This window comes from Silene latifolia, chromosome 10, assembly GCF_048544455.1.
Source record: "Silene latifolia isolate original U9 population chromosome 10, ASM4854445v1, whole genome shotgun sequence".
Classification (NCBI taxonomy): domain Eukaryota; kingdom Viridiplantae; phylum Streptophyta; class Magnoliopsida; order Caryophyllales; family Caryophyllaceae; genus Silene; species Silene latifolia.
In genome coordinates this window covers 17964484-18035786 of record NC_133535.1, presented here as the reverse complement: position 1 = coordinate 18035786, position 71303 = coordinate 17964484, and the positions used below count along the sequence as shown (strand labels likewise).

Genomic DNA, 71303 nt, shown 5'->3' with positions numbered 1-71303 from the left:
GCTCCTAAACGAGTGAAGACCGTTTTTGAACGAACACCTAAACGATCACTTAATGCACCTTTATTTCTTGTACATGGCAGAGGGGTTGACGACTTAACTTCATTTGTTCCTCGTTTATCCAGTCGAGTGAAGACAGAAGGACGATTTTTGTTGGACTCGGTCTCCCCAGCCTGTCGAATACAGAAGGACGGGCTTTCTGTGCAGGTGGACTTATCCTGTCGAAGACTGAAGATGTTGATAGTGTTTTAATGTCTTCTGCTTCATTCTCCTCAGCCTCTTCCTCTGTGATATGTTGTGAAGATGTAGTAGTTCTGTTCCTACGAGCACTGATCTTCACGGGTGTGGGAGACTTATAACCAAGCCCCGCTTTAGTCTCTACAAAGCTTCCTTCTTGCTTGAATAACTCCTGTTGCATTTTGTTAAGCCCATATGGTTCAACTTCTACAAGTTTTCCAAGCGGAGTTGGTTTTGTAAAGTCATAACCTGCATTTGCCAGTAGCTTGTATGCGTTAATATTCCCACATTTTGATTGCTTGATGATTGGTTTGATGAACAGACGAAACCAACTGGAGGAGGTCTCATATATTTCGTTGGGTTTGAACTTGGAAGAGGTGTGGTGACTTTCACCATCCATTCTTGCTTGATCATTGGACTTGGTTTACTTTTGCTTTAAGATCTCTCTTTGTTAGACATTCTGCAAAAGGACTATCTCCTTCTTTGCGGCGAGACTTGGGAATATACCGCAATACTTGCAAGATAGACTTCTGTGGCATTTTCTGCTTCTTGGGTGATGTAACAGGAGTAGATGCTTTACTAGCGTTTAGGGATGTCATTGGGGCGGGGCGGTGGTGGATATAGGCTCCCCCGCACCCGTACCCACCAAGAAAAACTTGTACCCATCCCCACCCCACCACCCGTGGCGGGTACAAGTTTCCAAAACCATCCTCACCCTACGGATGGAAATATAAAACCGTACCCGCCCCGCTTACCCATTAACTTGTTATACCATTATTTTATTCGATAAATTTTTTCGTAAAAGTTGGTTTAAATGATAATCACTATTAATTTTCATTTTTTTTTTTTGAATTTATCTTTATAATTTTATTTTTTTCTCCAAATAAGTTAGTAAAAAACTTTATAAAATAGTTATTATTAACATTATATCTTAATTATAACTAAATAAGGTTTATAAAATTATCATAATCCGACTAGTTTTTTTAATGATTTGCGGGTAGGCGGGTATTAGGTGGGTAAAATGCAAAATCCGTCCCCGCCCCATGACCCATGGCGGGTACAATTTTCGTACCCGCACCCGCCCCACCACCCGCCAAAGCTCTACCCATCCCCGCCCCAACTGGGGCGGGTGCAGGGCGGTACCCACTTGTACCCGCCCCGCTGACATCCCTACTAGCGTTGTCTATATCTTGCTTATCATTTTCTTTAACATGACTCGTAACAACATCTTCTTTGGTATTCTCTTTCAGCTTACCTCATTTTCCAGTTGACGAAATGGTAGTTGGCATGTGTGGACGCGGGCCCACGGGGGTGAAAAGCGAAGCAAGCTTTTCACTCTTTGTTTGTTTGCATTTGTGGAGTCGCCACCAATTTATTGCGGAAAATTGGAAACCGTTCGAATACCTCGTGCCATGTCAAGACACAAAGTAGTGACATGAACACTAAGCACTCGTTACCCTTAGCATTCTATGTCTAGAATGACTCTCGTGGATGCCAATGAACACGGATGTTCACAAATATCTGGAGTAAGGGGTAAGGGTACGTATTAGGAAGCTCTTTTCATCGAACACCTAATCCCGCCCGCCTCGATAGCGGCCTCTACTAATGACTAGGGAAATTATCTATACTCGATATATTGTCGATTATATGCATGCAATGCAACATCCAATAAATTAATCCTAGCATGTGAGAATTAACTAAGCCGGTTAACACGTAGTTTAACATACAATAAATGTCAAGGTATAAATTTAGGTTAATTACATGTGAGAGCATACACGCAATACAATAAAAGAAATACAATAAAGAAAATTAAAATAATTACATTGGATTAAATGGATTTATGTTGAAAATATATTTAAAACGGATGTTTTTAGAAAAAGAAAGAATAAATGAATAAACGAACAGATTATGGATGATAATACGAGTAATAGTTAATTAAATACGTAATTAATAAACTAGGTCAAGCCAGAAACAGGAGTTCAGAGATAGAAATCAACCGGGAGTAGGCGCAGCAAAGCTGCGTCCCTTGGAAGAGGCGCTGCAGTCGCTGCGTCTGTTCCTGGGTTGAGTTCTGGCTGTGAAGCCGGAACCGCATCTCGTTAATATTCGTTGGTGAATTTAATGGTTGATTAATGGTATTTGACTCGGATGAAAGTGATTAACATATTATTTACATGCGATTAGGTCATAAAACACAATAAAACATGGATAAAACTAATTAGAACGAATTATTACAAGGTTAATGAGATTATTAATTAAAAATCAACAAACTAAACAAATTAATTAGACTAAACAGGTTATTAATGATGAATTAATGATGGTGACGGATGAATAACAGATTCTCCCATCCTTTTTGGCTACGGGTACTATGTTAGCTACCCAGTCTGAGTACTCGGAAACTTTGATGAACCCGGCTTTGAACTGTTTATCGACTTCTTCTTTGATCTTGAGAGCCCATTCTGTCCTCATTCAACGAAGCTTCTGTTTCACGGGTTTGAAACCCGGTTTGATTGGGATTCTATGCTCCGTGATATCCCTGTCGATCCCTGGCATGTCTTTGTAGGACCAAGCAAAAACGTCTTTGAACTCGTGCAGGTGGTCTATGAAACTGGCCCTTTCGGCAGGGCTCAAGGTCGTCCCTATCCTAAGTTCTTGGGGTTCTAGTTCGGTTCCTACGTTGATGGGTTCAGTGTTTTCTATTACTGGTCCCCCTTCCCCCTCTTGTAGTATTTCTTTGGCTATGTAGGGAGATATTTCGATCGAGTCTGGGTTGGGGTCATGCTCAGTATCATCGTAAACAGAATTGCATTCAAGATAACACGAAGAATAAGCAGAACCTGATTTATTCATATTAAAATTTGAGAAAAGTTGAAACAAAGAAGCCATCTGATCTGTAGTCAGTTGCGGTAAAGGGACAGCCGTTGGGACATTTCCCGAACTACTGTTACTACTTGACACTAAGCTAGGAGAAACAAGGGGAGTGGGAATGACGATAGGAGGAGACTCTCTAGGAACTTCTCTAGACTCCGACTCTGACTCTGACTCGAATTCATCGTCTTCTGGTTCTCCTTTGAACATCTCTCCTTCTCCAGTGGTGAGCTTGAAGAATCTTCCTTGATTGTTTGTCCACTTGAACGACTTTCTCTATTCTTTCTGCTGATTGGTGTTGGTTTCTGTGATAAACGTGGTAGGGTTGAAGTGGTCGTCTTGAAGTATCATGATAATGATCTCATCCTGCGCGGCTTTGACAAATCGATCTTCTCCAAATAGTAGACTAACAGCTTGTTCGTCTAAGCAAGGTGCTTGACGAGTCTTGACGGTAGGAACCGTTTCTGGAGGAATGAAGTAGCAATCGTGAAAGATCTCGATTCCGGCTAGCTTCCTTTCGAGATAGTGCCAAGGCTCGGGAAATCCGTGAAAGATATCTTGACTTCCTTCCCTAACGAAGTATCCGTTTAGGGTAGGGAGGTAGGGTCGCATTTGGATTCCCACGTTCTTACGGTTTTGAACTTGAGCGAGCATCTCGAGAACTTCCTCTTTAGTGGGTTAGTATCCTAGTCCAAGGGGTATTCTTTGTGAGTTGCCCTCTTTGTAGGGTGCAAAAGTGTTCCTTCGGATAGGATTCAAAGGCATTCCCGGGAAGTATCCCTGGGATTTGAGTATGTGGTTGACCACTAAATTAGAGTAGGGATTGAAGTATAAGGGTGCCAACTCGCTTTCTATGACGCATATGCTATGGAAGCCCCCAAGTTCATATACTGGATCCGCAAGGACTTGATTATTTGACTTCTTTTCGATTATTACCTTGATGGGTGACGAAGTGATCGTCACCACTTTACCATTTAGTGGGATTTTGATTTTCTGGTCGAGGGTGGATGTTACCGCTTTGGGAGCGTGAATCCAAGGTCTTCCAGAAGTATGTTAAAGGATGCTTCAATGTCCACTATTTGGAAGTTAACTTTTCGCTTAATTGGCCTTGTGGCTATGGTTAGGTTAACAAGTCCTACTACCTTTCGTCGTGTACCATCATATGCGCGAACACCTTGGTTGGTAGGGGTACAATCTGACTCTTTCATGCCCAATTTGTATGCTGTTTTCAAGGGTATGACATTGACTGCAGAGCCATCATCTACCAAAGTCATTGGCACATTCTTCTTTAGGCAAATGACAGTGATATAAAGAGCCAAATTATGACTAGCACCAAAGGGTGGCAAATCTTCATCCGAGAAAGTAATAGGATTACTTAGCTTTGGTGATTCTTGGAAGACCAAGTTGACCACATCATCGGGTGTGGAGTTATGTGCCACATTTAGTTTGGCCAAGGCTTGTAGTAAAGCTTGACGATGTGGGAATGAGTTTGCCACTAGTTGCCAGACTGAAAGATCAGCCTTTGTCTTCTGTAGTTGCTTTAGCAAATGGTTGGTGGAGCCATCTTCATTATCATTTGGTGCGACCACATCGGTTGGACCATTCGCTATGGGATCATCTTGAGAAGTGCTTTGGTATGGGCGTCCCGAACGAGTAGGGTGGTCTACATCTTGATCTTCACAATTTTGGACTATTTGCTCACTGATTTTGACTAGGTAGTGTTCAGTGAGATACTCATCTTCATCATCATCGGCCCATATTCCATTGATGGCAGCAAGTTCCCTCATTCTTATGATTTCGGCCTCCAATTGGATAATTTGGTCGACTAGTTCATCAACCATGGCTACTACTTCTTGCATTGTAGTGTCTTGAGAGAAGACCAGTGGTGTACGTTCTTTAGGTGTGGCATTGGGATCATGTAGGGTTGCCACTGCACTTTTTAGCTCCATGACTTGCATATTCACACTTTTTGCCCATGCAATGAAATCGGTGATGGTTGGGGAAATGGTAGAGTAGTTCCCTTCATTCTCTATTGCATGAATTTCATCTTCGGCTGGAGAAATGAGATGTGAACAATCTATGGTATATTCTTCACTTGTAATCACTAGAATTCCAAGAGGATTCTGAGTGTTGTTAGGCTTACCTCCAGGTGGTATTGGTAGGCGACCGTCTTCAATCATGTCTTGAAGCACATTTTTCAGTTTGTAGCATTTTTCTGTATCATGTCCCTTGCCTCTATGGTATTCGCAGTACGAATTCTCATCCCAGAACTTGAATTTTTTCTAGTTCGGGTGTAGGGCCTATGGGTTGAAGTTTACCCAATTTCGTCAACCTTTTCAGAGCATTGGAATATGTGTCCCCAAGATTTGTGAATTTCCTTGGTGGGGTACTCTTCTTAGATGGCTCGAGAAGGTTAACCTCACCAGTTTTGCTAGTAGAGCCGTAAGAACGACTTGTTGAGCCTTGATATCCACGACCTACCGTTTTGGACAAGAGCCCTTTACGGATGTCATCTTCGATCCTCGTTCCTAGTACGGTTAAGTCTTTGAAGGTCTTAATGTTTTGGTACCTCAAATAATTTGCATAGATGGGTTAACCTTCTCAAGCATTATCCAAAATGGTAAGAACCTCTAAAGTGCGCATGTTGACTTGGATTTCAGCATTATCAGCATATTGTTTGGCAAACTCAATTGCGGCATCATCCCAGGTAGCGATCTTCTTATGCTCTAGAGAATAGAACCATTGTTTTGGGATGGTGTCAAAAGATGAAGGAAAGATCCTTAGGAACATCTCGGGTTTAATGCCTTTGATAGACATGTAGTCCTTGAAAGCACGGATATGGTTCAAAGGGTTTTCATGCCCCTTGAATTTAGGGATATCTGTCATGTTGAAGTTGGTTGGCAACTTGGAACTCACAGCTTCATATTTGCGATTATTTTCCCTGTAAATGTCATCCCCTTTGAGATACATCAATTTTTACTCCAAGTATTAGAGTCGTTTCTCAGCTGTAGTCATACCTATGGGAGGGTTTTCGTCCCCAAAGTTATTCACAAATTCATCAGACACTTCACTTTCTCGAGGAGGCATCCTCGTTTCCACGACATATATTCGGCCTTTGATTGTGTCAAGGCGATCGTACACTTGGTCTTGAGTGACTTGGAGACGAGCTAGCGCGGCTAGGATTTGATCATTACCAATCTGGAGTTGGTTGAAGTTCACGTCGCTTGTTTCAGGCATCTTGGAAACTAAAGAAGAGATCGACGACGAATCAAAACACGATCGACCATTCTAGCACACTTACTCGAAAAGAAATGTTTTGACTCGTGATGTGGGAGTGAGCCACTTGTGTCAAGTGAGTTTTGAGGAAATGACAAAGTTTTGAAAATGTTGGTCCTAGTCAACTTTAGTGTAGTTGTAGGAGTGGACTCGAAGTGAGGTTTTTAAATGGGTTTTGAGGCCCGAATTTTGACTCGACAATTGAACAGAGTTTCGACTGGTTTTGCGCTAATATTAGGCCTATGTTTAGAAATCTTTACATTTTAAAAGGGATTTTGATTTTACAAAAATCGTCATGGTTTTGTTTAGAAATGGTGATCACATATGGTACAAACATTATACAAGCATTATAACGGGATGCTGAGTGCATTTAGAAGGGTTTTGGCTTTAAAGGGTGGGTTGTCATACCGAACAATCAAACCCGAGGTCTGTGGAGAGGCTCGTACCAAACAAGAGTAAGGCCGATTCCTAGTCCATTTCCTCAAGTAGTGAAAGTTCATGATACAAACAGGAGTAAGTACCATGGTATGGTTGACGTCAATCGCTATCCATCCTTAGGCCCAAATAAGAATTAGGACCATTTAGACGGGACGATTGGTCGAATGGGTTGGGTTGGGCTTAGGAAGGCCGAATAAACGGTCTAGGAAGACCGAGTTTTGAAAACCGACAATTGTCTTGTACAAACTATTCCCTAACCTTGTTCGAGTTTCACCCTTTTGGCTACATGTAAGTGTATTATCCCCAGCGGAGTCGCCAAACTGTGGACGCCGGCCCACGGGGGCGAAGAGCGAAGCAAGCTTTTCACTCTTGTTTGTTTGCATTTATGGAGTCGCCACCAATTTATTACGGAAAATTGGAAACCGTTCGAATACCTCGTGCCATGTCAAGACACAAAGTAGTGACATGTACACTAAGCACTCGTTACCCTTAGCATTCTATGTCTAGAATGACTCTCGTGGATGCCAATGAACACGGATGTTCACAGAGATCTAGAGTAAGGGATGAGGGTACGTATTAGAAAGCTCTTTTGATCGAACACCTAATCCCGCCCGCCTCGATAGCGGCCTCTACTAATGATTAGGGAAATTATCTATACTCTATATATTGTCGATTATATGCATGCAATGCAACATCCAATAAATTAATCCTAGCATGTGAGAATTAACTAAGTCGGTTAACACGTAGTTTAACATACAATAAATGTCAAGGTAGAAATTTAGGTTAATTACATGTGAGAGCATACAAGCAATACAATAAAAGAAATACAATAAAGAAAATTACAATAATTACATTGGATTAAATGGATTTATGTCGAAAATACATTTAAAACGGATGGTTTTAGAAAAAGAAAGAATAAATGAATAAACGAACAGATTATGGATGATAATACGAGTAATATTTAATTAAATACATAATTAATAAACTAGGTCAAGGCAGAAACAGGAGTTCAGAGACAGAAATCAACCGGGAACAGGCGCAGCAGAGCCGCGTCCCTTGGAAGAGGCGCAACAGTCGTTGCGTCTGTTCCTGGGTTGAGTTCTGGCTGTGAAGCCGGAACCGCATCTCGTTAATATTCGTTGGTGAATTTAATGGTTGATTAATGGTACTTGACTCGGATGAAAGTGATTAACATATTATTTACATGTGATTAGGTCATAAAAACAATAAAACATGGATAAAACTAATTAGAACGAATTATTACAAGGTTAATGAGATTATTAATTACAAATCAACAAACTAAACAAATTAATTAGACTAAACAGGTTATTACTGATGAATTAATGATGGTGACAGATGAATTACAGATGAAAATATATCAATGACGAATTCCAGAGATTCAATATGGGTAAATCGAACCTCTAAACCCCGAATTGATTTGAATGACGAAAACCCGCAAATATTAATTATAAGGGATTTAAGTCGGGATTTAAAAGATGAATTAATTATGAAGAATTATGAATAAATTACAGGTTAAAACTATCATGTTCAAATTGTTATGTTAAAAGAAATATGAACAAATGATAACAAAGCAAAAGACAAAAGGACGAACAAAAGACGAAGGAAGAAGAAAGGAAGCAGGAACTACGGCAGCCTCACGAAGAGACGCAGCAGGCGCTGCGTCCCTTCGAAGAGGCGCAGCAGTTGCTGCATCCTTTCTCGACGGTTGTCTTCTGATAATCCGTAAAAAGGGTTTTTAAACAAGGTTTTACAAATCGGTGTAAGCATATTTTCGACATAAATCTTACAATATTAATTACGAAAATAAAGAACAATAAACAAAAGAAGGATTATACACCCTCAGATTTACATGTTTGACGAAACGAGATGAACTAAGTTAACGTTTAGTGATGCTCGACTCGAATGTAGACGAAAGTGTCCTCTAGGAGGAAAACGAATAAGATTGATTAAGTTGATTGATGTGGAGTTGGTCAAATTGGTCGGTCATGCAAAACGAGGCTGGTACTCTGAAAGATCCGAGCTTACGTGGTTGAAAGTTCAAGCACATAGACGCCAAAAAGTAAGAACATGGTCTAGAATGCAAAGAGAGAAGAGAAGAGCGGACACTCGCGTGAGAAATATGTGAGATCGAAGGTCTCTATTTATACTAATCACACGGAGGAAATAGGGTTTTCGGAGAAACTTTGGAAGTGAATCTCGAAAAGATACGGAAAATACGCAGAAAAGGACTGAGGAAGAGGCACAGCAGACACTGCGTCCCTTGGAAGAGGCGCAACACCTGCTGCGTCCTTTCCTCAGTGGTTTCCTCCTACGGAAGAAAGATTTCCGCGTTTCTATTATGGAATAGCAGATTTAATCTCGTTTCCTTAATATTTTGTGTGAATTTTACGGGAGATATTTTACCAAAGATCAAAAGATTGGAAAATATGGAATAGAAATATCCGGAACATTCCAGAACATTCTGACTCGGTTTTAGAAAATGAAGACGGTTTTCTGACCCGGACTCCAAATGTACTCTAATTACTGCCAAGAAGACCGTATCGGTACGTAAATGACAATTAAGAGGTAGACACAAGTGCTTGAGCGACCACTTGACGATAAACTTACGAACTGTCACAAATCGTTCTGTATACCAAACATGCGACCCAATCATCACCGGGTGGTTTGCGGGAGGTGCAGAAATGAGGTATCTACAGCATGAACTCACTAGAAGTACCATTTTCTTCAAAGAACTTTGCGTCAGTGAAGAAAGAGTCAGCCTTAGTGAAAGGCTTGGCGTCTCCATTTATCTTCCTTTCACTGCCGCGATAATACTTCAAGCATTGATGGAGGGTTGATGCAACGACTCCATTTTCATGTTTCCATGGTCAACCTAATAATAACTTGAATGATGTCTTGGCCTCGATGACATGGAAGAGTGTTTCAGATGACAAGTCACCAATGCTAAGGTTTACACGAATCATGCCAATAGTCCGCTCTCCATTTAAGTTGAAACCGTGAATTATTGTTCGACTGCTAGAAAGTTCATCAACCGTGATGCCTAGCTCTTTCATGGTTGCCTTGGGCATGAGATTTACTCCTGAGCCTCCATCTATTAAGATTCTGTTGACTTTTTGTCCTCGAATGTAGCCTGACACATAAAGCGGCCTATTGTGAGACTTGGAACCAAGAAGCAGATCTTCATCTGAAAAGGTCAAGGCTGCATTGCAGGAGACACATCGTGTTGACTGCTCTGCAAGCTCTCCTACATCTTTCATCTTGCCAGCGTATAGTTCTGGTTTATCAAGTCCTTGGAGTATTATCTGACGCTTGTCTTTCGGCAGGTGAAAGATTTGTCTCCACCCCATATTTGCGGGAAGGGCGTTGAGAGCCTTTATAACTTCATTTTCCTTTTGAGGGTAAGATTGCAATTGTTGTGATGGTATCGCATCATCTGCTTCGTTTTCCTTTACTTTTTCTTTATCATCATGATCTACTGCAGAAATGGTACATACGGTAACATTGTTCAAGAAATCTCTTGGAAGGAATTCTTCTAGAGCAATATGACTCAACCATTTTTTTCTTAAGCATATTGATAGGCAAGACACATGGTTTGACCACTGTTTCAGACTTCTTCTCCCCATCAGACACGTAGGATTTCATCTTCTTTGATTGCTTTCGTCGATGATGGACATGTTCGACTGTTTTCCATACTTATTTTTTTGTCTTCTTACGTGTGACTAAGGTCCACCCTTCGTCATCATCATCTACATTCTTCTCATCTTGAGGACCTAATCCTGCTTTTGCGGATATCGATGAAGAGGTCTTTTGAAACCATATAGCAACATGTTTAAGGCTCCCGAATTGCAACATGCATACATCCCACCCACGATGCATCGTCGGCTCCTCGTGTTCCTCATGCTGCTCCAATACTGCAGTAGTTTGACTTGTAGCTATTGTTTTATCCAAATCAAGGATAATTTTTCTGTCTTTGGAGAGCTGCATAATTTTCTCTTTCAGTGTTATACACTTTTCAAGAGGATGACTTACTAGTCTGTGATAGCGACAATAGTTGGGATCACTTGTCTTGTTAGCCTGATCAGGTCTCTTAGACTCTGGCAGTTGTATAACCTTTTTCTCCAGAAGGTCATCCAACATTCCAGATAAGTCAGAGTCTCGGAAAGGGTACTTCCTAGCTTGTAACTCTTTTAATGTGGGCTTGTTCTCCTGATAATTGTAAGCATATGACTCCTTCTTCTTTTCAAACTTAGGCTTTGATGAGATCTTAACGGGGGAGCCGCTGGTTTCGACAACCATCGCCTCCTTTCCTATCGACTTGAAGCCTTTATCTGTCTTTCTGAACTCATTCTTTTCACTTGGCGTCTTAGAAGAGGTTGATCGAGCTTTGTCAAGCCTTTTGATTATAATTTCCATGTCGTGAGCAAGGGTTGCCAATTCTGGAAAGCTTTTCGGCTTAATCCCTTTCATTATATAAAGAATATCCCAGATCATCCCGTTAATGCACATTTCCACTGCTAAGGATTCACTTAAGCGATCTTTGCATTGCAGACTTAATGCACGCCATCGATCGATGTAGTCCACGACAGGTTCATCCTCCCACTGTGCAGTGTTTGTTAGTTCGCTCATGCTGACGATACGCCCAGTGCTGTAGAACATGTTAAGAAATTCGTCTTCCATGCGACCCCAACTGTCAATTGACTCAGAGTCCAAGTCCGTTACCAATCAAAAGCAATTCCTTTAAGGGAACATACGAACTGCTTGACTAAACGATCACCATTAGTTCCAACATTGTTGCATGTCTCGACGAAGTGGGCGATGTGTTGTTTTGGATTTCCCTTCCCGTCGAACTGTTGAAACTTTGGAGGCTGATAACCAAGAGGCATGTGCAGACTGTCAATCCTCTTAGTGTAAGGCTTGATGTAGCACCCACTGCTTGTCGAACTTTCACCTAGCTGACTTTTGATTGTCTTAGCTATCAACTCCTGGAGCTTCTCTTCAGTGAAGGCGCCAATTTCATTTCCAGAAGTCTTCCCATTATCATCTTTGTCATCGTCCTTATCAGTATCATCATCCTTGTCAGAGTCAGTGTGCTCACTTGAGATATTTTTCTCGCGAAGCTCCACCACCTCCTTTTGAAGTTCATCAATCTTCTTGTTCTTTTCTTCATTCTCCTTCATCATCTTTTCAAAGAGCTTATTCATGCTTTGGACTTGCTCCTCAAGTGTAGAACCAGCAATCACCATGACTGAAGCGCTGATAGGAGTGGAGGCATCTTTCTTTTTTTGGCGACGCCCTAGGTTTGCAAGGGGAAGCGTTTTTATCGACCTTAAAACTTCGAGTCTCTTCATGCGAAGGAGTAGAGGCAGCAAGGATAGCTGTAGCAGCAGCAGCTATGGAGGCAACACAGATCTTGCGTGGCATGGTAGAGACATGTGCAGAGCTTAGGCTAGTGGCAGCAGCGTTGATAGCAGCTTTCTTTGCCATTCCTCTAGTGCAGATGCCAACTGATTGCACAGCTGGGGAGGTAGGAGCAGTGGGAGTGCCTTGCAGGATAGCTGCGTAGGTCTTTTTGGAAGCGTTAGGCGATGCGTCCTGCTTGGTAGACATCTTTTTTTTAGTAGACTTGGCTTGTAAAGTAGTAGAGATGAGAGGTAGAGATTTTCACGTCGGGTTCACCAAATTTGTAACGACAAATTTTGTATTGCGATAACTGAAATACAAAACAAAGAAACAAAATGAGTTTTTATTAATATCAGAAAAGTTCGTGTACAATCTCTAATAATCCTCTGATTCTAACTAAACAAATAGGGTACGTGTGCACGATCCACGTAAGGGGTGCGTGTGCGTGGGGTGCACGTGTAGAAGGTGTATGCACTCTACGCGCGGCGTTGACTTGTATTCTTGAGAGAGTCGAATGACTTGAGTCTCTCTTGAATGTTTGAATATTCGAGTTTGATTGCGCAGGCAGCAAGAATTTGTTGTGCTTGTTGACTGCTTACGATGAATTTCACGAGCTTTTCTTTTCTTCTTCTTTCTTCCAGTTTTTCTATCTAGTTTTCCAAATGACAAAGCTAGGCTATTTATAGAGAAAAGTTGGGCTTTTCCTCGGGCTTAGGGTTGCGGGCTGATTTCTCGGCCTGTTTTGCAATTTTAGCCCAATTTGACTTCTGTTTGGACCTGAATAACTCAGAATGACCCAAATTTGATTTAAAAGGGACAAAAGTAATTAAATTGAGTAATTTATTTATTATTAACTCAAATTAATTCATTTATTTCATTTTCGACACTTAAATAAATTTTTCGTGCCTACAACAAGCCAAGGCAAGGTAGACAAATCTTTAATATCTCGGAGAAGCTTCCACGAAAGTTCTTTACTCGAATTATAAGCTCACCTATAAAAACCTGTTAATCTCCACGTCGAGTCGGAAAACAGCCCCTTAACTTCAACATCAACATGGTGAGCTGATGACGACACAAAGGAAACATCCAAGCCCTTCCTCCAAATAATCGTTACCCCTGCTTTCTGACCGATAAATCCCCATAAAATCCTTCATACTCCTCCAATCTAGTAACAACCTGAACCATTTCTACTGAATTGAGTTTTGTTTCAATTAAAACAACTAGGTCCACAACCTCCAATCTAGTATAAGACGGAGTATGTTTTTCGGCTGAAAAAGGATAAAATAAACGGAAATTTTCCATGGTACTCTTTAATTTTGTCAGATTTCTCATGATACCCCTACTTTTAAAAATCTGCCCATGGTACCCTTAAGGTTTAATTTCTGTGTCCGTGGTACCCATTAATGTAACGCTGTTAACAGAACGTTAACTTTTGATGACGTGACAATAATGATTAAATTAAAATTAATAAAAAAATATGAAATAAAAATAAAAGTTTGAGCATTTTCCATGGTACCCCCTGTATTTTATACATTTTTCCCAGATAAACTTGTTGTACATGGCTCTGTTCTTTTGGATTTAATTTCGGTTCTTATAAGTTCACTTTAGTTCTATTAAGTTCAGTTCAGCTTCATTCAGTTCAGCACAGTTCAGATCCGATCAGTTCAGTTCCATTCAATTTAGATTAGTTTATTTCATCATTAATATTCTTATTCTTATTCTTATTTTATATTATTATTGTTATCATTATTATTATATTAATTTATTTACTTTTGTTATTATTATATTAATATTTATTATATTACTATTATATTTATTATTATGATTATTATTTTATTTATATTTGGTATATGTATTTATTATTATATTATTATGATTAATGGCAATATTAGTAGTATTAATATTTATTAATATTTATTATTATTATTATTATTATTGTTATTATTATTATTATTATTATACTCCCTCCTATTCAGAATAATTGTCCCATTTGTCATTTCCGTTTATTCACATAACTGTCTCATTTGCCATATTTGGACATGTTTTTTTTACTTTCCTACCTTGGCTCTTTTCTTTATTTACCACCCCAACCACCCATAACACATCCCATTCAATATTTTTCATTATCAATACTATATATTAATTCCAGAAACCAAGGGACTTCAATGTAATTAAAGAAATTTATACAAATTAATATACTATATAGTTTTAAATCGATAGCACCGTGTGATGGACCTGATAAAGGGACCTCAATGTAAATATTATATAGTTTTGGTTAAAAGTATAATATAAACATGCCTTGATGAAGAATATTTATGGAAACTACATTAAATTAAAGTAATTAAATTTAGAAAACACAATAATATAGTGATTTTCCTTAAAACTAACATGTCCCACTTATGGAATTAATCAGTATCATCATAGAATTATAAATTAAGTTAAATATAGTAAAAGTAATAGTAGCAACAACGAGATTAATAAAATTAACGGTATTAATGTGGGAGTAGTGACAGTTATAATAATGATAGTTGGAGTAGTGAATGTAACAACGAATGTAGTGAAAATAACAGTGGTAACAATGAGAAAAAGTATGAACAATTAAATAACCAATCGGCTCAAGGAAATATTTTATTTATTTAAATATAGGCCGAATAAAATTAACGGGAATAATGAATTTAACAAAAAAAAAAATAGATTAATTAGTAAAAGAAACAATAGTAACCACGGGAGTAGTGAACGTTATGATATTAACAAAAAATATCGTGAAAGTAATAATATTAATAGCGGGATAATGAACGTGTCTCATAATTCGAAAATAAATTTTACTTTTCATTATAATTACAAGGTATATCATAGAAAAATTTATTACTAATAGTAAACGTCTGACTCCAACATAATTTATTTCATTGAAAATAAAATTTAACGGTAAATAGAAGTAGTCCGGGCGAAGCTGGGCACCAAATCTAGTTTAACTCCTATATTCTTACCCTTATGCAATACTTTTCATTATTTTAACTTCATTCCTTAATTTTCGTACCATTGTCCAAATGGGACAGTTATTCCGAATAGAAGGGAGTATTTATTATTTTATTAATATATTCATTTTTTTAATATTATTAATAACATATTTATTATTTTTATTATTATTATATTAATAAATTATTACATTACATCTATTATTATTATTATTTATATTAATTGTTATTATTATTTATAATATTTATATTATTATTATTATATTATACTTATCATATTTATTTTTTAGTTATTATTATTATTATATTATATTATTATTAATAATGTTATCATTTATATTACTATATTATTGTTACTATATTATTATTATTATTATTATTATATTTATTATTATTTTACTATTTTATTTTTTATATATCTTATTAGATTATTATAATATTATATTAATATATTATTATTATTATTATAATATTTATTATTATTATATTGGTATTATTCTTATTATAATATTTATTATTATTATTATTATTGTTGTTGTTGTTGTTGTTGTTGTTGTTTTTTTTTTTTTTTTTTTTTTTTTTTTTTTTTTTTATTTCAGATCAGATCACTTTAGTTCAATTCAGCTTTATTCTGTTCAGGTCAGTTCAGCTCCATTAAGTTCAATTAGGTTCAGTTGAGACCATTGAAGTGAAATTGGAAACAACACCAAGCTCCATTTTCCACGGTTTTGGGGCATCTCCTAAAATGAGGTCCAAATCCAATTCCGTCTAAGAACACATGCCATTTTCCGGCCTAAGCCTCTTCTATGATGAGTTTAGAGCCTTTTTGCCTGTATATTAAGTCTTGAAGAGGATTAAATCTGGTGCAAAAGAGAACAAACAGTCGGGTGGTCCAATGGGCACGGTTTTGGAGATAAGTACAACCATCGCTTTCAAGCTTTCTCCTTTTGTCTAGGCAAGCTTTAAGGGACCTTTTGATGCAATTTTGGGTCTTTTAATCCTTATGGACGAGCCCCACCAGCTGCCCAAGAAGTCCTTATAAGATAAATAAGTAAATCATGCCAAAGGAAGCTTGTACAATTACCAACAATCCTCTTTATTTCTTTTGTCTTGTAACCTTTTATTTTCTGATTTGTGTAAGGCTTTGAGCTGTTTTATTTGGAGTATTAGGAGACTCTTTTGAGCCCTTAGATGCTACTTTAGAAGTAGGGCTAGGATTGCAACAAAGACTATATTTAAGGAGCTCTCATCTCATGTAAAAAATCAGATTTGAGTGAATTAAAATATGAGTTTGAAACTGAAGTTTTCAATCAACTTTCTTCTTGCTTAGTGCGGAAAACCTCTCATTACTTATTTTTTGAGGCGGAATTAGCCCTTGCTTCTTGATCTTGAGTTTAATTCCAAGGCTTAAACCTGCTTCGTGATCTAGTTTAAGTCATATCCCGGTTACTTGTTCTTGTTTCGTGTCAAAACAGTCCCAAAGTTTCTGTTTTCGTTGTTTTAAGTCCTTGTGGAAATTTTTATTTGAATGTTTAGTTCATAAGCATTTAAATTACAATCTTATTTTCACTGTTTTCATTCAAATTAATCAAGTTAATTAAGGTCTTATTTTCATCCAAAATAGGCTGTTTCGTGCCTTGTTTTGGTTGAGTCGTTTGTTAGCTTTTAAATCTGTCCTTGTGCTGTTTGTTGGTCCTTAAAACAGTCCATTTAAGTGTCCAAATCGAGTCCATTGTTGAGTCTAAATCAAGGTGTAATTCTTGGTCATAAGTGTTTCTCTAAAAAGTGACTAATCCCCAAGATTACACTTCAAAGTGGTAATCAGAGCAAGGTTTATAACACAATTCCATCTTGTGTTAGTCTTGGGTTTTGAGTTCATTACATACCTTAACCACCTTCAAAAACACAAAAAACAACTATGAGTGAAGAGAGGCTTACCGGAATTGAAATACAAGTCACTCAACTTTCTAAAAAATGTGACTTCATGTTGGATTCCTTCAATGCTATCATGGCTAACATTCCAACACCACCAAGAGGAAGAGGACAATCACCACGGGGCAGAGGTAGAGGCCGTGCTTACATGGGTGGAAGAGGAGCCATTTTCAGATTCGGAGGACTCCATAGCCGAGGCTTTTCAACAAGATCACAACAAGGATGTAAAGGTAAAAATCCCTGATTTGTATGGTAGTCTAAACCCCGAGGATTTGATGGATTGACTTAGAACCATTGAAAGAGTTTTTGAGTTTAAAGATTATTCGGATAACAAATCTTTCAAAGTTGCAATCTTGAAACTCAAAGGATATGCTTCTCTTTGGTATGAAAACTTGAAAAATCAGAGAAGAAGAGATAGTAAAGAGGCTATTAAGTCGTGGTCTAAGTTGAAAAAGAAGCTTAAGGATAATTTTGTGCCTAGAGACTACACTCAAGACATGTTTATTAGGCTTACTCAACTCAAACAAGACCAACAACCCATTGAGTCTTACCTTAGAGACTTTGAACAATTAACCTTGCAATGTGAAGTCAATGAACAACCCGAACAAAAGATTGCTAGGTTTATTGAGGGTTTTGATTTTAAGATTGCTAGTAAGGTAAGAATGCATCAAGTGGTGTCCTTTCAGGAGGCCGTGAACCTATCTTTGAGGGTTGAGAAATTGGGAAAGGGGAGAGCTACCACCACAAAAACAGCCGCAAAACAGCCCTCTACTCCAACCAAACCGAGGCCAAGGTTGATGAACCAACCCCTCAAAACAAACCCCCTACTCTTGACAAAGGCAAAGCACCCATGAGCTCACACAAAAACACCACATCTTTGATATAATACCCTAAAATTTTAAAACGGGTTTCAGGTTTCTTAAAATCCGAACTTCGAGGACGAAGTTCCTTTTAAGAGGGGAAGATTGTAATACCCATATATTAAATTAATTTTATGTTTGCGTATATAAACTTTTCGTGATTCTTTCATTAGAATTAGTGTTTGAAATATAAAGGAATTAATTTTGGATTAAGGAAAAAAATAGTATGTATCTACTTCTTGGTTCTTTTCCAATTGGGCCGTATTGCTCGTTTATTTTATCTAGAGTCCACAACTAATGATTTTAGTTGTTGCTAATCTTTTAGGATCATGCTCATTCATGGACATGATTTACTCAATCATGTACATAAATGACTATTTTACACTATTTTCAATTTTAATTTACTTCAGCCTTTCAATTTCCCCCATCAACAACCACCACCCCCTCCCCTGCCCTATCACCCCCTCCCCTGCTTATCGGTTGTCAGTCTCGCTGGTCAGATCCCCACCGCTCCACCCACCCAGATCCCACCGTCCCTTTCCCACGACCCCACCGTCCCAGGCTCGCCCCCACCCACCCATTCTACCGCCCTTCTCTCGCGTCCCTGCACAGCCGATAACCACCGTCTCCCTCGCCGCCCTTGCACTTCAACCACCATACGAACCTCCGCCTCGCCCCTCTCCTACCATCCAACCACCCTTTCCAATAACTCTATAACCCTAATTTCAATAAACTCTAATTATTTCATCAACACTTTAATTTACACTTGTTTGATTGAATTGAAAAAATTGATGCGTAATTAACGACGTAATAGTTCTTGATCGATGTGAGAATAATGATTAACGATTAACGATTTTTACTAATTTAGTACAAATTTTATTAATTTTTGGAAGGAAGAGAGAAAGGGAGAATTAATTTTTTGTTTGAAGTAGAAGGATAATGAATGGAAAAATTATGACAAAAAGTACATAACTGAGTAAAACTCGTACATGAATGAACAATGACGATCTTTTAAACTCTCTGTATATAAATAGCCTAATAATTGTGTGTTGTTTCTTTTGTTTGGTTCATGAGCCTCTTAAACTCCATCATCGTCAATCCTATATATTAGCTTAATCATCTGATCAACCTTTTCTGTTGACTAGCATTCAAGTCGTTGATCCTCGTCCTCTATTATCACCTTTTCCTATTTTAGGTTATGGGTCATTGTTTTGAACAACTTTGAGACAAACTTAAGGTAACACGATTCTACCGATCCTATTATTATTACTATTTTTCGGAGTTATGTGGTATATTTATTAATTGTTATTGGTTTAATTGATTTATGTACTGAAATTTTAATGGAGGTATATTATTATTGGTTGCTATTACTTACATATATTATTAGTTATATATTTTGTACTTGGTATATTAGTCTTTTGGTGAGATGGGATGTCGAGTTCGGTTAAGTTAGAGATTGTTTGTATATGGTCGTGGTTGTAGATTTGAAGTAGATGGGCTGTTTTATTTAAATAGCATTATCGATTAATATAGTTAGGAGGCGCAAGAGTAGATCATTTATTTCGTCAATGAGATTCATTTGTTTGAGCAGTAGGAGTTTGTTGATGATAGTGCTCCTATACTTTGATAGATTAATGTGCATTGGTATTGAATACACAATGAATTAGCATTTGACTTGGATTATTCATGGTGGTAGAGTAATAGAGAAATATATATGGTAATTTGTTCGATTCGTCTTTCCTATAGTCTTGGTTAACACAAATTCTCATTATAGACGGACACTATCCGTCTATATGTATAGACGGATACCATTTCCCCTTATAAAATACCCATTTGCCATAAAGTGGGAAGCACATGGGGGTGCCCCACTTTGTCCCCCCTACCCATTTTATTAGAGGTCTTTACCTGTCTGTTCGCCTCACCCGTCTATACCAAGACCTATTGCTTGGTTAATGGGTGAGTAGCTTAGAATTATACTCTAAGTGTCGAACAGTTTCTTTAAAGGAATATTTGACGATATTGATATTGAGATTGAGATTGGTTACTGGTATCGAGTTATGAGGCCTATGTGGCATATTGTGTTACGGTCCAGAGTGACCATGGTTATTGAGTTATGTTCTGAGTTTGAAATTGATATTGAGATGGAGATATTGTTTAACGGTTTTTATCCGCCGGTTCACTCACCCCTTGTCCTTAGCTTAGGTTCGACGATGAGAATACGATACGATGAGTTGAGACTTGGTTAATTATTAGATTAGAGAGAAATATATTATGGAAGTAGAACGAAGTTGGTTTGAGTTTCAGATTAGTTTATGGGGAGTGTTTATTATTCTCTCTGTTTATTTTTATTTTTACGTGTCTGTGTTTCCACGCCTTGACCAAAAACTATTCTGCTTCTATTGAGGTATTATCTGTTACTCAGCTTTCCGGCTGACGTGTTTTCTCCCTTCTGGGCTACCCGTCATGGGGGTAGGTCATTTCTGTCTTCTGGTTTTGTTTTCAGGTCTTCCGCTGCTGTTCAAAAAGGATTTTATTTCAAGACAAGATTTTATTTAAAGTGTTTGTAAAGTTTTAGTTCATTTTGTATATTTTGTTTTAAAAGACATTTTGTAAAAAAAACTTTGTATATTAATTATAACATCTCTGTATTTCGGCCAGTTTTATATGTAAAAGTTAGTTTTAATTTAGCTAAAAATCAGGGGTGTTACATTTGAAGAAATGTTATCAATGTCAAGGCTTTGGTCACTTTGCTAACCAATGTCCAACCAAGAGAGCTCTTAGCACATTTGAGGTAGTGCATTGGGGTAAGGATGAAATACTTGTTTGTGATGATGGTGAGGAGCCTAAGAAGCAAGAGGAGGTTGCCATTATTGTAGAACCGGATGAGGGAGTGAGTTTGGTCATTTGGAGAGCATTGAGTACCCAACCTATGGAAGTAAACCAAAGACAACAACTCTTTAGGTCTAGGTGCACCATTCAAGGGAAAGTTTGCAACCTTATCATTGATGGAGGAAGTTGTACTAGTGTGGATTCTAACACTCTCATTGAGAAGCTCTCTTTGTCTACACAAGACCATCCTAAACCTTACAAGTTGAGGTGGCTTAACAAAGGGGCTGAAATTAAGGTGGATAATCAATGCCTAGTGTCCTTCTCCATTGGCAAGAACTATGTTGATGAGGTTCTTTGTGATGTTCTACCTATGGATGCTTGCCATCTTCTACTTGGTAGACCATGGGATTTTGATAGAGATTCAATGCACAATGGTCAAGACAACACCTATACTTTCAAGCTTGGTTCAAAGAAAGTTGTGCTAGCATCCCTACCACCCGAGTCCTTGTTTGAACCACCCAAGAAAGTATTATAGATCAATGAAGACAAGGTGAGTCAAGGGGAGGACAGCGTGGGGACTGTCCATGTTGTCCACGCCAAAGATGAGTTCAAGGAGCCAAGGGTCCAAGCATTACTCAAATGGAAAGATCAAACCGAGGGCTTCTTTGAAAGCTTGCAATGTGAGCCTACTACATTCTCTATTCCAAGTTTAACTGGCTCATTTGAATTCGAGTGCAAGGCTAGTGGCAATGGCCACGGCAATAAGGCTGTCCAAATGCAAAATTTTGAGCCAATTGTTGAGGAATGGAAAGGAGTCAAGAAACGAGTTGAAAGAGAACCTCCCATCCATGCTAAGGCCATGAAATGCAAGGAAATGTCTATGGTTCCTAAGCAAGCTCGCATATTCAGGTCCGGGGATCTTGTGTGGGTTCAAATCAGCAAGCAAAGAGTCCTTAAGAAAGGGAAAAACAAGTCCATAGCAAGTGAAGAGGGTCCTTTCAAAGTCATCAAGCAAATTTGGATCAACAAGTACAAAGTTGATCTTTGGGGCATCTATGGCACATTTAATGTTGGGGACTTGAGTCCAAGCTATGAGGAAATTAAGGATGATGATTTCAAGGATTTGAGGGCAAGTCCTTTTAAAGAGGGAGGGATTGAAGTGAAATTGGAAACAACACCAAGCTCCATTTTCCACGGTTTTGGGCCATCTCCTAAAATGAGGTCGGTCCAATTCCAATTCCAATTCCGTCTAAGAACACATGCCATTTTCCGGCCTAAGACTCTTCTATGATGAGTTTAGAGCCTTTTTGCCTAGGATATTAAGTCTTGAAGAGGATTAAATCAGGTGCAAAAGAGAACAAACAGCCGGGTGGTCCAATGGGCACGGTTTCGGAGATAAGTACAACCATCGCTTTCAAGCTTTCTCCTTTTGTCTAGGCAAGCTTTAAGGGACCTTTTGATGCAAGTTTGGGTCTTGTACTCCTTATGGACGAGCCCCACCAGCTGCCCAAGAAGTCCTTATAAGATAAATAAGTAAAGCATGCCAAAGGAAGCTTGTACAATTACCAACAATCCTCTTTATTTCTTTTGTCTTGTAACCTTTTATTTTCTGATTTGTGTAAGGCTTTGAGCTGTTTTATTTGGAGTATTAGGAGACTCTTTTGAGCCCTTAGATGCTACTTTAGAAGTAGGGTTAGGATTGCCACAAAGACTCTTTTAAGGAGCTCTCATTCATGTAAAAAATCAGATTTGAGTGAATTAAAATATGAGTTTGAAACTGAAGTTTTCAATCAACTTTCTTCTTACTTAGTGCGGAAAACCCCTCATTACTTAGTGTTTGAGGCGGAATTAGCTCTTGCTTCGTGATCTTGAGTTTAATTCCAAGGCTTAAACCTGCTTCGTGATCTAGTTTAAGTCATATCCCGGTTACTTGTTCTTTTTTTCGTGTCAAAACAGTCCCAAAGTTTCTGTTTTCGTTGTTTTAAGTCCTTGTGGAAATTGTTATTTGAATGTTTAGTTCATAAGCATTTAAATTACAATCTTATTTTCATTGCTTTCATTCAAATTAATCAAGTTAATTAGGGTCTTATTTTCGTCCAAAATAGGCTGTTTCGTGCCTTGTTTTGGTTGAGTCGTTTGTTAGCTTTTAAATCTGTCTTTGTGTTGTTTGTTGGTCCTTAAAACAGTCCATTTAAGTGTCCAAATCGAGTCCATTGTTGAGGCTAAATCAAGGTGTAATTCTTGGTCAACATAAGTGTTGCTCTAAAAAGTGACTAATCGCCAAGATTACACTTCAACAATTTCATTCCAAAAAAACAGGGTCTAATTGACTTTCTTTTGAACCATATTTTGACTCTGACGCGCCCATATTCTTAGCTGACTCGTATGACCCGAACTCGTAATCTGACCCGTTTGACAGGTCTACGGGGCGGTGGATCCTGGTGAACCGTATTTGATCCATACCATTACCAGCCACGTGTATATTGAGTGGACAATGTACAAACAGAAAATGTCAAAGCATCGCTTTCAACATACAATGAAGATTTGGGCAATGTGATTTAGCGTGGTTGATTGTATTTTTCAAGGAAAATCATACTTCTATTACTCGAATACTTGATTTTGGTTAAACACTTGAAGGGCATCATGGGTCAGATTTTTGACAAACTCCAAGGTAATCAATTGTTTACGTTTCTCTATTTTATTTTAGGGTGTCATAATCAATTATTTACTTTTTCTATTCTGGAATGCTTTTGATGGGCAATTTGATAGTAAACTCAATTTGGTTCTTGTCATGGAATAATTGACCCTTCATCTTTTCAATGGTCATTGTGCCAAAACCAAAGGTAAACAAATGATCGGAAGGAAGAAGAGAGTATATATGTTGAGCAATCCCTCCCTCTTGTTTACAAGATTTAAAGAACAACTCTCTCTTTTTTTTGATGGGTTTGGGAGGTCAAATGTTGAAATTGGAGTGTTAGTAGCCTACTAGGGGATTGATTAGAGTAAATGAAATTGAGAAGTGTGCTGAGTGTAAGAAACCATCTCGACTAAAAGCTTATAGCAAAGCGGATTGGTTGGAGTGTCTCGATCAGTTTTATATTTTCACACGCCCCCTCGCACAAATGCCTATTGGGCTTGAAGTGTGATGCAATGCAGACCTCCTCCCCATCCCTGATGCTAAGACTTTTAGTTACGTTGGCTATGATACCATGTCAAAACCATCTCAATCAAAAGCTTCAACTAATGGGCTTCAACTAATAGTTGGAGTCTCATGATCGATTTTATATTCTAACATGAAGGGAGGGATTTTATAACCGTTTTTTTAATGAAAAAGGGATTATATACTACTCCCTCGGTCCCGGTCATTTGTTGTCCTTTTCCATATTGGAGTGTCTCAGTGAGTTGTTGTCATTTCTATTTTAAGAATGAACTTGATGAGCAATTTGATCATTCACACTCAATTTGTTCCACTTGTCATTTAGTAATTGGCTCATTTCCCTTTTCTTGGTCTTTGTGCCAAAACCAAAGGACAACAAATGACCGGGACGGAGAGAGTACAAATTTCTGGGATATTTTCAATAATAAATGGAACTGGGTGTCTGTTAGGTTAGTTTGTTGATTTTCAGATTTTCTCATTATTGATTTGAATTTTGAAGCTTGTGTATATGCTTGATGTAAGCACATGTTGGCATGTTGCCTAGTGGAATTGTTGCCTTGAATGATAAAAAGGTTGTCGAATTCGATGTATGCTTACTGAAGCTTTTGAGGTAGGAAAACAAGTAGTTGTGCATGTTGCTATGGCTGTGTCAAAGTAATGGATTTATTCTTAGGGGTGTCGGATTCGACGGATTGTACAATGAGGGTTGTCCGGAAGAATTTGGTTGCTAATTTCAAATGTACAATTATCGCTTTGATGAACGTACACTTGATGAATATTCTGTGGCAACTAGGTTTACACTTTTACTGCCATTAGAAGATTATTCTTTAGATTCCGTATTTTTTAGGGTCAGGGAGTTGGAATTACGACTATCTGATAGATTTGAGAAACCCTCTTCAAAATGTCAAGATGAGACCCCAAAGTATTAATTTTGGGATGCCTCGTGGATGGCCCTTTTCTGTAGGTAAGGAATGGAGGCAGAAGCAGATCAGGAAAATAACAGACAAAGTATTTAATCGTGTAAGCGGCGAGACTGGACGTGATTCTCTGTCTTTTGAGGAGCTGTATATAGCAGTTTTGATTGTGTACAAGTGAGTAGATGCTCTCCATAAGCTTGATAGATTAGCAGTAGTATAGCTTGTGCTTCTTCAAAATTTGAACATCGTGTTGTTGCAGCGATATCAATAAGCGTTTACCTGGGCCGCACTTTGATCCTCCATCCAAAGAAAATGTCAGAACCTTGATGCAGGTACTCTCTCCGTTCGCTCATGGTGTACAGAATTGTGCATTTGTGCTTGCATTAAGTTTTTGAAATTAATGTCTAATTGCATAATTGTGTTACATAAAATAGCGGCTTTGGTGGAATTGATGGCTTGATGCTACTACACAAACCTGTATTGATTTCTAGTTCATTTTTGGGTTTCGCTGAATCTGTGAGAAATGGGTCAGAAAAATTAACGGTTTTACTGCATCATATGATTGTCCAAATGACATTTCTTATTAGGCGAATAGGCGAGCCCTGGTTTTTTGGGATCACGGCTTTATTTTTGTGGTACACAGGTAGTATGTTTTCTTATTTGATGTTTTCTTTTTGGGGTTTGCGTGCTTTATTTCCAGGAATGTGATATCAATCTCGATGGTGAGCTTGACCACGATGAATTTGTGAAATTCATAAAAGAAGTGACGAAAGACACATTTAGCACAATTAGCCAGGGGCTAATCATAAGTCTAATTCTAGCTCCGACTATCGCTATAGCGACAAAGAGGGCAACAGAGGGCGTTCCACATGTCGGGAAAGTGGTTCAGAAACTACCTAATTCCGTTTATGCATCCCTCGTCACTCTCGCTGTTGTTGCAATTCAAAGCGCTAGCCAGGGATCCGATTGATCTCTATTTGAAGCCTAAATAAGTGGGCATCTGGAAATTCGATGCCTTTTCCATGCATTTCATCTTTGTAAGAACTACATGAAATTTGTACTTATGTCAACTGTTGGTTTTTTCTTCCTTGATGTATTTGGGGGAAGCTTATGAACACTATCCATTATCTATATATGTATATATGAGATTTGTGGATTGGCTTTGCTTGTAATGTGGGGCGATTTCGGCCCTGTCAATATATAAAGGCTTTTTGGATTTGCATCTGAAAAAAGCAATAGTGTAGACTGCAGATGATTAATGACCCCCTTGCATACTCCAGAACCCTAGTAGGTCTTTTGTACAGGTGGAGGCGAGGGTACTGGCGTTGGGAACCACTGGTGCAGTAATGGCGGAACAACTTGTACGATATCAGAACATTTACAGCCCTCGTCAAGCTTCAACTTGCGGTACGTCGTCAATTTTCCAGTCTGCATATTACATGTATAAATATTTTCTTCCTCTTTACAGAAAACGACCTCCCTGTTGAATGGATGGAAAGCAATAAGATTAAGACGGTAACTTGGAGATTTGAATTCGCGAAGCACAACCTTGTGAGCCAGTGTCCATGACCCTCGGTTCTGATCCTCAAGTTCCCAAATATGGATAACTGGACCATTACCAACCTCGTAAGAATTACAAGCTATTTGGAGGCGGCCACCACACACTCCAAAGCATGAGCGGTCGAGTATAAATTCATCAGGCAGCTTGATGATATATCTAGGGTTCAGTTTGGCATCAGTACTAAAAATATCCAGAGCAACAAGAAAATGATCCATAAGCCAATACAACATCCGATCAAAAGAAAGGATCGGACTATAACATCGGTAATAATTCATCTCAAGGGGAAACCAATCAACGACCACTTCGGTCCACTGTCTTGTCTCCGAACAATATATTTCAATGTTATGCTGTAAAGAACAAATTCCCGGAGGCCTGCTAATTTTCAGCCTTTTAATTCTTTCAGGAGAATAGCATGCAATGTTTGTAGGAACCTGAATCACCTTGAACCTATACCACCCGTCTCCATTGTTAACGTCATTTTCATCATGATAGCAAACTAGGCCTACTTCTGCACTGAAAACTGAACATCTACCGTCATGAATACGTTCACGAATTGGAATAGGAACCGTGGGAAGTGCAATCCACTGCCTGGTAAGCAAATTGACAACATAATAGGTGTTAAAGTGTGAGCAAAGCATTAGGTCATGGCAAGATGCCCTCACAGAAATAGGCTCACTCTCGGGATATATAAAGTCGCAGTCATCTCCCTCATATTCAGGCCTGAACCGTGGAAGGAAGTCCAGGCATACAGATTGGTTATTATAGAGTTCTGATAGATCCGGGTTGTTGGAAACAGCTTCAACAGAGTATAGGTACTTGATGGTTCGATATGAAGAAGGAGTTTTAACTTTGTGCTGGAACACAATGGTAAAGGTGTCGGGGGCATCTGCAGAATAACGTTGGCGACGATGACTGATGAACAGGCTAATAAAGTGACTGCTTGAAATTAGAGAGCACCAACGCCTGCACACAACCTTATATTGTGTACTACACTTTTTTGGAAGGCGTATTAGAATTTCAAGTAACATTTGATCAGGTAGGCTACTCAGTAACTTAAATTCGAATTCAAATTCAGACTTCTCCTCACAAGGCGCCATCTGTTTCTTCTGACAATGTTTAATCAGAGCCGAAGCCATTTGAGCATTATGATCACTCGGGCAGAAGCAAGAGTCCATGTCTGCCACCTTGCTAAAAAATTCCTGAGAAAAAGACTGTAACTTGCTCAATAACCAATGCCTTTCATCTTACAGAAATTTGAAGTTGAATACCAAGGCAAGTTTAAAACTTTTTTTGTCTCAGACATTAGCTTAATTGATTAAAGTCATTATCTTGCAGTCTTACACATAAAAATCAAATCAGTGGCGGAATTAGGGGGCTAAAAGGGGCGCTCGCCCCACTAAACAATGAAAAATAGAAAAGTTTTAGTTTAAATTTTCGAAGTTTTTACGAGTTTGCCTTAATACATTGCTTTAATATCTCGCTGAACTTTTTCGCCCCCTAATCATAAATCCTGGCCCCGTCAATGGTCTTACACATAAAAATCAAATCTTTCGGTACAAAGTACAAACATTAAAGTAAAACTCAGAGTTTGAGGGACTAGAAGTCGAGAAGAATATAATAACATGAGTTTGAATGAAAAGCAAGGAAGAACAAGTAATCGAAAAAATAGGATTTACACCTGAAATAGGAGAAGGGTGGTCGTCCGCCGTGGTGATATGACGAACAAAATATACATAGGAAGAAACTGATATGTGACTTCATGTGATATATTAATACGGACCCGTTTTAACCCTAAGACGAATATATCTTTAATACTTCGTATTCCTTATTGATTTTACATATCTGATCTGAATTATTTAACCAAATTTTATGTTTAATTGCTGCGGAGTTTATTCTATTTAGCAAATTTCCATCTAAGGACGTGCATATTGTCTTAAGTTAGACGGTTCAAATATATCCACGTGACAATAACAAAGGCAAAATAGAGACCCATTATCCCCTCCCTCATTTCCCCTTTCCAAAGCAGCTTTCTTCAGGGAAGAGGCACTGACACTAACTTCATAGTTGCTTCGGAAATTTTACACTCTGAAATCCAAGAAAGACAATTTTGGTTGGTTTGCCTTGAAAGTGGACTTAGAGAAAGAGTATGATCGCCTTGAATGGAGCTTCATTAAACACTGCCTCTCGAGCCACAACTTTGATGACCATTCTATTCAACTCATCATGAGTTGTATTTGCTCCACTTCTTCGTGTGTTGCCTTTAATGGTACTCAAACTGATTGGTTTCTTCCTTCTAGAGGTATCCGACAAGGCGATCCCTTGTCTCCCCTTATCTTTATTCTCTGTATGGAATTCCTCTCTAAACTCATTGAGGACTCTTGTAACACTGGCGGCTGGACACCGTTTCCCATTGGTAGGGGAGATAACGCCATTAAATTCTCCCACCTCCTCTTTGCCGATGATCTTCTCCTCTTTGGAAGAGTGGATCATACCACGCTTCATGCCCTTGAGGAAACGCTTGACCTTTTCCATCAAGCCTCTGAGCTTTGTGTTAATAAAGCGAAAAGCTCCATCCTTTTCTCTCCTAATGCTGACAACGATCTCACCTCCCTCTTTTGCTCTTCCCTTGACATTAAAGCGTCTAATGGGCTTGGCATTTACCTTGGTTTCCCTCTCACCAATAGACGCCCCTCTAGAAACGATTTGTCTTTCATTGTTGATAAGGTCCGTAGCAAACTTGCTCTCTGGAAGTCTAACTTCCTGTCTAGGGCAGGTAAGTGCACCCTGATAAAATCGACACTAAACTCTATACCGGTGTATTGGATGCAATGTCTCTCCTTACCCAAGAGAATTAATGAAGACACCAATAAAATTGTGCGAGATTTTTTTTGGGGTGATGTCGGAGGTGGGAAGGGGACTCACCTTTTGTCCTGGGACCACCTTACTCTCCCTATTCCTTTTGGGGGCTTAGGTTTAGAGACAACAACCTTGTTAATAGCACATATCTTGCTAAACTTTGCTGGAAAATGACTTCCTTCTCCTCTAACTTTGCTGCTCGAACCATTAGGGCTAAGTATCTTGGTGGGAGGTCCCCCACTAAGTTCAACAGGGGTTCTCATATTTGGGGGAATATAGGTAAGAGCTGGCAGTTTTTTACTGACTCGTCTAGATGGGTGATTGGTAATGGGGCCATGGTTCGCTTCTGGTCTGATGTGTGGGCAACTGATGGCCCGCTTAGAAAACTTATTCATGGCCCTCTTGCTTGTGGCGAGGAGAATCTTCTTGTCCGCGATTTTATTGTCAACAAAGACCGGTGCTTTGACAATTGTTCATTTCCCCTCCCTACTACCATTACCAATATGATAAAGAGTGTTCTCATCTCTCTTTTCGACTTTGTTGATGTTCATGCCTCTATTTTTGTGGATAACGATAAGTTTTCTATCTCGAGGGCCTTTGAGCATGGCCTCAAACCTAAGCCCATCATATGCCCTACTCTCAATTTCGACCTTGTGTGGGATGCCCCCACCATCCCTAGGATCCGCTTTTTCATGTGGCTGGCTAGCTGGGACCGCCTTCCTACTAGGACTTCCTTGTTTAGTAGGGGAGTGTGTACCTCCAATAAGTGCCATTTTTGCCCCACTGCACTTGAGGATACCATTCATGTTTTGAGAGATTGTGTTCGTGCCCGCCAAGTGTGGGATATTTTTGATACCCCTGCTGATTTCTACAATGGTAATATCACTGCCTGGTTTACTATTAACCTCCAGTGCAACGAGTTTTCTTCTTCCTGGTCTACCATCTTTTCCTTCGGTGTGTGGCAGTTATTGAAAAGGCGTAACGCTTGGGTTTTCCAAAGGCGCTCCATCCCTCTCTTAAACACTTGCCACATGATTAAAAATCTTGCCATTCAGTATATCAACACTTTGACGTGCCAACTTGACCCGACTACTTCCCTTACAACCCACTTGATTACCCCATCTTGGACTCCCCCTATTAGTAATATTGTTAAAATCAATGTGGATGCCTCCTGGATCTCGTGTTCAAGTCATGCAGGTATTGGGTTTCTTTTGAGGGACCATAATGGATTATGGGCTGGTGGTGGTTGGAAGACTATTTTCGCCGATGATCCTCTATGTGCTGAACTCGTTGCTATCCGGAATGCCCTCCTCTTTTCCTTGGATGCGGGTTGGAACAGTGTCCACCTCGCTACTGATTGTGCACAGGCCTCCAAACCCATCTCTGTGGACAATGCTGCTCCATCTCGGCTCACAAATTTGATTAATGATTGCAAGGCGCTAAAGGATCGATTCAGTCTGTCAAATATCCTTTGAAGATAGAAGAACAAATGTTATGGCGGATGTGATAGCAAAGTACGCTAGAAAGCGTATGGATGATAGTGGAGTCCTCCATGTCTTGACCCAACCTTTGCCATGGATCCAGCAAGCACTGACTGTAGACTTTTAGTAGCCTTTTCTTTTGCTGCATTGATCATGTTTGTAATTTTTAGTTGGTTTGTAACCCTTCAACTTTGTTGTTATGTCCTTAGTACTTTGTTTTGTTATGGGTCTGCATTTTGGTGGACAAAGTGGGTTATTTCTATTTGTAATCTTATGTATGGTGATAGTTTGCTTGTAAGAACCATTTAATTTATCAGAGTTCCTTTTAACCAAAAAAAAAGGCAAAATAGAGACTGTCTTTCTAAAGTTTTTGTGAAGGCGAAATATATAGAAATAAGTAAAAGATCTGTCTTATATGCATGTGTATAATGGTATTTGATTTGTTTTACACTTAAATTGTCGGCTTTTTTATCGTTATTTATCTAAACTAAATGACTAAGTAGGATATGACTCGTTGTAATCATAAAACGGATATTTTAGTTCAAAAGGTCGGAATGGATTGGAATGGAATGAAAGGGGACGGATTTAGAATCTCATACCTATTATTTATGTTTGGTTCAATCTAAAATTATACTTCGAAGGAGGTTCCAAGGGATTGGGGTGAAATTACAATCCATTTCATTCCATTCCAACATCCCTTATTTTATAGATTAGAATTTGTGAATCAAGATTTGGGTTAGCTGAAGATCAGAATGTCAGATTATCGACAAGCTTATCAATTTGTTTAGTTTAGTTAAAAATCTGAGTGATTGATGAGCTATATATTGCTTTCTTTATTGGGTGTGTATGTGATTTAAAAATCGGAGCTTTTTATCAAAACATTTGATTTCCTCTTGTTTACAATAATAATAGGGTTATACTCATTCATGGACATGATTTACTCAATCATGGATACGAATGACCCTTATATCCTTGTCAGTTCTACACTCTCATTCTCCATCTAATTAGGCCCTGTTCTTTTGGATTTATAATTTCAGTTCTAATAAGTTCAGTTCAGTTCAGTTCAGCTCTATTAAGTTCAGTTCAGTTCAGTTCAGCTCCATTCAGTTCAGTTCAGTTCAGTTCAGTTCAGTTCAGATCAGATCAGTTCAGTTCAGTTTATTTCAACATTAATATTATTATTCTTATTGTTATCATTATTATTATATTAATTTATTTACTATTGTTATTATTATATTAAAATTTATTTTTAATATTTATTATATTACTATTATATTTAGTATTATTATTATTTTATTTATATTTATTATATTTATTTATTATTATATTATTATGATTAATGGCAATATTATTAGTATTATTATTTATTTATTTATTATTATTATTATTATTGTTATATTGTTATATTATATTTATTATTTTATTAATATATTCATTTTTATTGATATTATTAATAACATATTTATTATTATTATATTAATAAATTATTATATTACATCTATTATTATTATTATTTATATTAATTATTATTATTATTTATGACGTTTATATTATACGTATCATTTTTTTTAGTTATTATTATTATTATTAATATGTTATATTATTTAATATATTATAATATTATCATTTATATACTAATATATTATTATTATTATTATATTACTATTTTATTTTTTATATAACTTATTAGATTATTATTATATTATATTAATATATTATTATTAATAATAATGAATAATATTATTATAATATTTATTATTATTATTGGTTTTATTATTATTATTATTATTATTATTATTACTATTATTATTATTATTATTATTATTATCTTTTTATTTTATTTCAGTTCATATAAGTTCAGTTCAGCTCTATTAAGTTCAGTTCAGTTCAGTTCCATTAAGTTCAGTTCAGTTTAGTTCAGACAATTTCAGTCCAAAAGAATATGGTCTTATTTCAATTCAATAAATCTCTCAATCTCTCACACCAACCACCCAACCAAACTAGCCACTGCACCACCGAATCACCACATCTCCTCTTCCATACCGTCGGTCAACCCCTTAAACCACCTGCGCCAGTAGACCCATTCATATTCAAGTGTAATACTTAGAAAGTTAGAAGTAATCAAATTATTTCAAGGGCACTGAACAAATAAAGGAGCTAATGAAGAAGGTGCATATCAAACTCTACAATTTAATCCCATTGTTTCAAAATCTAAAAGAGCCGTCAACGAAATACTCCAAAAGAAAGAAAGAAAGTGTACTACATAAAAAACAAGAGTATGATGATGTAATGACTGATGATGGAATCAACAAGAGTATCAAATTACACGTCGTCTGCAATAATTTTTGTAAACCCTATTTTTTATAAAATCCTAATTTTATCTAACCCTAATTTAATTACTACATAATTTATTTATCTAATTTGATACACATAATGAATTATTAAAGTGATAGTGAAATAAGAATCGTTATTTGATTATGAAAAATGAGATTAATAATGGAGTAATTTGATGATAATTTGGTTAGTTTTAAGAGGTAGAAAAAGGGAGAATTTTTTTGTCCATTGGAGTAAAAGGGTAAGATATGGAAAAATTATGACAAAAAGTCCATAAAAAAGTAAAACTCGTACATAAATGAGCAACTACGTAATAATATAAGTACGACTTCTCTCTTTTGACGGGTTTCGGAGGTCAAAACTCAAATATACACAGCCTTAATATTTATTAACGGGTTGAGAGTAGTTGTAATATTGGTGACTCGTCTTAGACCTTGTTTGGTTATAGTGTTACACCCTTAATTCATGAGAATTCTAAACTCCCATAAATTGAGTTTTTAGTTACTTGTTTGGTAACCCACCATATTGCAAAATGGGGGAGTTTACAACTCCAAGGGAGAATTCAACTCCTACATGATGTAGGAGTTTGATTACCAACCCGTCCCTAGGTAATTGGAAACTCCCACATCTTACCTTCTTGAAAATTATCCATTTACCCCTAAAAAAAAAGAGAAAGTTTCAAAGTTTTGCATAAATGTATGATCACTTCCCTATTTCTCTCATATGAAGTTATATAATCTCCTTTGCACAGAGCCCGTTAACGCCATTCACCAGCAAATAAGCAATAAGGTATGATCTCATATTATGTATTACCACTATATTTTTTTGTCTATTCTCATCCATTATTGCTCATCCCGATTGTATCTGTTTCGTTTTTATTGTTAATTGGATTTTTTTGATTGAATGTTTGATTCGGATACTGTATGTATTAATTGAAAATAAAAAACTATTGTTTTTGTGATATTAACCTTTTCAAATTAGGATTTGATGTCAAATGTTAGATATTAATAAATAGGTTATATGGTAGGATGAGGTGATGAACCAAGGTTTTAGGGTGAGGTTTTTGAAGTAGCTCAAAAGACATAGTTCATTTGTCAAATATGTAAAAGAAACCTCAAGGCTCTGATCCCAATTGACCACATAATCGTTTTTGTTTATTTTTCCTTGGTGATTTTATGAAACTTTATTGCTTTTAAAGCTTTTAAGAGTATACTTCATTATAATAGAGTAAGATGATCTCACACTATGAAATGAGTTGTTATTTTACACAATTAGACGTCTTATAGTGTGAGACCGTCTCATACAAAAGTTACTGCACTTGAAATCCATTAAAACAAATTGAATTGTTATAAACAGTCCGTAGTAAAAGGCAGCCATTATGATTGCTTCATACTTCATAGTTGTAGAATAGATACAATGATCATTGTAAATTGTTTGCAAGAAGTTATTGCAAACCAGTAGTAGTTGCTAATGACGTTGATTTTTTTTTTCAGCCTTCCGGATGATTATAGAAGTGCATATGTGCATGACTTGTTGATTCTGGAGCGGTCTAATTAGACCTTGTTTGGTTACACCCTCAATTCGTAGGAATTCTAATTTCTAAACTTCCATGAATAGAGTTTTTAGTAACTTGTTTGGTTACCCCCCATATTGCAAAATAGGGGAGTTTACAACTCCAAGGAAGAATTCAACTCTTACATGATGTAGGAGTTTGATTATCAACCCCTTCCTAGGTAATTGGAAACTCTCACATGAGTCACATCTTACCTTCTTGAAAATTACCCATTTACTTCTAAAAAAAAAGAGAAAGTTTCAAAGCTTTGCATAAACGTAGGATTACTTCCCTATTTCTCTCATATGAAGTTATAGAATCTCCTTTGCACACAGCCCGTTAACGCCATTCACAAGCAAATAAACAATAAGATATGATCTCATATTATATATTCCCTCTACATTTTTTTTTGTCTATTATCATCCATTATTGCTCATCCAGATTGTATCTGTTTCGTTTTTATTGTTAATTGGATTTTTTTGATTGAATGTTTGGTTCGGATACTGTATGTATTAATTGAAAAAAAACTATTGTTTTTGTGATATTAACCTTTTAAAATTAAGATCTGATGTCAAGTGTTAGATATTAATAAATAGGTATATGGTAGGATGAGGTGATGAATCAGGGTTTTAGGGTGAGGTTTTTGAAGTAGCTCAAAAGACATAATTCATTTGTCAAATATGTAAAAGAAACATCAAGGCTCTGATCTCAATTGACCACATAATCGTTTTTGTTTATTTTCCTTGATGATTTTATGAAACTTTATTACTTTTTAAGCTTTAAAGAGTATACTTCATTATCCCTCAACTTCAAGACTTACCTGAAACACAAATGATAATAGAGTAAGACGATCTCACACTATGAAATGGGTTGTTATCTTACACAATTAGACGTCTTATAGTGTGAGACCGTCTCACACAAAAGTTACTCCACTTGAAATCCATTAAAACAAATTGAATTGCTATAATCAGTACGTACGTCGTAAAAGGCAGCCATTATGATTGCTTCATACTTCATAGTTGTAGAATGGATACAATGATCATTGTATATTGTGTGCTAGAAGTTATTGCTAACCAGTAGTAGTTGCTAATGAAGTTGATTTTTTTTTTCAGCCTTCCGGATGATTATATAAGTACATATGTGCATGGCTTGTTTATTCCGGAGCGGTCTAATTAGACCTTGTTTGGTTACGCCCTCAATTCATGGGAATTCTAAACTCCCATGAATTGAGTTTTTAGTAACTTGTTTGGTTACCCCCCATATTGCAAAATGGGGGAGTTTATACCTCCAAGGAAGAATTCAACTCCTACATGATGTAGGAGTTTGATTACCAACCCATCCCTAGATAATTGGAAACTTCCACATCTTACCTGCTTGAAAATTACCCATTTACCCCTAAAAAAAAGAGAGTTTCAAAGCTTTGCATAAACGTAGGATCACTTCCCTATTTCTCTCATATGAAGTTATAGAATCTCCTTTGCATACAGCCTGTTAACGCCATTCACAAGCAAATAAGCAATAAGGTATGATCTCATATTATGTATTCCCTCTACATTTTTTTTGTCTATTCTCATCCATTATTGCTCATCCCGATTGTATCTGTTTCGTTTTTATTGTTAATTGGATTTTTTTGATTGAATGTTTGGTTCGGATACTGTATCTAATAATTGAAAAAAAAACTATTGTTTTTGTGATATTAACCTTTTCAAATTAAGATCTGATGTCAAATGTTAGATATTAATAAATAGGTATATGGTAGGATGAGGTGATGAACCAGGGTTTTAGGGTGAGGTTTTTGAAGTAGCTCAAAAGACATAATTCATTTGTCAAATATGTAAAAGAAACGTCAAGGCTCTGATCTCAATTGATTACATAATCGTTTTTGTTTATTTTCCTTGATGATTTTATGAAACTTTATTGCTTTTTAAGCTTTAAAGAGTATACTTCATTATCCCTCAACTTCAAGACTCACCTGAAACACAAATTATAATAGAGTAAGACGATCTCACACTATGAAATGGGTTGTTATCTTACACAATTAGACGTCTTATAGTGTGAGACCGTCTCACACAAAAGTTACTCCACTTGAAATCCATTAAAACAAATTGAATTGCTATAATCAGTACGTACGTAGTAAAAGGCAGCCATTATGATTGCTTCATACTTCATAGTTGTAGAATGGATACAATGATCATTGTATATTGTGTGCTAGAAGTTATTGCTAACTAGTAGTAGTTGCTAATGAAGTTGATTTTTTTTTCAGCCTTCCGGATGATTATAGAAGTACATATGTGCATGACTTGTTGATTCCGGAGCGGTCTAATTAGACCTTGTTTGGTTACACCCCCAATTCATGGGAATTCTAAACTCAGCTAGTCTTGTTTGCGACGGGCTAATCCCGTCACAAGCTTGTGACCTCTCACAAAAAAGGAGAGTGGGCAAGGTGGGGCATTCCCCATGTGCTTCCCACTCACCTCTCAATGGGCATTTTGTGAGAGGAAATGGTATCCGTCACAAGCTTGTGACGGATATCACTCGTCTTCAATGAGATTTTGTGTTCTAAACTCCCATGAATTGAGTTTTTAGTAACTTGTTTGGTTACCCCCCATATTGAAAAATGGGGGAGTTTACAACTCCAAGGAAGAATTCAACTCCTACATGATGTAGGAGTTTGATTATCAACCCATCCCTAGGTAATTGGAAACTCCCACATCTTACCTTCTTGAAAATTACCCATTTACCCCTAAAAAAAGAGAGAGTTTCAAAGCTTTGCATAAACGTAGGATCACTTCCCCATTTCTCTCATATGAAGTTATAGAATCTCCTTTGCATACAGAGCCCGTTAACGCCATTCACAAGCAAATAAGCAATAAGGTATGATCTCATATTATGTATTCCCTCTACATTTTTTTTGTCTATTCTCATCCATTATTTCTCATCGCGATTGTATCTGTTTCGTTTTTATTGTTAATTGGATTTTTTTGATTGAATGTTTGGTTCGGATACTGTGTGTAATAATTGAAAAAAAAAAACTATTGTTTTTGTGATATTATCCTTTTCAAATTAAGATCTGATGTCAAATGTTAGATATTAATAAATAGGTATATGGTAGGACGAGGTGATGAACCAGAGTTTTAGGGTGAAGTTTTTGAAGTAGCTCAAAAGACATAATTTATTTGTCAAATATGTAAAAGAAACGTCAAAGGCTCTTATCTCAATTGACCACATAATCGTTTTTGTTTATTTTCTTTGATGAGTTTATGAAACTTTATTGCTTTTTAAGCTTTAAAGAGTATACTTCATTATCCCTCAACTTTAAGACTCACCTGAAACACAAATTATAATAGAGTAAGACGATCTCACACTATGAAATGGGTTGTTATCTTACACAATTAGACGTCTTATAGTGTGAGACCATCTCACACAAAAGTTACTCCACTTGAAATCCATTAAAACAAATTGAATTGCTATAATCAGTACGTAGTAAAAGGCAGCCATTATGATTTTTTTTTTCAGCCTTCCGGATGATTATAGAAGTGCATATGTGCATGGCTTGTTGATTCCGGAGCGGGCTAATTAGTTCTAACTTGTTTGGAAGCACTTCTAGCGGGTGAATTAGTTAAATTATAATAATTGCCATTTGAATTATGTTCAAGTTCGAAATTGGACAAAGTTGTAGCTTATGATCGCATATGCGGTGTAGTTAGATAATTTGTTTTTCTATTTTTTTTCGACAACGAAACTTTAGATGAATTGGAGTTAATGTTGATTTTGGTGTGAAATTGTCGTTACTTTTATTTAATCCTTAAATAGAGTTAAAATGTTACTCCCTCTTATTCTAAATAACTCTCCATATTTCCTTTTTCGTCTATTCACAATACTCTCCCTATTTCCTTATTTGGCAAACTTTTATACTCATTTTAATCACCCCACTCCACAACAGTACCCACAATACTCATAATTTATCTTATTTTAATTACATTACCCCACAATAATACTTATTTTAATCACCTAACCCCACAACAATACTTATTTTAATCACACAATATCTCCCCTCTCCCCTCTCTCCAATCTCCTACCCCACTACAATACTTTACCATATAATACTCCCCTCCCTTAATTCCCGTGCCCTCCATGAAAAGGGAGGGTTATTAAGAATAGCAAGGAGTATATTATAGGTTGGCCAAATAAGGTGTTAGTCATATCATGGAGGGGCATATTGGTAAAAAAGTTAAATTCAGGTGAATTGACATGGTTCAACCAAACACTATATGAGAGTTTAATTTCTAGGAAAAACAAACTCTCACAAGACAACTAAACATATTTTTTACATTTATGGGAATTATGGGAGTTAAGATTCCAGTGAATTACTTTTGTTTGTTGTAATTTTTGTTTGGATTAGTCCCGCAATGTGAAAAACCAAAAAAAAAAAAAAACTTATCCAACTTAACTCGATCCAAATAACCCATTTATCAACTCTATTCAAAACTCCACACAAGCATAGACCCGGTTGCATCCAATGGGCGAAACCCGAAAGTATAAAAACACACTGAAATCAAATAAGGAAGCAGGAGCGTAGCTATGGCGGCAGTATCATCATCGTCTTCCCAAGTTCATTCCTCCGCTGCTAGTTTAGACGCCATTAGTGACCTCAAGAGAGAGGTACTCAATCTCTGTTCTTTATTTTGGCCTATTTTAGCTTCTTAATAATGTCATTTATTCCTAATTTCCAATTTTATTATCTAACTTGCGAAAAATTTCATATACTGTATAGATACGACAACACGAGGTCGCCATTGAAGAACTCAACAATCTTGCTTCCTCTCGTGTACGGTTCTTTCCCTATTTCACCTTTTTTTCGTTGTTAATTATGCTGATTTTGTTTTAATTTAGTTTCATTGAAACCCTAATTGTTGACAACCAAATATACCCCGGCTTCGAAGGATTGGAATTAGGGTTACTTTTTTTTTTTAGTCATTTTGATATAATTCTTTATAGTTGAAGACTTGAAGGCACTACTTGAAGCAAACATTAGAACTAGATGGTTTATTGAGATTCCTTTGTGTTTTTTTGGGCTTAAAATCGCGTCGTAACTTTGATCATTGATCACTACCTTTTTATGTCATATGAATGAGAAAAATGAGTTAGATGGTTGTTACATTCGGTGTTGGGGGCAAGTTTTTTCGGGTTTTTGGTAAATTTTAAGCGTTAAGTTGAATGTTCGACGAACTTTCTCTCTTAAAATCCATTACCTTTTTTTGTCATAAGAATGCTCTTTGGTTTATTGATGGTCCGGTTACTGATTGTTGATTTTTTTTCTGGCTACACTGAGTACGGAGATAGTGGATTTCATATTTTCAGATATGAATCTGGTGATATATTTTGTGTGATTTTTGTTTAGCTATCTAATTTTACCAAGAAAGCATTGGTGGCTTTGGAAATGAAACGTTGATTTTAGGTATCTCATTGTCATTTATATTCGTAACAAGTTAGCTTTGCCGTGAGGTCCTTAACTGATTAACTCGCGGAAAGTGAAAAAAATATGCTATAATGTAGTTTGAGAGCAAACACAGGAAGAGGTGGTCACTAGAGTTCTCTACATTTTCTGTTAAAATATGCAGGCTTCAGCTTGGCATATGTGATATAGTATGGCAGGCTAATCTACGGAGGATCTTATGATAGTTGCATCTGTGATAATATGTTATTAAGCTAATCACCAGTTGAAATTAGTAGGAGTATACTGTTTTTAAGCAGAGCAAGCCAATCGTTGGTGAATGGTTCAAATAATTGATTCTCTGTTCTCGTAGAGACAGAAGTGCCCTATGCAAGAATAATATCGGAGTAGAGAAGAAGGTTCAATCTGTGTTTTCTAAACTTATCAATGTGATTGGAAAGTATACTGTAGCTGGTTTAGCATTCAAAAATATTTGAAATAATTATCCAACTAATCATGCACAAATTACAGACATTCTCACGATGTATGGCAGTTTGGATATTCTTCGTAATTAGCTTCAATATTGGTCTTTAGATACAAGAAGAGACAAGGGTCTCTTTTATACGAGTTAAACTTACATCTCCCAAATACCATCATTCCAATATGTTAACTGCTAACCAGAAAACGACTCAGGCTAATTCACTATTTCTGAGAAATGTGGTTTTGGACCTTCGGATTTCATATAAATTCAGCAAGTGTACCTGCTTTTTAATTCAGTGTTGATCATCCATTGGGACCATTACTAATATCATTCTTTTTCCTCAGTCTGTCTATGTGAAGAAGGGTAACATATTTTTCCGTACAAGTACCGAACTAGCAACCACTTCTGAGAAGCGTAAGCAAACTTTCCTAAGAAGCCTTGTCTTCTTTTAGTCATCATAATAGCATTCTACGGCTTTTAGTGTATCCTCTCGCTGTCTTGGTTTAAATTTCCTGAAATATATGCATATGCAGGACAACTTGATGAGGCCAAGAAAAAAATGCAAAACCACGGCAGTAAGTGATGCTTATCAATCCACACACCTTGACGACAATGAAACAATGTTTGGTTCCTTATTGACATGTCAGGGTCCAAAGTATCCACATTATTTTGGCAGTTCGTGGAATAGTCAATAGTGTTGTGGCGTGGGGGTGGGTAGCGAACCTCAAAGAACTATAAACAAATTTCATTGTCGATTGCAACAAGATTTGACTTGCCAATGGCTCTATAGTCTGTACTCTACACTGTTTCATTATGTTATATTGTAATTTTTCCATGGAAATCCTCATTGTGGTCTTTTTGGTAAACGTTCTATTGAAAACGCGTGTCATTTGCCTGTCAAATTTTGATAACACCTATTCAGAAAACCAGAAATATAACTATGACCATTTCTATTTTCATTCCCCTTGCCTCCTTCAGTTTTCAGTATCTCTGACGTGTTTATATACAAATACTCGGTATTATAGTAAGGACGGAGACTCAGAGTAATGGAGTATGCTGTATATATTGAGAATATACTTTTCGTTGCTGATGTCGAATGTTTTCTTGTAATTCCATGATTTTTGAGAAAGTACATGATTTTTAAGGGTAAGAGATGGGAGATGACAAATCCTGGGTGTCCCACTTACAACCAATCAACCAATACATATACGAGCGACAATTTGCCCATAATCTTATAGAAGTGCAAAAGCAACTGGCTCACCCCTAATAGCCCAAACATTGTTAATCTTCCCATTTTCTTGTCTCACCACAATGTTTGCTTCCCCTGCATTTTCGACAAAAACACGGTTCATTGACATTGAGCCATCGGTTACCACAACTCATGCTAAACCATACTCTAACCGAGCCTTTCTTTTACGTGCTTTGCATGAACCAAATGGCTACCATTCAAGCTCATTGTCCATGAATGGCTGCCAAGGTGACCCCAATACCCCAGTTCAAACCATCGAAACTCGATCACTTCTTCCTGTTCTGTCTCCGGCGCTTGCTTCCGACTCCCTTTACTCTGCCATTTCGAACCTGAAATCTAACCCTCCGCCGTTCTCATCCGGTATTATTCGTATTGAGGTAACTTTTCTCTACCAAAATACATTTCTCATCGAGTTGGTGTTGGTCTATTACCAAGTTCGTCTTGTTATCCGATAACATTCTTTTTTAGTTTTCCAGTTCGAGCCCCGTCACGGGTTAAGATGTTAGACGTGATAAGTAACTTTGTCACACACCAATTTTATCTGAGCGATGATGCACAATAATAATATAATGTTATGGGCAAAAACGAGCATTAAGCTTGGTAGAGAGGTGTGGAAATGCTACACGTGGAATATTATCCTTTTCCTTATCCTCAAATTGTCTCTTTATTGTATGGAACAAATTTGCTCTTGCAAATGATAATATATGTGAGCATCAATCTTTTTTGCATTTGGGAAATACCTTAGCTTGCTCAATGAGCTCTTGAGGAAGTATTAAACGATGAACTAATGGGGGCATGTAAATTGATAAACCCGCATGTTTTCATCTTTCTAATTTTATGAAAAGTGAAAAAGTAAAAGAGTGACGAATTATTTACTCAGTTTAACACTCTTTTTGCCTTTTTGGCTCATTCATTTATAATCCATTCCAAGAAATTCAAACTTCACAATTTCTACTCTCTGTCGATTAATCAAGGGACATGCTACTTAAAGTAGTCTTTGCTTACAATTATATTATACTCCGTATCTATCATTACATGAACTGAATAACAAAGAAATAAATCCATTTTGAAATATTAAATAGAATTATTTGATGTACTCTTATAAGTTATAACTAAGCGAAATTCGCTACTTTGAGGAAAAAGTCGCGGTAAATATAGAATTACTATTTTTGAAATATTTAAGAAAAGTTGGATTATTTTGTAAAAAATGCGTAGTACAAAAGGACAAACTGCCAAACTAAAAGCATATATAGTTGGTTGCTTTTAAGACAGATTTGTAGATTAACAATTTTTTTTTGGGAAATTCTATGGTGTACCCTTGAATTTTTGCGTTTTCCATGTTGTACCCCTGTTTTTTTTATATTCCACGGTGTACCCCTGAATTCTTTACTTCATCCGTATAATGACTTCTTTAAACTCTCTCTTCACTCGTTGTCTCTCAAACAATCGTTCTTTAACCTCAAATCTCATTGATTAACACATCATATCATCTTCTTTTATGATAATAATCACAAACTAACTTTAACCAATTACAAATTACCTTTAATACCTATTTAAAGAAGAAAAAAAACGAAATCAAAGTTTTGTGCATTTTTGGAAATGTTAGTTGATTATTAAGCAGTTAGTGGATAATTGGATGAGCTAATAAGTACGCGGACGTGTTAAGGAGTGATCGATGCATTGATGAGTGAAATAATCGATCAAACTAACGAATTACGTTAACAAAGACAATTAATAAGGTCATGTTATAGACTATAATATAGAGTTTAGGAGTATAACATAGAATTTCAAAAAAGCAAGGGTACAACTTAGAAAACTCAAAAACTCAGGGGTACACCGTAGAATATCCTTTTTTTTTCTATTTTTCTCACACCTATTTAATTTTATCCATTTTAAATTCAAGATGAATATTTTTGTCGTAAATAAGATTATGTGAAACACAAAGGCAAGTAAGTAGTGGAGTGACTATTTTGGGGAATAATGGAAGGTACCAATAGAGCAAGAAATAGAAGCAATAGAATGGCTACAAGCGCAACCTGGTCCACACCAACAGAAACTCCCGCGCTTTTTCTTCTCCGGAAGGCGTACTTCCAACGGCCCTGATTTCTTTATTGACTACACTAACGGTAATATCAACGGCTCTCCTACCACGCCTGATTTGATTAGCGTCGCCGGTATCGGCGCCGCCGTCTATTTCCGCCATTTTCGCCCTTTCTCCTTCAACGACTGGCGTTCCATCAAAAGGTACGGCCTATTATTTTCACACCATTAGCCTAATTACTTAATTTTATTACCTATTTTTCTGTTTTAATTAGTTTCAGATGTTTGGAACTAGGGGACTCAACCAAAACCTTAAGGTGATGGTTGAGGCCCAACTATTATAAATAATCCTATTACGCTCCCTCACTCAAATGCCCGTTGGGCTTGAAGAGTGGTTAGTTGTGCACCGGCTCCCCCGTACCGTGTGCTGGGTTTCCACTTCGAGTTTTTGAGGAGTTTTGAGGTTGCCAGGATTTGAACCCATGACCTTCGGTCACACTGGCTCTGATACTAAGGTTTTGGTTGAGATGGTTCATCTATCAGGGGATAGTAGGAGCGGTCGCCCCACTCATCAAATAGGGATAAAATTGAAATGATTACTATGAGGCAGAAATTCGAGAGCCCCGAATTTTAACTAGGTTGAAATTGCAAAGGAATTGAGCTGAATTGCAATTCCAAATTCTAAGGTTTCCAAACATGCCATAATTAGTGCACTGTTTATGAAGCACTCCCTCCGTCCTGATCATTTGTTTACTTTTGGTTTTGACACAAAGACCAAGAAAAGAGGAGATGACCAATTATTTGATGATAAGTGGACCAAATTGAGTGATGAATGTCAAACTGTTCATAAAAAAACATCCCAAAATAGAAAGTTAAACAATTGACTAGTACTCCATAAGTTTGATTACTGAGATATGCTTCTATGAATTATACTCGTATACTTGTCAATTCCAATTTTGGATTGCGGCGTGTTTAGTGAGATATGGAAGCTTTATTAATATCTTTGTACATTTGGTTTGAAGGTTTTTGTCCCGGAGTTGTCCTTTGATTCGTGCATATGGGGCAATCCGTTTTGATGCAAAAGCTGATATATCGCCAGAATGGGAACCTTTTGGTTCCTTTTACTTCGTGGTTCCGCAGGTGGACCACTTTTTTCTCTCACATGTATTCCACAAATGTATAGAAATGATTGGAATGGAGGGAGTATATGATTTACCCATTTTTAGACATGGAATTACAGGTCGAGTTTGATGAGCTCCAAGGAAAGTCTTTGCTGGCTGCCAATATTGCCTGGGATGATGCCCTATCGCAGCCGTTGCTAGTAGCGATTGATTCTCTTCAGTCTACCTTGGAGCAGGTAGCCATCACTTTGTGATTGTTGCATACATAGCTACTAAATTCTTAGCATATCTTAGGTATATTTGAGTCATTTGACTTTGATTTCGCAGGTATCTTTTGTCATCTCTTCAGCGGACGAACAAGTTCCTAAAACATCAATTCGGGGAAATATACTTAATATCCCTGATGAGAAGCATTGGGATGGTGCTGTTAAAAGAGCATTGCAGATCATCAGAAGCAGTAGCTCAGCCCTCACCAAGGTATCTAGTTAAGGTCTTAAGGAGGGCCATGTGTACTGCCGTCAATTTTGATTTCTTCATTGACGGAACATTTGGTATTTTGTGTAGTTATTTATAATTTTTCTGTATTGTAGGTGGTACTTGCCCGTAGTAGCAGAATATTTACAACTTGCGATATTGACCCACTAGCATGGTTAGCTTGTTTACAGGTATTCTACCTTTGTTTTGGATTTATGTGTGAGATATTGAAAAAAATTCATAATGTACCTTTTGATTTCCTTATAACCTTGATTAATTTGTTGTAGGTGGAGGGTGATAATGCTTACCAGTTCTTGCTTCAGCCGCCTGATGCGGCAGCTTTCATAGGGAACACTGTATGCATGCTTCTTTCTTTTCTCCTTAACATATTTATTCTCTAGATGTAAGTAACCACTGAGAAAAATGACAAAATCATGCGATATTGCTTTACTGTTCACTTTCTAGATATGGCTGACACAACACTTGGTTCGCTGTATATGGTCTTACTCCTACCTATTTTGAGTTGGGTGTATCCCTAATTTAATTCAATCTTGTGCACTTAGATGACGAGTAAACAGACGTCATGGCCTTTTTCTGATATGATCAATTTTTAACTGCCTGGTAGAGGCCTGGAAGGAAACTGCTCTACTCACTGAGTAGGTGTAAGTTGCTCCTCAAACATTGTGCTTATTTGCATCTTCTCCTATAGTTTTTTCTTGCTGTACATAGTATGTTATTGTAATACAAATAAGGCAACACCATAATTCTCAAATTCACGGGACCTGGGTTGTAAAAGTGATATTTGAAAGTTAATTCTCTTTTTTCGGATTTCAGAACCTTACAATCTCCACCGATATTTTTGTTTCATACCTATCCAGTTTTGAACGAAAAATCTGTTTCCTTCTTAGTTGGTTTGCGTCTGCATCGTCTTTCACCCAGAGACAGTTTTTGACTCATGCTGTAATCTTGACAAATTTTCAAATAGCCAGAGCAGCTGTTTCACAGAAGGAAGCTTAACATTTGTAGCGAAGCTTTGGCTGGAACCAGGGCCAGATGTGGATCAAGGGCTCTGGATCATAGAACTGAAGTTGATCTGCTCTCAAGGTTTTTGTCCTTGAGTCTGTTATAGATTGCATATTTCAAATGATTATAGGACTTCTTAATTTTTATATTTATTCTGAATCACTCAGTTCAACTTTCTTTACCCTTAATTTAGCTTACTAACATTTAAGCTTTTCTTGAATTTGGTTGGCAGCCCCAAAGACGATTTGGAGTTTGTAATAGTAAGGGATTGCATAAGAAAGAAACTTGAGGCACGTAAATTTTTTTTTATTGTTGAAAGTTGAAACACCATTGTATTTGTTGAGAAAAGCCAAACGCCAACAGAAACTTCTACTGCTGCATATTGAATATATCATTGCAATCACATCTCATGATTCTATGTAATTTCAATTTAATAGGTAGAGGGGTACCGTAACAATGTTGTCTAGTCTTCATATTTTACACGTTCATCCTTGTTTTTTTTCCAGGCTGTATGTAATTCAGTGGTAGTGGATCCTCAGAAAGCAATTCGGAAGCTTCCACGAGTGCAACATTTGTACGCCCATCTGAAAGGCCAGTTGAAAAGTGAAGATGATGAGGTATTCATATGCCAATTCCTTAGCTTAAACAGGAATGTTTTTTGTTATATGAATAAACTCTTTTCATTCGTATCAAGTATGCTCCTCCAGACTATTGGATTTCCCTAAACTTCTTGTGATAAGTGTAGCTTATTGTTGTTCGTCTATGATTGAACACATCATACCTTACTAGTAACCATTCAGTCAAGAAATGGACTTCGGACCTATAAGGCTGTTTGTTGTTGAGACAAAAGGGGAATGCCCATACGAGGTGAGGATATATGGGATTGCGCTAGTAAACTCAGGATTGCACCAGTAAACCCAGGATTGAGTCAAGGTGATGAGCAGTCAGAGTCAAGGTGATGAGCAGTCAAGGTGATTGAGTCAAGGTCATACTGAATTCCATTCGTGGTTGGGTTGTGAAATTCAATTTTCTCTCTGCTAATTATTCCGAGTGCAAAAGTATGGATTAGGGTTCCAATTACTTGAATTCTGAACCAATAATGCATTGAGAGGGCGAATAGCTTACTTGGCAGTTCTTCTAACGGAATCCTAGGCTTGAGAACTTAAGATGTCTGAGCATTTTTAGGGGTGGTTGGGGAGGTTTGGAAAATACAGTTTGAGTCGCAGTTTCAGATGTTGAACATGGATATCACATGTTTAGTAGAATTCTGTGCAACAGGTTTCCTAGCATGCAAATGTGAGCAAGTGGTGAGCTTCGCTAAGCAATGTCAAAGTCTTCTTTAGTTTATAATAGCGTATAGGAAATTGCTAAGTAGGAATCTGTTCTTAAATACCGGAGTTGCACCTGTTCCTTAAGGATTAGTTATTAGCTATTCGTAATTTCCTATGACCATAACTTTTGAAAAATCTGTAATATTTTGTAAATATGCTCTAAAAATGATATCTCCTCTTGAACTTGATTGAGAAAAAATATATACTGATCATTCTTTGAAGTGGTACCGTTATAGTGTTTGACATATGGTCATGACTCATAAATATTTCCTGGAAGCTGAAACCTTTCTATTTTCACTGGCTCTCAAATTTCCGTTGCAGCTTGATTTGAGCCGTTACGGCATCCACCAAATAAGGCTGTCATGCAGTCAGTGAAGTGGCTTCTGTATGAATATATTTTAGAATTACTTTTTCATATACACCTCTCATGTATCCTTTTGGATGTGAGTTGCCTTCAAATTTTAATGAACTGCTATATGATGCAAGCCTGCAATTTGATTATTTCAAAGTTCAGCACAGTGTTTGAGGTTAGAACACTTGACTGAATGATTGATTCTTTGGCTGCCAAGATGGTTAGAGGAAATTGAATATCATACAGTGGTTTTAAAGGTTACCTTTCTTTTAGTCTTTTCTCTCAGGCATTGCTTTCTTGTTAGCACTTAGCGGCTAGCACCCACATGGACGTTCACTGGGCTTTATTATATTTTACTCTTCCTAAGATGATTTTCCTTCATTGTGCAGTTGTACTTTCTCCTTTATTACTCCCTCTCATACACTGGGTTCATACCATTAGTTGAATATATGTGAGGAATATTTTATTCAAATGGTAAGAATCCAGTGAATTGACGGGGTTTATTCATAATGTCCAAGGGGAAAACTTTTATGTATTTGGGGTGCCTTTCTGTGTTAAGCCTTATATAATTTAACTGTAATTATACTGAATAATAACTCTCTCTGCTCAATGGAATTTTCAGTTTGATATTTTGTCTTCACTGCATCCAAGTCCAGCTGTATGTGGATTTCCTATTGAAGATGCACGCTGCCTTATTGCAGAAATTGGTATGTCTTTCACTTTGCTTAAGAATTATTTGTGAACTCATTGGTTACACTGAATCAATGGATTGGCACATTTTCAGTTATTTAGATAAAGGACCAATAAAAAAGATTTCAATTTGATCGGATGAGCACAATTTATGTTACAGTTGTTGGCTATCTTCATGGATATTGGTATGGATTCCGTAGTCTGTACCCCACACTTATTAGTCCGACACTTTTCCTAAGAGAGCAGAACTAATCAAGCTCGCACCACAAAAGTAGAGGAATAGAGTTTTATAAGACATTTAGTATGGAGTATTATATAAGAATTTTATGTCTTATTTGTCAAACTTCTTTCCGTTATACTAGTTTTTTTGAATATTTCAAATGAAGTGTATTTCTGGTTTGAAGGCGTGTCCCCGCACCCGAATTTAGGACAGGGTCTCTGCGTCCCAAAATTTTAAGTCAGGAGTAATCCGACACTTGGATATGTACCTTGTCTGTTAGGCAGATTTTAGTTTTCCTTTGCTGAGGTAGCTGAACTTTTGTTAAAATCAAATAATATTATCTTTTTGCGCGCTGCTAAGAGCAGTTCTATACTTCTATGACATACGGAGTACATCAGACACTTATACTGCAACATTTCTCAAAGAAACTTATACTGTAACATGCACTTGTTCTTGTAAGGGTTATGATTTTTTTTTGTTTAACTAATTTATTCCTCACTAAAGTGGCTGCGCTTCTTTCTCTTGTGAAGTAGTGGTCCTTCGATGCAGTTCTCGACGCAATTTTCATCTTGGGTCATTCGGAAACAGCCTCTTTGTGTTCCTAACACAAGGGTAAGGTTGCGTACATCCGACCCCCCCTTACCCCGTTTGCGGGAGCCATTGAGGCACTGGGGTAATGTTGTTGTTGTTGTTGTAATCATGAGATTCACGACTGCTGATAATTGTTATTGCATTGTTGCTGGGAATCATGTTGTTATCAAAGTTCTGAACTTCTGCTTGCTTTATCATCAAATATACAACTTATCACTAATGTTTGATCATGGCATGAACTTGGGAGACTCTTTTTTCTTTTTTATTTTTTAACTCTGACCAGGCTTTTTTTGCTATAATGTGCTGAAGCCGTGACACTTTTTTTCCAGAGAAGTTTGATCGAGGGATGTATGCTGGGCCCATTGGCTGGTTTGGAGGTGAAGAAGCTGAGTTTGCGGTTGGGATTAGATCAGCCTTAGTAAACCAGGTGAAAAGCTTCGCCCTTGGTTCTCTTTACAGCAATGAATGTTTTAGGTGGATGTGGAACTAGTCATGTTTCTCTTCCTGGTACTTCTTGAATGTTGTATAAGCCAACTACCAGAATGAAATTTGTGATACCCCTTTGAGTCTGTGATTGAGTTCCAGTGGGGTGCTCGAAACACATCTATTTCTGATTGTATTTATGCATTAGGTGAATGGGTGAAGACATTTACACGTCGGTGCAAAATGCAAACGTCTATTTCTGATCACTGTATTCATTTTGCAGGGCCTTGGTGCCTTTATTTATGCCGGGACCGGAATTGTTGAGGGAAGCAACCCTTCCTCTGAGTGGGAGGAACTAGAGCTCAAAATTATGCAGGTTTTCCCCTCTCATTGAGCCTACTTCTTTGGATCCTTAGCTTATTTTACTTCAATTCTCCCATTCTAGGGCCATACATGTGTCTTATACTGCACTCCCTAGGACGTGGGTATGAAATCTGTATCTGACACGTGTTAGTTTGATACTTCTCATAGCATAGATAATCAGAGAGGCTTCATAGAAACAGTAGAGGCGGAGAATGATACTCCTATATGATTTCATTTTAAAAACTCGTAAATATTATTTATGTTATTAAAAAATTAATTCAGTTTTATAACAAATGTCCTCTATGGCTGTACCCGCATTCTCATTTTACGATAGGGTTTCCTTATCTCAAAATTTGGGACATGTTGAGTCTGGAGTATACTCACATTTGGCATCCGTACCCGAGTCTAAGTAACATAGGCCGTAGCTGCTGGTAGCTCGGAAACCTTACAAATCATTCAGCTTGTATGATTTTACATTTACATAACCTGGACAAACAAAATGGGAGATTCATTAGGTAATTCCGTAATAATGTTATGCTAGCATTAGCAATACAGCTGATGATCATGCTTAAATAATTCTCATGTGTTAAAAGCTAAATGCATATCGGTCTATTTTTTTTTTGCATTAAAGTCAATCTCAGTGAATCTGGTTACTTGGGTACTTATTCCGTTCATGGTGTATTTTTACAGTTCAGCAAGCTTTTGAGACTTGAAGTTCCTTTTCTGGATACAGTGTCGTGAAATCCGGTAATCCTCCCTTTCCCCCAATCGAATATGTTCAGTTGAGTATTGAATTCTCTATGGATTCTGGCTTAATGCATTGTAATTCCTCTGAGAATGTCAGCCACTCTACAAATCAAGAGAGAAGAAAAACATTTTGATGTAAACTGTATGGAAATGAGAACTTCAGACTACAGGAACCAATAAATATTTCCATAAGTTTTAGCTTTTGTTATTAGATCTTTGCTGATTTACTGGTACATAATCTGCTGCTGAATTAGAGAAAACAGACCGTTGCCTAATGCCTAATGAGAACTTCAGACTACAGGAACCAATAAACCCGTCCAATTTCATTCTTTTGTCTCACTCCCGGCAAATCCTTACTCATTGTGAAATGTAAACATAATCACATCATTAGTATTACTATTTGGAGCTTGTTTATATAGTAGGCAGTTTTGTCATTGACCTGAGATATTAGCTTCTTATTCCTCCTAATTCCTGATACATTTGACACTTTGGCTGAACAGGAACATAAACATGGTGAATTCAGAATTTCTATACTTTATATCTGTTTCGTTTTGTTAAGGGTGGGCTGGATACATCATCAAGGATCCGAAGCCGTGTATCTGTGATTAGCATGGCCTCTGGAACACATACCATTCCAGTCAAAAGTTCCTACCTGGTTAGCTCCTCGTCCCACTTCAGAATTCTCGTCCTACTTCAGAATTCTTTCTGCTACCGATTGGAATATGTAGAATAGATGGTTAAAAATTACTCTGTATATTTAGTCATGCTCCCATCATTTACTCTTGAGCATGTCACATTCTTTAGCCTAAATACTAAATCCAATCTGTTGTGCTTGTCTGCTTGAAATCCAGTACGTAATTATATAGACTCAAATGGTATTATTTCGATATTTCCTTGTTCAACCAGTTATGTATAAGACGTCCTAGTGTTAACAGAGGAGACTCGGAACATCAAAACCTCACCTCAGTACCTCAAGTCTTCCCTCTTCTTATTTCAGTACGGTCTTGCCTGAATTTTAGAGTTTCTCGCTTAACTCGACTGCAACTGTTGGAGAATTTGTTGCTTGATTGAGATAGAAAAATGGGTTTCTAATCTTCTTATCAAAAATTTAGGTGCCTAAAACACTCCAAACAAAAGATAAAGAATAAAGATCTGCCACCAAATAAGGCAACAGAAAGAGTGTCACAAAAATTGTGTGAGCTTACTTGTATAATGAAATCATAAACTAACTTACTTTTCATTTAACTTTTTTTTTTTTGTTTCTTATTATTTGAAGTACTACACTTTCGCTCTCACCTACTCAGGAGAGTAAACCTCTCATTCTTTGAAGACCCCAAAAACGGTTAATAGGAGTTAGTTCAGGCTCTCATTTTGCATGGATTTCTTGCTAACCTGTGGGCCCCGTTTATTTGGCCTTTATTTTTTTTCCTTTTGTCGTGTCCGACTTAAATTTATAAACGGATCAAGTATGATAGATGATATAAAAGTAGGATGTTTGGGGAGTAACAAAATGGTTGTCCTTTTGGGAGCAAAATTGACCCGTTTTTTAATACGGATAATGGCGTTCTAAGTAGACTTGACAAAAAATGACCTGACTCGAATAACACGGCTTGTATCTATTGAAGACCCGAATATGACCTGAAACCCGAATTGATCCGAATCTATCCAACCCGATCAAAATGTTAATTATTGCACACTATTCTCAAACAAATTGATAACTACCCACCCGAAAACGCCCTGAACTCGAAATGACCAGACTCGACACAAATTCTTGCAAATCCGAAATGACTCTTCCAAATTAACCTGTTTGTCAGGTCTACGTATACCAGGTAAGCCACCTGAGGGTGACAGGCTCGAAGTCTATTAGTCACGGATTCAGACCAAGAATGCTCTACAAGATTTTGCTCTTGGAGAGGCTTGAACTTGAGTCTCCTGGAAATTTCACCCAAGTTTTAACCACTAGACTTCACCCTTACAGACTAATTAATTTTTTACCCTTATTTAGCTCTTTTTCGTGTACGTTTTCGTTTTAAGTACTTTCTCTTCATTCACTAGTCTTTAGACCAAACGTAAAGAATTGATTACAACTGAGTGAATGTAAGAGAACCTATTTTTTCATATCAGAGAAGCTTGCATCCATGTTTAGCCCATGTATCAGATTAGCTACCCCTACTGGTAGAGTTTAGTCTTTTTTGACCCAACATAGCACAATCTCATGTCAAATCACTCCAGGATGAGTTTGAGCATGAAATCCTTGAGTTACTCGTATTTTAACCAACTAATCCAAGCACAAATATTATTATATCTCCAGTTATATATATAATAAGCATTGTATAATTAGTATACATTTATCTGAGTTTATGTGTGTGTTTTTAAAATTTATTTTTTTATGTTTAAGTGGTTGAGTTCGAAAACTTTACAATATAGGTCAATTTTTTTAAAACAAAACTCGAAAACTTTAGAACAAAGCTCGAATTCTACACCATACAACTGGTAGTATGGTCTATCAATTGCTAATTCAAGCCAACCTTATTTGCTTCGACGACTTAGATTCCCTTCCTTGCTACGTTTTTTTTAAAGGATTGTAATACCGATTTAACCTCGTTATAGTCACCTTACTCTGTGATCTTAATGTTATACTCTATAATAGTAAGGAGTATTTGACTACAACAATTATAAGACATCAATTCTAAAACGAGTAGAGTTGTCATACATGAATCATTGTTTGAATCTGTTTATTTTAAAATTAAACAACGGAAAATTGAGAGAAGGAAAAATATGATCGATCTAGAGTGCCTCTCACAAGTCACAAGTCTCATTACTTCCCAGTAATACTGTATGAGATCATTTGCGTTAATTGAGACATTTTGCATTTACATTTATTCGTTTTCATAAGGCCAAAATTATGTTTATTGTCGATGATTCTTTGGTAAATGTTCAGTAAACTTGAGGTAAGATTTTTGGGTTATTTTTAATCTTCTTTTTATCAATTTCTTTCACTTTTTTTTCATTTATTTGATTTCTTCCTTTTTCTCTCTTGGATTTGATATTTCATTTTCGAGAGTATTTGTGGCTTAAGAAAGTTGGCATTTAGAGAACAGGACATTATCCACTTTTTAGAGTGCTTCATTATTTGTGTAACCCTCATGACACTTTTATACATTTAATGTCATTTACTAACAAATCATGCAAATGGGCCTAGGCCTTACCCGAACGGAGGAAAGACGGACCGCTCAACAATACAAGGGAGGTTCCATACTAAAACCAATTGGCAATAGAAGGAATAACCCCATTGGTTATAAAGTGGTATAATCTCTCTTTCTTCTTTAATATGGGATCAGTAAGGATTCTCTGTCCCACTTTTTGTGTCCCATTCCGTGTTCCACTCCATTTATCTTATGACACATCACTTGATATAAGAATAAAATATCCAATATATAGTATAATTAGTTGATGTGTCAGAATATGTATGGAGTGAGACACAAAATGAGACACCAAATGGGACAGAAGATCTTTATTGATATGGGACACTCACATATAGGTTAACATAGGATTCTTCACATTTACTTAATATTTTCTATGATCAATTATTATATGTCAATAAAAAAATTAATAAAATACGAGATTAGACATGAAAATGAGATATACATTGTTTATTTTATGAGGGGACTAGACTATTTATTAGTTAAGCAAGAGTAAGGCAAAGTTTCATTTGCGACGTATTATCGTCCTCGTAAATTTTTTATAACTAATTAAAATAATGTAATGATGGAAAAGCGATTGTAAGAGATTACAAGTAACTTTTCGTCACAAGTAAAAGAATAGCAGAAGGTAAAAATGAGAAATAATAAGTTTTACATTTTAAAATGGGTTAAATAGTACCACATGGTGATAATAAGACAAATTTTGGTATTTTTTAGACAACTTATAATATAATTTGGTATATATTTGACTCGTTTTAAGATTTAAGACAAATACGGCTGTCCTAAACCAGAGTAAGTGAATGAGAAATTAGCAAACTAGAATGGCCAAAAACGGAAAAAACAGTAGGGTGTCCTTATTCAAGGTCTGACCTGCCAATATTACAGTTGTGTCCTGTGACAGACTGCCACGCCAAGGCTGAGCATCATAATACGGAAAATCGCAAGTGGGTGCCACTGTCAGAGAGATTAGAAGGAATCTCACTAACAAACTTCCTCTCTTACCACTTTTGTGCCCCAACTGAAAACCATTTCCATCTCCTTCCAATGCTATTTCCATTTTTCCAAATTACTCTTACCATTTCTCTCTGGATAGTGATAGGGCGCCACCGGGTGACACCCAAATTGGGTGCCACCCTCTCACAAATATTTTTAATTGAAGGGGTCCCCACCCACCCCATGTGAGAGGGTGGCGCCCAAATTGAGTGTCACCCGGTGGCGCCCTTTCATTTTCCTTTCTCTTTTCAGCTAATCTTGCTTGTGACGGGCTAATTCCGTCACAAGCTTGTGACCTCTCATAAAAAAGGAGAGGCGATAAGGTGGGGCACCCCTCATGTGCTTCTCACTTACCTCTCAATGGGTATTTTGTGAGAGGAAACGGTATCCTCGCCCGTCTTTAATGAGATTTTGTGTTCTCTTTTACACAAAAACACCCTCGAAAAAAATGTTCATTAGAAAGTCACTAAGATAATTTGATGCTTGCAAATTTCAAATTTAGATTGTCTAATGTTTAATGACAATTAAAGAACTAAATCAAGTAGTTATATCGATTAAAATGACACTGAAATTTAACTATGAAATTTAACAATTCTTATTATAAATCGAGTCATATAACGTAGGTAACACAAAGTCAGTGACAATTATAAGTATAAAAATCAAAATCCTGATCACTCATATCAAATACAGTATTCTGTATGAAAAATCATACCATTCAGCTCAATAATGAACTTTGGTTTGACATACTATACAGAAATCACTTACCACGTATTATTAATTGCGTCTCGACAATCTTCAATAACATTGCTAGATATCAATTAAGCGAGTCTAACATATAATCAATTATCAATTATATTATGTACATTAACCCCCTAACTCCACTAATAAGGATAATAATAACCAACTAACCCAAACCCAAAAACCAAATATTTTACAATTTTCTATTTTATAATTTTACTTACTCTATGTAAATATCCCTTCTTTTACCTTCCTTTTTAAGTCCTTTACATCCGGCCTATATATATTCCCCTATTCCTTACACCAAGACAAAACCCATCCTTGTCTCTCCACTCTTCCACCCTCTAATTACTAACACCCCATAAAAGGTAAGCTAATTACTTGATATTTTAGACCCCTATCTTTTTCTCACAAAGATCCCATTTGTACAAGGACAATATCCCCACAAATCAAGATAATAATAGTACAAATCAGAGGTAAAAAAAATGTATGAAAATGAGACAGAAATTGCAGCTGCCTGCTTTGACCCCAACAACAACAACAATATTACCTCCATTGAACAAAATGGGTTTTCTCAAATTATTGACCATAATAATAATTTCAACAATCACACTTCCCAAGAAATGGATTCAACTTCTATGGAACTTGAATACCAAAACAACACCAACATTATTCATGATACTAATACTAATAATAATATTTGTTACCCACAATATGATGAAAATATTATTCATACTACAACTTCAGACCTTCTTAATCTTCTCCACTTACCAAGATGTTCGTTTGCACCGTCTTCATCCACCGCATTCCTACCACCACCAACCCCATCAATGTCGTTTGTTAAACCGTCTTCGCCACCACCCGTTAATCTATCCTTCATTGGTGACATGATAGTGCAAGACAATAATAACAACGCATCCGGTTCATCCTCATTACCCAATATCTCCTACGACCCAATTGCGGCCGCAACATTACCTTATGACCCACTTTTCCATCTCAACTTACCACCTCAACCTTCCCCTCTATTCAGAGACCTAATGTTTCAGTCACTACCACACCCACACGGTAGTAGTATAATTCCGACACGAGGAAATCATAATAATGGGACGTTATTTGGACATATGGACGATAATGGAGACGGAAATAATGTTATGAATATGAATATGAATGGTTTGGGAGGATTGTACCAAGAAAATGGAGTAGGAGAACAAATGATGAATACAAATAATGGGATGTTTGAATTTACAAGAGGTGGAGGATCTTTAGATGAAGGGAAATTGGGTAAAGGTCCTAAGAATTTTGTGACGGAAAGACAAAGAAGGCAGAATTTTAATGACAAGTATGCTACTCTTAGAAGCCTCATTCCTACTCCTACCAAGGTTTATTTTTTTTAACTTTCTTTTTTTATCTGTACCTACTTAATTTAATTACTACTCTTTCTGTCTCGATCATTTCTTTATAAAACCATTTTGAATTAGTATTAGTGTTTGGGTTGTGTATATATCTCGAGTTTCGGACTTCTTTTTGTTTTTCTAAACAAGTGCTTTTTTTTTTTGTTAAATTGTTGATTGAAATGTGGAAGAATTAGTAAGATAATGTTATAATTGATTGATCTGTTTTGGGTAATTCCCCTGCTTTCATTTATTTATGTGCACAAATTTTTGCAAGAAAAATTATCCTCTACTTGAATACAATATCACCTATGTTTTACTCAGACTCGTTTAGAAGTATCTGACACGGGTGCGTATCTAAGTGTCGGATTCGGCTATTTTTTTTTTGAAAAATATGCATATTTTGGTCTAAAATGAGGTGTCCAAGTGTTGTACCATGTCCGACTGTCGAGTGTCGGACACGGGTACGCGAGGAAATTAGAAGAGTCGGAGTAACATAGAATATCACATGTCGAAATCCATGCATGTTTTAACAATTTGTCGAAATCCATGCATGTTTGCGGAAAAAAAATGAAGGCAGATAGAGCATCAACAGTACTGGATGCAATCAATTACATAAATGAGCTAAAGATGACAGTTAGGGATCTCAAGCTACTTGTTGAAAAAAAGAGGATGTCCAAAGAGAGGATTAAAAGGCTCAAGACTGAAGACGATGACAACGACAACAATAACAACAACAACAACAACCCGTCTGATAATGCTGGCGAACTAAATGGCGGAAATGGTGTGGAGGGATCTGCAGGTTTGGTAAAACATGACCCAGATGATGGGTTTGTTGGGTCGTCTGCAACTCAACTCCGAAGCTCATGGCTGCAGAGGAAATGCAAGGACACTGAGGTGGATGTGAGGATTGTGGATGATGAGGTGACCATTAAGTTAGTACAACGAAAGAAGATTAATTGTTTGCTGTCAGTGTCGAGAACACTTGATGATCTTCAGTTGGATTTACGCCATGTTGCTGGTGGCCATGTCGGAGATTATTACAGTTATCTTTTCAATTCCAAGGTTCGTATATTTTTCTTCACTGATACTTGTTATTTGTATGTATAACGTTTCATTCTCGTGATTTTTCTTGTTAGGAGATGTCCAATCTGATTCGGATTGTCTTTCAGCCAGTTCATTAAGCTGAACCCGAAATGTTTGTGTAATGCAGATATGTGAAGGGTCATCGGTGTATGCAAGCGCAATTGCGAACAAGCTGATAGAAGTTGTGGAAAGACAGTATGCTGCTGCTTCTGTTGCTGCTGCACCCAGTACTAGTTTTTAGTACTCCAGCATTTTATCCTGCAGTTTAATAATTAATTAAGAACACTAATTATATTACGTAATCTTTAATTTCTAACAGCTTCTAGTTGCTTGTTTGACAGAATTGTCTTTCCATTAGCCTTAGCCATAGATTATACCAGTGAAACTCGGATTATTTCTCGTTAAGTAGGGGTTACTTTCGGATTAATACTATATATCTGGCTTTATAGTTTCTTATCAAATTTCCTCTCTTCATTTTATATGTTGGATACAATTCCGGTTTCCATTTAAATCATCACTCGATTTTTTTATAATGAACTATCGTGTTGCCCTCATACTGTTACGAGATAGGCATTGGTAAGTTTGATTTGTACTGACAGCGTAAAATGATTGTACTCCTTTTATCGTCACAACATTTCCTAATTTCGACCCATGGAATAAAGTTGGTTGAACATTTTGGTTTTAGGAGAGACTATAGTTGGGGTTGGCCTCGAGTTATGACGATAAAAGGGGATTGTGCCAAGTTCATTTCATGTGCATTGTGAGCTCACAGAGACTTTATTAGGTAGTAGAAACAGCACCCAACTTTTCATCTCTCAAAAATGCCATCTATGGTCCCACAGAAAATGAGAGGCAAACTTGACAGATGATGACCATTGAGATACAGACTGTTAGAATGGTTCCTTAAACTTACGGATCCGAGTCATTAGGTGTTAAAATCAACGGTGGAGGTAGAACAACCTAGACCTAACAAACGGGTTATTTGAAATAGGGTTCGAGTTAGATTACAAATTCAGCAAACAAACGGTATTTGCTTCACGAAAAGGTTTTAACACATGATTCAATAAGGATCAGTGTTCCGAGGCTGAAAAAAGAACTCATTCACATTGCTTGGTCTGGAAATGAAAAAATGTCGGAATATCAGCAAAAACAAACCTCTACCCTTGAAGACGAGGACTAGTCATCAGCAAAGCAGAGTAAGCTGCACGGGGGGAACTAGGAATGATCTATCCAGAAATCGGCTGCAATGGCTCAGTTCCAATCTTAACAGCAACCATCGTAAATTTGACATTGCTCATAGGTTTGTTACAAAGGGGACCTTCCGAGCAGCCTGCTAGAATCTGCGCGAAAGAATATAATATGTTATTGGGCGAAAGGCAAAGGAAGAAGGAAAAAGACATTCATGGAGCATTAGAACATCGCCTTACCCTTGAACAACCGAATCCTTTACTGCATTTAGCAAGTTCTTGCAGCCGGAAGTGTGTCATCCAACAGAAGACAGTAACCTACGGTCAGACATAAAAGAGTAACTTCAAGTCTGTTTATCAGGACCAAATCCCCATACAGAACGCACAGCCAGTAAATCGCAGTCATACTTTGATTGCAACAAGTCTCGCAGTTTCCTTCGAGGCCAATCAATACTTACGACATCTTTCTCAATATTCTCGGCAAGTCGCCGTTTCTCCAACTGCTCTTGAATTGAAATAACTTCGGTGGATTTAAAGCTTGAGATAATTTTATTTGAATGTTTCCAGCTTCATTTGACGTCTTGAATTAATCTTTACTTTGTATAAAGTTGATAATTTTTGCATTTTGAAAGCTTGAAATTTAACTTAGAGAAACTGAATTCATTTCGCTGCATTTTTACAAAATTTCTCGCATAACTTTAAAATAATACTTGCGTTTGAACTTTGAAGAACCTTGATATACAGAAATGTCGAGTATGTACTTCAGTTTAGACTGAGATGTTCTAATTAACAGAGAGTAATATGAATTGTCGATTCCCTCGGAAAGTTGCAACCAATTTTTTAATCGAGTCAGGAAAAATTCAAACAAGTTGAATATTAGGAGTAACTAATAAATACCTATAATGTGAAACAACAGCAAAAAAATCAAGAACGCATAAACTCAAATAAGACCGTTAATGCCAAATAATAGAAATCCAAATTAGAAACAGAATGTACAGAAACAAGCGTAACTTACAGAACAGTAGGGAAATACAATTAATTTGCCTCATTCAAAAATATTTAAATTAACAGTTCAAGAGATAAGCCTATGATTACTGTCAAGGACAAAGAATAATACTGAAAACATTGACTAATGTACTTTACTATACATCAAAACCAGGAATCAAATGGTATAAAAGTGTGGGAGGTACTAGGTTACTACCGATTTCTATTGAACGGCTAGCCTCTGCAGATGATTTAAGAACACCTCAAAGCTGACATCGTCCGTGAAAATCACATCCCCACCAGTAGGGGCATTGGAGTTGTATGTTGCCGAAGGATTCAACTTCGCCAGAAGAAACCGAGCCTGGATTACACATTAAAGGATGACAATTGAGGTACACGATTAACTCGAGGAAATTGTACAAAACAGCATTCAAAAATCACGTGATTTGATAGTTAGCCATTCATTAGTATTAACTCGATCAACAATATGTTCCATTGAGCATACATAGGCCAATACTAGCAATCAATCTCTGCTTTCGAAAACTTGTGTAGGATGATCTCACTGTAAGGTTATGGCTAGACCAGTGCCGTAAGTTTTGCGACAAAAAGGCGGGGTAAATTTAATGTTTTAACTTCAAACCTCACTCTTTTCTCTTCAACGTTCAACGTTCAAACTTAAAACTCATATTTCATTTGAATTGTCTTAGGTATAATTATGATCTTAAGAAAATTGACACATACAGCTACCAAGTGACAAACATTTACCTGGGAACCATACTGATCACAGATGACCAACCGTGGTACTGGAAATCTTTCTTTAATCAAACCATCAACATCATCTTTGGGAGCTTGCAACAATTCAGCAAATGTCTGGAGGAAGTAAGAGAAATTTGAGACTAACAGACAACAAGAGGCTGAAAAATTTGGTCGCTTCGAAAGTATTTACTACGTCTTCATTTATATCGTCCTCGTTTGACTTCGGTGATCAAACAATGCTGACTCCAACCAATATTGAATATTTCCCACAATATTCAATAGTTACAAGTTACAATTGTCAACAAAGGTAATATGAAAATATTTATCTCGGTAATCTGACAAATGTTCCATTTTATCCTTCCACATGTTTAGAGCAACCAGTGGTCAACAGGTCATAGTTGACATTAATTGATCATAAAAGTCAAATGGGGACAACAATGTGAAATGAGACAACAGGAACGGGACGAACCTTGTGTTCAGGCATAGTATGGTATCCCTCCTTTCGCCACTGAGCAACAGTTGCACCGTGAAATATCACAACAGTGAAATAAGCGTCCAATAGTAATATTTTGTCAGGAGAAACAGAGGCGACATCAAGAAGGGCAGGTTCAGCTGCTGAATGAAAAGAGTATGAAATTAACGAAGGCTGAATCATCACTACTGAGTTGGAAACATTCTCCCGGTTAAGAATCATCCTAAAGTATGCAGTCTCATCAGGACTATTGTTGAACACCTACAACAGATGAATAACCATTGAGTTGCTGTTTTAACAATTTATAATCACGCAAGATATACGGAAGATCAAGTTCAATAAAAGAAACAAAGATACCTGAACAAATTGAGAACGTCTCAAGTGAAATATAAATTGAGGAAATATTGAAAGCCGTGGAGATAAACTGAAAGTATCGGAATTATCCTTTTGGTATTCTCCGAATCTTGAACAAAGGCGTATCAAGCATCTGTCAAGCCATCGGATTGGGTCGAACTCCGCCTGCACACCGATAACGGTAAAGGAGGTGAAGTCATGAAGAAACTAAGCTAGCCAGGAAAGGAGGAAGAAGACGGGCTAATAATACAAAGTAGAAAAAGCCATCATATAGAAAAATACATTATAATGGAACCAAATATAAATAGCTTGGCTCTATATACCAAGCATCCATATTTGATCATACTTCCTCCATTCAACTCCACTCTACCTATTTCTATTTTCTACACTATTCACAAATACACATTCAATTTTGATTTTCTCTCAATACATAAGTGAAAATACATTCATGTGGGATCTTGTTTGATTCGTCTTTACTATTCACAAATACACATTCAATTTTGATTTTCTCTCAATACATAAGTGAAAATACATTCATGTGGGATCTTGTTTGATTCGTCTTTACGAGTACACTAAAAATAAGATAACTACCAATCATGAAAACAATCAGGAACACCCTTGAAAATCTGACAATTACTTTCTTTCTCCCTGTCTTTCTAAAGCACCACAAGTCCACAATAGCTAAACGAATTTAATTCAACAGAATATTAAGCAGGCTTTGCTATTCAGTGCTACCACATTTTAAATTGTAAATGCTTCTCTTCAGGCCAAGAAGTGTCCAATTTAAAGAGCAACCAAGGTTCATGATAACCAAATTGAGTAAGCAAACAAAAGAACAAAGTTATTTACCTAAATTATTGTACATAAATTATTGAATCCCAAAGAGTAAAAAGGTTCCACGCTTTTCGTTAAAGCTTACCTCGTTCTCCATTTTAAATGAAACTAGGCGTGCCATGGTAACAGCTGCTGCTTCTTGATCAAACCCAGCAACTAACTCCTATAGATTTATAACATACAAGAAGCAGAAAGTTAACAACTTACTACCACCGACAAGATGACCCAAAGGGATTGGGCTTATAAGTTACTCAACAGGAGAGAATATAACAATGTCGTAGCCCTAATATACTCAAAAACATTGTCCAAGTACCTGTGTGCTTCCAGGACCAGCAACCCACCTTCGAGAAAGAGTGGTAGCCCGTAATCTCATACGACCACTATGGTGCTGATAGCTGAGAAAAATCTGAAATAAGTTAAGAGTAGTTCCAGGATGTAGTGGCCAATAGAGAAGGAAGCAAAAGGGAACACAAGCAAATTAAAGGTTGGGCTCATACTAAGTCAAAAACTGAAGGTAAAACAGGTTGCTAGTGGCTTCACCAATAGCATCAGGATTGTCCTTCTTTGCAATGTCAAAAAATAAACATAACGTTGTAGCTTTGTCAAGGCCACACATCTTCCATGCACTTGTACTACCCTGACCAATAACAGTTTCTGAACAAAAAAGACTTTTCTGCAAAGGGCAAAAAGCACAGCCAGGATTAGACCAACAGGTTAAATGAATAGCGACAAAATTGAAGACATTAGTTTATACCATGAGTTTACCTTTTCAAGTGAGGCACAAGGACCTATGATTCCCTGAACTTTTAAATCCCTTGAGCAGTTAACCTCAAAAATACCACTGCAGAAAGGTAAAGTAGAAGATTGATTTAGCAATTCACTTTAATAATCCAAAAATTTCTTTAGAAGAGAATAATCATCCAAACTATGAAATAGAGCAGCTCAGAAAGGGAAAAAAAAAAAAAAAAGAACGAGTAACAAGGAGAGGTACTTGATTGAGGCAATATCTTTTTTTTTTTGGAAAAAAAAAGATGAAAATTGATAAAGAAAATTAGTGAAACCAAATATGATGTGAAGTTTCAATTTGATTCCCTCAAAAAAAAAAAAACTATTTAAACCCATATGGTGCTCAGTGACCCTGTGACCCCGTGGTACAGGAATCGACAATGATCATCCTTTCAGAGTTTAGAATAAGAACTCCCAGAAAAACTGGAATCAAGCATTGTAAATCAGCAACCATGCTAAAGTTGGTGAATAGGTACATAGCGATCTTAAAGGGTCAACTTACAGACTGTTTTGCAAATGGAAATTACGTCCAATCAATTAATTTCACAGAATCTAGTTAATCTAATGGGCACAGAGAGAGATGAAAGAAAATCAGGAAAGAGCTCTTAAATGATTTTTGTCACGAGGAAACGGAAGAAAGGCCTACAGCAATATATATCCTGGCTAAGTCCAAGGGCTTGCTTGAGATGGAGGTGATTGTTTCTAGGGTAATAAAGCTTAACTGAGCTAGAAAATGGAGAAAAGTGATGGTCGTTGAAGATAGAAATCAGAAGAGAGTGTAATACTGTAATAGTTGTTTCATTAAGGGTGGACTAGTTACCCACCTTACCCTTAAAGTAATGTATTCCTTCAAATGGGGGTAAATTCCTGAATACCTCCCTCCCCTCCTCTTTCCACCCTCCATAGCCACCACTAACCACCAATCTCCTCCTACTTCATGTTTTATTATTCCGGTAATGATTAACCTCTATCTCAAGGAGGGCCTAAGACAGAAACAGCAGTTTTTTGTTCATTAATCTCACATAACTACGACTACGAGTAGGAAAACTAACGATTCTCAGGAACTGCTGATTAACAAGATAGGAGTGACATACAGTAAATACAAACTATATACATTATCAACAACAAAGTGAGGAGTTGCAGGAAAGGAAAGAAAGTTTCAATCCCCTGAATCTTGATGTGCGGAAGACTGAAATAAAATAAATCAATCCACAGTTGTTACTGGTTCCTCGTCAAAAAATCTAAAAGGCTTAATTGGGTAGTATGTTCAGTATTATGACTCGAGATTTTGAATAAGAAACTAGAAATATGCTTCCTGTGTAAGTACATACATATATTCGACTTTTGATAAACTAAGAAAGTGCAAAACTCCTCTGCATTACAGTCATAACTCATAATACACCAAAGCTTGTTGAGTAGCATTTCTAAATTGCCATTCAGTCGATGTTCAGCAATAACAGATAAACATGCTAATGAAATCAATACAACAACATCAGAGCCTTAGATCCGAAAGATTTGGGAAGTAGAAATCTTTGTATTTACAAAATATAACCTCGTATTCAAAAAGTAGAAATCTACACATGAATGAGTAACTAACCAAACGAAAAAAAATGCAGAATTGAAGGTATAGAAAGCGCAAGTTTAAATAAATAACTAACGCCTTACTTGGAAGCTGGCCCAAGGTCATATTCCCCAGTCTGGAAAACACGCTTAAGAGAATCCTTGAATACTGAATGGCCAAAACTTTCAGCAAGAACAACAAGCCCACCAGTTTTTTCAACAGCTACTTTAAGTTCAGCTACCCCAACCTGGTATGTGAAGTATGATCACCAATATCAGGCTTCTAAATCTTACATGGCAGCACAATCCAAAATACTCCGTATATCACACGAGATGACTTGACAATACTAAAAAGATAATAACATGACTTGTTTTTCAGCATGAAATGTTGAAATCCATTTAAGTTCCAAAATGAAAAATAAACTCACAACTATAAATATAAGCAGATACCATTCATATACCAATTTCAAGTTTCAATCATAAATATTTCTTTTTACAATTTATGCTTGTCGTTAAACATTCTTCACTCAAACACTACAACAACGGAAAATTCACGTGCTACCCTAGAACTTTGCCATTTTGCACATGGTACCCAACTTTTCAAGTTTGTACACATAATATCCTTGACTTTTCATTTTCAAGCACAACATGCCCTTTTTATCATTTTAAAAATTTTCAATCGAGCATAAATCATAGACCAGAAATCGGAATTGACTAATTTTTTTTTTCAAATTGATTACCTCTTCAAGATCTACAAGTTGATAAAACAAAAATGGTCATTCGGAAATTTAACATCGAAGATATGGTTGAATTGAGATTTTCGTTAAAAAAAACCTATAAATGTCATTCGACGATTTTTTTTTCTCAAATCATAGATTATGACAAGATAATCATTTTAGAAAAAAAAAATTGGCCGATTCTGATGGTACAAGAGTTATGCTCAATTGAGTATTTTTATAGCGACAAAAAAGGCATGATGTACATGAAAATCAAACATGGAGGGTATCATGTACACAAACTTAAAATATTGGGTACCATGTACAAAGTGGTAAAGTTGAAGAGTACCACGCGAATTTTCCGTAACAATAAACCACCAGGCATCAGATACAATAATATTCCACAGTTTGTATCAAACAAAAAATGTCAAATGATGTTCCTTTACTTCTTCCTTAGGGTGTGTTTGGATAGCAAAAGTGGAGAGGAAGGGAGGGGAGGGGGGAGGAGAGAAGGGAAAGGGAGAGAAGGGAAGGGGAGGGGGAATCGAGTGTGGGTGTTTGGATACAATTTCCCTCCAAATCTTGCCTATTATGGAGAGATTTTGATTAGGCTTGGAGGAGGGAAATTGGATCCCTCCAAATCTCTTCCCCTCCATTTCTCTCCACCCTCATTTGTTATCCAAACAAGGGATTTTAAATCCCCTACTGTCCCTCCCTTTCTTTTCCCTTCAAATCACTCAATCCAAACACACCCTTAAACATTTTCATCTTTATAGTTTTTGAGGGTGGAAGCTGCAAGTGATGAATGGCAAAAGAAAATTAAAGAAAACATTAAATAAATATAAGAATACAGATCATATAATACCTGATCAAGGGCACACGCAAATAGGTCAAGAACGTGTCCTTGGTGCACAAGTTGCTTCGAAAGTCCTTCATAAAATTTTACTGCTTTGTGATAATGAGGAACAGCATCCTTATCCAAGTCCTTATGAGAACGAATTGGCTCAGATAGGTTCTTTGAGACGATCTGCAAATAAACCCGAACAAAAATTAATTAGTATTGTAATTGTTGAGCAATGTTCACACAGTGAGCAGAAGAAGTAAGGACAACAACTTCCAACAACATTAGAAATCCTAATAAGTATGTTTGCCAATAACAACCTTTATCTAAATAATCTTACTTTAAACAAAAAAAATCCTCAGTGTAGTTCACTGTGACCACTCTCACATTCATCAAATTCAGAAGACACGAAAGACAGTGACAGGAAGATTTATGGTCAAAGATTTATCGACTTCAGCATAAATATTTTCAAATAAGGTCAATGAAGCTTAATAGCATTACTTAATTCGTGGGGATAATTCACTAGTTTACACGGTTAAAAGGTATAGCTATATTTCATTTCACTTTGCTCATCCGAAACAGTCATACTTCCCATCAATTCTTTTCAGATTAAGAATGCTTCTATTCATTACATACACATAATATGTTACTCCGACAGTCCGACTCAGATTCAGATTCAGTGTCATACATGACACGGTGTCGGAGCGCCAAATACGGTTGTTTTGAGGGAGAAGTTTTGATTTTTTGGTCTAAAATAAATTGTCAAAGTGTAGTATCGGACACCTCTAGGGTGTGTTTGGATAGCATGAGGGGAAGGGGAAGGAGGGAAGGGGAAGGGAGAGAAGGGAAGGGGAGGAGGAATGGAGTGTGGTTATTTGGATACAATTTACCTCCAAATGTTGCCTATTGTGGAGAGATTTTGATTAGGCTTTGAGGAGGGAAATTGGATCCCTCCAAATCTCTCCCCCTCCATTTCCCTCCACCCTCATTTGCTATCCAAATAATGGATTTTAAATCCCCTACTCTCTCTCCCTTTCTTTTCCCTCCAAATCTCTCCCTTTCTTTTCCCTCCAAATCTCTCAATCCAAACACACCCCTAGTGTCCGACAAATGACACTGAATGACTGGATCAAAGTGAAGGGTCGGAATAACATAGCACATCTGTCAAAACTCAGCTAACAATACAGTAAAAAGAATTAAGATTAGAACGTCTTTAAATAAGGAGAAAACTTACAGCACCGGGTCCTTCAGTTGAGGGACCACCAACAAAAGACATAATCCTAGCCCCTTGTCCGGGAACACAAGCTCCCAACAAGTGGGCAGCAATGCTGAGTGCCGTCCCTGTACACCTAGTTGCCCTCTCATCGGCTGCCACCCCCCAGGGATCTTTCTGAAGTTCCTCAAGCAACTACATTCACCAATTACATTTGTGCCATCAACAAGTAAATCAAAAAAGGAAGCCATACTTGACCCTTCAAATTAAAAGGCAGAAATTCTACTAACTCAGTATGCATTTCTAAAACACCACCTTCCCGCAGAAAACCATCAGCTTTATTGCCAATTAAATCATTGGTGCAAGTCAATTGGACAGTAATATAAGGTCTCAGTGTCTCACAATATGTTTCTAATATGAATCCAGAATGGGACGATTTACATGCACAACTTTCTAGTTAATTTTTAATTTAATCAATCATGCACAGCCACTGAACCTTGAGTACATTCTCGAAAGACCATAACGAACCCCGAAAATCCAAAATTCACAAGTGCCCACTTCAACAGTCAATACAGTCAAATATATGCCACAAATTCTGAGCTGAGCATCAACTAAATCAATCACGCAACTGAAAAAAAGTAAAGCCTGGCATTCCAACCTCAATAGCCAACATTTCCCACACAGTCAACAAATTCAAGTCAATCACCAATGATAACCAAAACATCAAACATACTAAGAAAGTTAAGAACTTTCCCAACTTGGGCACAAACTCATTTCGCAAGCAACTAAGGATTTACAACAAGTACATGCATAATCAACATTTCTAAACGATTCCTACTCCGTCACTAGAATAACAACTCAATCTACAGAAGTCAACGCTTCAACTAGCAAGTCCTCCTATACCAACATTTTCAGATATCTATATGACTATATCAGATTAAAGCTTCCAGCATGATCAGAAAATTAAGAAATTATTACCGAATTGAGCGCAAATTCGCACTCAGACACAGGCAACAAGAACCGAGAGATACTCTCAGCAGACAACCCATCCCTAACACCAGCAACAACACCGGTTACCGGCTTCTTCCCGAAAAACCCCAACTGCTCAATAACCTGCTCCTTACTAATCTCCTTACCTCCCTTAAACACAAAACTCTTCGGAAGCCCGCCTCCGAAACCCAATTCATGAACATTAACCAAACTCCCAAACGTGATCAACCCCACCATACTCTCCTCAGGCAACAATTCCAACGCCTGCGCCAACGCCAATTTCAAATACCCAATTTCCTCCTCAATCATACACGTATCCACCACAAACAAACACACACTGGAATTAGGGTTACCATTAGGGTTTTTAGGGTTAGGGTTTTCCACTAGATATTCATACTCCACCGTCGTATACTGCGGAAACAACTCTGCCGGCAGATTATCGTCGGAAATGGAAGCGTAATGCGTCGGAAAATGATTACGATTGAAACAAAACGCACAAACCCAGATTTTAGCTGCGAAATCGACGACGGAAAAAGGGTTTAAGATGGATCGACAAGATCTACAGCGTAAAGGAGTGTAAGGAAGAAGAGGGGGAGAATTAGGGTTTGAAGTAAGGGATGTTAATGGTGTGTAGAAGACTGAAACTGGGATTACACTGTTACTTGCTTCTTGTTTTGTACCTGGGATTACATTCCATGGCATTCTTACTCCGTCTTGTTGTTCTAATGTAACGAATTCCGCCATTGTTGGAGGTGGAAGAAGATCGATTGATAAAATCAATCGATTTTATGTGTAATTATGATTAATTGGGAATTGCGATCGTAAAACAGAGAGTGATTAAGGATGAATTTGATCGGAAATTAGTTACGATAATTATGTGATTGATGGGAGGGAAGAAGACATGATCATTGATCACAGTATCACACACTCGAGTCAGTTCTTGTCTCGTTTTGATTTGTTTGTTTTTTTCAAGAGTCTTTCCTTAATTTCTCTTTTTTTATTTATTTTAAAGTGAAGATCAATACATATATATAACATAGAGCGATATTAGAGAGTCCAACTTTTTTTAGAAATCCTAACAAGGGTAGATTTCGAAAAAAAATTAAATAAATAAAATTATCCTAATTAAAGTATATTTCTTAGTATTTAAAACAAATTTTAATAAAATTATCCTAATATAAGTAGATTAAAATTAGCAAATAGATAATAGATATTCATAATAGTTCAAGTTATCGTATTTATTTCCCCTCACTTATGGTCTCATACATTTTTAGTTTGTATTCTCGCATTAAAATTCAAGAAGCTGGGCGGATAAAAGATAAATTTATTTTATTAAAGTTTTATATTAAGATGATGTAGTGTAATCTTACGTAGTTACAAGGAGTATAAATTACGATTTCATTAAAATGTAATCACTAAATAATCATTGGGGTGTGTGTATAGAAATCATAAACACAAATGCTTCCATATACATTCAAGTTATCAATACATCAAACATTTCACTAATATATATAATATACTATTTTTGTTTAACTAATTAACTTTCTATAAGAATGTGGAGATCATTAGATGGAGGAATGAAACTGAGAAAAACTGAAGTAGAAGGGTTTAAACAACTCAAAGCATTTGTGTAACAATGGAACAACTCATAGTGTTATTCATATGATGAATTGATGATCGGTTATAGACTCACACATTAGTAGTATCACCTAATTTCATTTACTACAAAATTTCATAATTACCGCCAACATATATCCAAATAATTTAACCATTACGAAATAGTAGGTGCTACATACTCAAAATACACTATGTAACTAATTATATGGTATATGAATGTCATACACATTATTCATATACTATATCTAAGGTTTCATTATAAAAATTAACTGAAACCTAAAAAACGAGCTTAAAAAATAATTGAAAATTCGGAACCGATTAAATAAAAACTGCTTTTTAAACTAACCGAAAG

General features: G+C 36.8%; 6 protein-coding genes across 7 annotated transcripts; 4 read left to right on the top strand and 2 right to left on the bottom strand.

Annotated features, from left to right (window-relative positions):
- The first annotated feature begins 23306 nt into the window (after positions 1-23306).
- LOC141605281 (uncharacterized) lies at positions 23307-26063 on the top strand. Its single transcript, XM_074423980.1, has 4 exons — positions 23307-23504; positions 24955-25081; positions 25167-25239; positions 25608-26063. The coding sequence occupies exons 1-4, from the start codon at positions 23477-23479 to the stop codon at positions 25875-25877; spliced, it is 498 nt and encodes a 165-aa protein (XP_074280081.1). The 5' UTR covers positions 23307-23476; the 3' UTR covers positions 25878-26063.
- Positions 26064-26162: 99 nt separating this feature from the next.
- LOC141605280 (putative F-box/kelch-repeat protein At1g15680) lies at positions 26163-28224 on the bottom strand. Its single transcript, XM_074423978.1, has 2 exons — positions 28147-28224; positions 26163-27667 (listed from the first exon to the last, which is right to left on the bottom strand). The coding sequence occupies exons 1-2, from the start codon at positions 28201-28203 to the stop codon at positions 26192-26194; spliced, it is 1533 nt and encodes a 510-aa protein (XP_074280079.1). The 5' UTR covers positions 28204-28224; the 3' UTR covers positions 26163-26191.
- Positions 28225-39061: 10837 nt separating this feature from the next.
- Positions 39062-41508, top strand: LOC141605279 (uncharacterized). Its single transcript, XM_074423977.1, has 4 exons — positions 39062-39353; positions 39466-39519; positions 40951-41020; positions 41140-41508. The coding sequence occupies exons 1-4, from the start codon at positions 39273-39275 to the stop codon at positions 41187-41189; spliced, it is 255 nt and encodes an 84-aa protein (XP_074280078.1). The 5' UTR covers positions 39062-39272; the 3' UTR covers positions 41190-41508.
- Positions 41509-41801: 293 nt separating this feature from the next.
- LOC141605278 (isochorismate synthase 2, chloroplastic-like) lies at positions 41802-52119 on the top strand. 2 transcript variants are annotated; one of them, XR_012526313.1, is made up of 15 exons: positions 41802-42232; positions 43843-44099; positions 44918-45035; positions 45136-45252; positions 45344-45493; positions 45607-45681; positions 45778-45846; positions 46476-46594; positions 46746-46803; positions 47020-47446; positions 48819-48903; positions 50027-50124; positions 50404-50496; positions 51174-51230; positions 51731-52119. XR_012526313.1 is itself a non-coding variant. In XM_074423976.1 (15 exons), the coding sequence occupies exons 1-14, from the start codon at positions 41918-41920 to the stop codon at positions 51222-51224; spliced, it is 1716 nt and encodes a 571-aa protein (XP_074280077.1). In that variant the 5' UTR covers positions 41802-41917; the 3' UTR covers positions 51225-51230; positions 51731-52119. The 2 variants fall into 2 exon arrangements, 1 of the variants encoding a protein (XP_074280077.1); XM_074423976.1 differs by having other exon boundaries at positions 47020-47130.
- Positions 52120-56474: 4355 nt separating this feature from the next.
- Positions 56475-59087, top strand: LOC141605276 (transcription factor bHLH91-like). Its single transcript, XM_074423975.1, has 3 exons — positions 56475-57543; positions 58132-58620; positions 58769-59087. Exons 1-3 carry the CDS (start codon positions 56650-56652, stop codon positions 58880-58882), a joined length of 1497 nt encoding a protein of 498 aa, XP_074280076.1. The 5' UTR covers positions 56475-56649; the 3' UTR covers positions 58883-59087.
- Positions 59088-60785: 1698 nt separating this feature from the next.
- LOC141605275 (protein transport protein SEC23 C) lies at positions 60786-70352 on the bottom strand. Its single transcript, XM_074423974.1, has 12 exons — positions 69323-70352; positions 68366-68539; positions 67156-67317; positions 65680-65822; positions 63994-64069; positions 63726-63901; positions 63542-63623; positions 63314-63391; positions 62398-62559; positions 62038-62301; positions 61578-61682; positions 60786-61173 (listed from the first exon to the last, which is right to left on the bottom strand). The coding sequence occupies exons 1-12, from the start codon at positions 70076-70078 to the stop codon at positions 61036-61038; spliced, it is 2316 nt and encodes a 771-aa protein (XP_074280075.1). The 5' UTR covers positions 70079-70352; the 3' UTR covers positions 60786-61035.
- Positions 70353-71303: the final 951 nt, after the last annotated feature.

Excerpts from the sequence above, each read along its gene's own strand:
- LOC141605279 (XM_074423977.1), top strand. The coding sequence starts at position 39,273 with ATGGCGGCAGTATCATCATCGTCTTCCCAAGTTCATTCCTCCGCTGCT. Across the intron at positions 39,354-39,465 it reads TTAGTGACCTCAAGAGAGAG|ATACGACAACACGAGGTCGC; the intron begins GTACTCAATCTC and ends TATACTGTATAG. Across the intron at positions 39,520-40,950 it reads ACAATCTTGCTTCCTCTCGT|TCTGTCTATGTGAAGAAGGG; the intron begins GTACGGTTCTTT and ends CTTTTTCCTCAG.
- LOC141605275 (XM_074423974.1), bottom strand. The coding sequence starts at position 70,078 with ATGGCGGAATTCGTTACATTAGAACAACAAGACGGAGTAAGAATGCCA. Across the intron at positions 67,318-68,365 it reads CAACTGAAGGACCCGGTGCT|ATCGTCTCAAAGAACCTATC; the intron begins GTAAGTTTTCTC and ends GTTTATTTGCAG. Across the intron at positions 65,823-67,155 it reads TTGCGTGTGCCCTTGATCAG|GTTGGGGTAGCTGAACTTAA; the intron begins GTATTATATGAT and ends TTCACATACCAG.
- LOC141605281 (XM_074423980.1), top strand. The coding sequence starts at position 23,477 with ATGGGTCAGATTTTTGACAAACTCCAAG. Across the intron at positions 25,082-25,166 it reads GCAGTTTTGATTGTGTACAA|CGATATCAATAAGCGTTTAC; the intron begins GTGAGTAGATGC and ends GTGTTGTTGCAG. Across the intron at positions 25,240-25,607 it reads ATGTCAGAACCTTGATGCAG|GAATGTGATATCAATCTCGA; the intron begins GTACTCTCTCCG and ends CTTTATTTCCAG.
- LOC141605280 (XM_074423978.1), bottom strand. The coding sequence starts at position 28,203 with ATGTATATTTTGTTCGTCATATCACCACGGCGGACGACCACCCTTCTC. Across the intron at positions 27,668-28,146 it reads CCACCCTTCTCCTATTTCAG|GAATTTTTTAGCAAGGTGGC; the intron begins GTGTAAATCCTA and ends TCTTTTTCTCAG.
- LOC141605278 (XM_074423976.1), top strand. The coding sequence starts at position 41,918 with ATGTTTGCTTCCCCTGCATTTTCGACAAAAACACGGTTCATTGACATT. Across the intron at positions 45,036-45,135 it reads TTTACTTCGTGGTTCCGCAG|GTCGAGTTTGATGAGCTCCA; the intron begins GTGGACCACTTT and ends ATGGAATTACAG. Across the intron at positions 46,595-46,745 it reads GAAGTTGATCTGCTCTCAAG|CCCCAAAGACGATTTGGAGT; the intron begins GTTTTTGTCCTT and ends TTTGGTTGGCAG.
- LOC141605276 (XM_074423975.1), top strand. The coding sequence starts at position 56,650 with ATGTATGAAAATGAGACAGAAATTGCAGCTGCCTGCTTTGACCCCAAC. Across the intron at positions 57,544-58,131 it reads TCATTCCTACTCCTACCAAG|GCAGATAGAGCATCAACAGT; the intron begins GTTTATTTTTTT and ends AAAAAAATGAAG. Across the intron at positions 58,621-58,768 it reads GTTATCTTTTCAATTCCAAG|ATATGTGAAGGGTCATCGGT; the intron begins GTTCGTATATTT and ends TGTGTAATGCAG.